Below are 72,089 nucleotides of genomic sequence, written 5' to 3'. Positions count from 1 at the left end.
AAGAGCCTAAAATCTTTAAGGTAGTCAGCTCAGATCTAATTAATCTGTGAAAATCATAGCTGTGTATTTAGAAGGGACCTGGAGATCATCTCTTCCGGTGCCTACTTCTTCAAAGAAGGTCCAGAGAGGTTGCCCAAGGTCACATAGATATCTAGCATATAGATAAGCATTTGAATTCAAATTCTCTAACTCTAGAATCAGTGTTCTTCCTATATGCCCTTGGACACTTCACTTAAACTTTCCTGGGACACAGTTTCCTCATCTGTAAAATGAGGAGGTCACCCTGATGGTCTCTGATTTCATTCTCTGATTTTCAGTTTTCACTACATTGGCTATTATAGAAATCATTTAGAAATATTTAAAAGAAGCTAACGTTTTGTACAGCTTGGCCTCATTTTATGAAGCTGTCTGAGTTCTGCAGTCTCCCTTCAGCCTTTCTTCTGCTTTATAATCAGAATTTCAGTAACTAAAATTATTTTACCAAACACAAACATTTAGATTGCTTGTAGCTAATTATATCCGGTATAGGAACATGTTGCTTAAACATAGAGATTGGAATTTTTTTTTGGCTTATAGACTCCCTGCCTTACTAATATTTGACTTTATATTGTGCATAAATTAATTAAAGGATGAATAATGGATAATAGTGGGTTACAGCAGTCCCCATTCCTGGTAATTGTATGGAATTGGGTAGCACTACACTAAAAATTCTGAATCATTTTCATTAAGAGGAACCAGAATGATTAAAGATCTCAATGTCTATCATTCCTTTTAAAATTCCTTTACCTTTATCTTATTGATTAACTCCTCATTTCCTACCATCTACCTTTTACTTCTAACTCTCTCACCTCCCACTCACACACAAAAACTACTAACCCTCCTTCAAATGCCATCAAATTAAATGGGGAGGAAATTCAGGTTTGTGCCAAGTTTTGTGCTCTGTCCTCAGTGGGAAGGATTTTTTTTGGAGGAACTGATTCATTGGTGACCTTTAGGAACATCCTTGTCCCCTGGCCATCCATCCCAGGACAGACACACAGACTTCAGCCTGTGAACCAAAAGTCACCCATCAAATCCTTTGAAGTCAGTGCATTTCCTGCCATTGCCCTCTTCTCTAGCCATTAGCTCTCTGCACCGGCCCACCCCCTTTGATCTCCTTCCTCACTCTCAGTATTTGGCATCCAGTGTTCCAAGGAGGTGAGATTGAAATGGGACGGGCAGCAAGAAGCTGTGCAAAAAGATTCTTTTTTTTTTTTTAAGCACCCTCTGCATGGACTGAAAGTTTGTAAAGAAAGTACTGAACACAGACTTCCTGTAGTATCAAAAGGGAAATTTATGCATCGCCTTTGAGTTCAACTTCTCCATTAAAGCTTTTTCCCTATAATCTAGGGAGTTCTTATCTTGGTGACTTATGATGTTATGGAGGGGCTCATGCATGGAAAATGTCAATAGAAATAGTAACTCTGGAAGGGAAGGGCCTCCTAATTAGTCCCCATTTAGATTTTATGATGGCTTTGAGATCTGCTCATCCTGACAGTGCGCACTGTGGTTACATATTGTTCTAGCCTGAGGGAACCATAGGAAAATCCAGATTTATTGTACCTATCATACCAGCATATTTCATTTGCCATTATGAGCAGCCATCTCGCAATGATGCAGGAGTATTTATTACAGATTAAATTGTAGGACCTGGATGGTTTAGTGAGGTTCTTGAGGTATCATTTATGTCATTAACTGGCTCATTATCAGATCTGCAAATCTCCATTCTTTTCTGTGCCTTCTGTTTGAGCCACTGCTGCCTCGGCTTTGGGGGCTGGCGCATTTATTTTTCCCCTTTCCGAGCTTTGTGGTGATATGGGGATGAAGTTTAAACACAGATAAAAGCAGTTTGCTTGCAGCCCCTGCCTGGGGTGTTATTTACCTGCTGTGGCCAGCGCCATTTCAGTGCTGTTTGGCGGGGGGAGGGGGGGGTCGGAGAGGGGCTGCAAAAGGATGCTCCTATTGGACTGCTCCAGCCCTGGGGCAGTGGGATAGACAGGTCGGAGGGGAGGATGCTGCAATCGCAGCATCTACCAATGACCTAGGAGGGTTACCTTCAGTGGGGACCGGGTTGACGCTAATTAAATTGTTTGCCTTGTCGTCTCTCCGATTTGTCTTCTTTGATCTATAACTCCAACTCTGAACACTGGAAGAAGGGGCTGAATTATTTGTGGTTATTTAATAACTGCTAGTCTTCACAGATTACCTGCAACCTGCAGGGAGGGAGCAGTGCTTGTACCACCTCCACCCCCCAGAGCTTTGGGTCTCAACTTTCATTCCACCTGGGCAGCCAAGTGAGGAGGGTTCACTGATGATACCTGAAGATGGTGATAATGTCGATGATTTTTTAAGATAATGGAATATCCTAACATATGTCAGGCTGCTGGGAGTTTGCAGGGAATTAATACGCAGGGCCTCTCCTATATACTATTTTTAGATGCACTTCTATTATTTGAATTTATTGTTTGACTCAACTTGTGTGTCCATCTTTGTTGATATTTGCCCTATTTACTCTCCTATATTGCTTTTTCATAAAACTCAGGGAATGGCATTTAAGTTGTTGTGTTCTTTGGTATTAAAATGCACTCCATACAAGCACAGGAGTACCTATAGCGATGCCGGGTTCAAAGTCACGGATTAGATGGGAGAGAATTGTCCTCTGATTTAATTGTTGAGTTAATTAATTTTCTTGCTATCTAATAGTTGCTAGGATAGGGGCATTTTGAATGAGAAAAATTAGAGGTAAGAGCAATTATAAAAAATAGGGGATGACATTTTTTTAGGAGACTGATTTGAGTCTGCCCTGTGGGTTAACAATTATAATTCCCACAGAAAAATACTTTTTAGGTGTTTTTAGTTCTGATTTTCATTTGAATGGTTCACCTAAAATTCCTTTCTTTGTTGGCACTTATAATTCACTGTTCTATATCATGTTACCATCATTCATTTACATTCTTAATTTTGTGTGTGTCTGTCTGTCCCTGAGAACCTGGAAGAGTAAAATCTATAGTAAAATTGATCTAGGCCAAAGAAAGGGCAACAAATATTCTTTTGTTATTCACCAAATTGATCCTTACTTAGAGCCTCCACAGTATACATATCATTATATATATGCATATATATACATATATATATATATATATATATACTTACATGCATTTCCACATATAATTTCCTTAAAAATATATGGTAGTCGATTCCTTTGTGTGGAGAAATCTGGAATATCTGAGACTACACCAGAGAAGCCTCACATTTTAACTTGTTGCTTGCAACTTAAAGTTAATGAAGCAGTATTGAAAGGTCAGAAAGAGCCAGTTTGACTCTTTTTTTTTTTTTTTTTGCTACTAAGCATGATCATTTAGAGGCTTGATAATGATGTCATTGCCTCCCTGTTGATAGCATAACTCTAACAGAGGAGTACCTTGGATTGCAAAATCTCTGAGAAAGCTTGTCACTGTAAGCAAGAATTAACAGTGAAGACTACATTTTCTACAAGACCACATAGATCATTTTTTAAACTTTTGGTGGTTATTCTAATTATTATTTTGAAACACAAGGAGATTACAGGGGAAAATAATATACAGTAATTATTCACTATCCAGCTGCAAAGAAGCACACAAAAATAGTTTAACTACAGGACTTATTATTTATTTAGTTATTTCCTAATTTTCTCTAAAGGTTAAAGAATTCTTAATTGCATCTGATTTCTATCTCATAGGAATATTAAAAATATCTCTTTGTAGAGAAATACATTTTTTTTCTCTTGAAGACAGTACAACCTAAGAAATGCCAGTTATAAACAGATTTTTAAAGGGGGAAATGCAAAAATCTCAGTGATCTTTTTTACCTTCTTTCTTAATAATGCTAAAAATGCATTTCAGTCAGAATTTATTTCAAACACACCTTTAGCTAACTCAGAATGTTGGTACTTTTAAAACAACTGATGAAGAGGGTAACCTTAAGAATGTTTTAAGCCTCTGAATTTAAGAATGATCTTTTTTTTCTCCCAATAGAGTCCTTACAGCATGATCTTATATTAATACTACATTTAGAGAGCAGCCTGTTTTTAAGGAACTTGCTCTGTCTTGAAGGGACAGACACATCTAGCTAAAACATTACTTAAATACCCCTTTATTAAGGATCTGAAACCTGGTTGAAAATGGGTTGTAATTTAAAAAACAAAAGCAACAACTTCTACCTGACTTGATGGTCAATTAAACAGAACTTAGTGCTAAATGAGTCATCTCTTTTACTTTGTGTGTACTATGGGCACCCCTGAATAAATAAAATCTGTATAACTATAAAACGGCTCCTTGAAATAAGAGATTCTGATTTAAGGTTTCTTTGTAATGCTTCTCTCCCCAGTCTTAGTGCTTGTTCTTCTGTATTATCGCCTTAATATTGAGCTTGCTCATTAATCTCCATTCCTCTTTTTCGGGAGTCTAGACCGCTCTTGTGGCCGCGGTACTCACTGGGTTGCCGTAGGAACAAGAAATCCGAGTAAATATGCTTATGGAGAAGAAATGACTCCTAATTAAATGTGAATCGCGTTTATAAATTGCCTGGTTCTCACAAAATGCAGAGTGTAATATGCTTTGATGTACTTCATTAGTAAAAGGCATCTATATTTTTTAACATATGTTAGGAGGAAGACCAAATTTTAAAGCAAAAATGATATTTTATATGGTTTGGTTTCTCCGTCACCCATAAATCCTATAATTTCATGCATATATCCTTTTATTGCATTTACATGGCAGATGAAGACATTTGGCCTGCCTGTGAAAGTGCTGAAAACCTCCAATATTTCCTCACCAAAGTATAATTCCTTTTTTTTATTGTGAAGAGTATAGCTTTTCTATTGCACTTCAGACAAAAAGAAACTGAATTGTAATGTCCACCTCACATCTAGTAAGAGGATGACATTTTCATAGGCTGCCTAGTGCCATGGACTCTCTAACATCCGTTGCCTATAAAATTGGGCTTTGGTGACTAGCTAAAAGCAAGGCTTCCCACTGTGGGTGGGTGGGTATTGTCTTGCTTTGTTTAATTCTCTAAAGCTCCTCCTCATATTTTCCTGGATGTTAAGTCCCTAAACTCATTAACATTCTGAGTGGAACAGCAAATGACCTAATGGGGTTTTCATTTTGTGATTTGGCAGTTCAGAAATACTGTAGGCTTCCTCTTGGTCTCTCCACTGGGTGAATTCAGAACTTGGAGCTGACTTGTTTCTAATCCATAGCTGAAGAATTGGTCCAGAGAATATTGCTGTAGTATGATTATAAGAAGCCCTGGGTATACTGCTAGTACAGGCAAGTCATTTTGTGAAATAGTCCATGAGCACAGGTAGGTTAACTTCTGATTTAACTGAGGGAACAACTACTATACTTTCCTATTATTTTTTCCTAGTATTTTTCCTATTATCATCATAATCACTGATAATACTACAAGGAAGGAATACAATTTTGGTTTTCAGATATATGCACTTATTTCCTGTTCTAATATCAGCCCAATTTTTTTAAAGTACAAATACACATACTTTTGTTGCCTAAGTAAATACAGCAGGCAATGGGTACTTGTGGTGCACTTTGGGGCCAAATTCAATATGTGCTTTTTTATTGAGATTTTATTGAGATTCAATGATTTCGATCTGGAAGGGGCCATAGATGTCATCTAGTCCCACCCTTTCATTTTACAGAGGAAGTAAAAGAGGTTAAATAATGTTGTCAAGGTTGCACAGGCAGAATCTGAATGCAGCCCCTTTGCAAATTTGACATTCTTTCTATTCTGTCAATATACTTTTCAATGGGACTACATAATTTCTTTAGTCTAATGCAGAGCAGTTAAATGAGAATAAAGCCCATCTGGCCAATGGGCATTTGTGGTTTGGTCTCCTGTTATGTTTATGTGGAGATTCAGAAGGACTTAATTACTTACTATATGATTTGCTGGGTTCAAGGATAAAGTCCTGCCTCTACCACATGCTTGTTTTGTGACTCTGGAAAAGTCACTTAATCTTTCTGTGCTCTAGAAAAGCTCTTGAGTGCTATCCTAGAACTGCCTTGAGTACTCAGGGCTTCCATGCCCTAGAACAGCCTACCAACCCCCATGGCCCACTCACCATGGACTATCCTTCCCCAGACTCATGGTCTTCCTGTCTCCCATTGGCATATTCCTTCCTGGAGCCTTCATTTTGTGGAAGGACCCAGGCTGGTCTGCCTTTAATCCCCTTCAGATACTGTTTCTGACTTACTCTAGACTTCAAAACCACATCTCCTCACTGGCTATCCTTACTCCCACCACCCACCCTATTCACCTTTTCATCTCTTTTTTTAAAAAGGTGTATCATTTTCTCCATTGTAATGTAATCTCTTTGGGGCTTGTATTTAGGTTCCCATCACTTAGCAAAGTTCCTGGCATCTAGAAAGCATTTAATATGAGCTTGCTTCTCTAAGACCATAATTGACAGAGAAGGTGCCCACCTGCATTGGTAGAAGAAATTTCCTCAACTGGGATTTCCCCATACCAACAAAATCTCAGTTCCAGTTTCCATATTCCTATTCAATTATTGGCAATAATTAAAACTTAATAAAGTTTAAAAAATAATAAAGGGAAAATGGGTATTTTTAACATCTCAGTGCAGCCTCTGAACAGTATTCTCCCTTAAAAGATTTTATTTCATGTTTTCTATAAATTTACAATCTTATTTCAATAGACAAATATACACAATATGTTGATTTTATTTTCAATTAAAGAGGGAAATAGTATATTTCTTGTACTGCAGGGGAGTTCACAGTGTACAAGCACACCTATCTTATCCAAATTCCCTTCTAACTCTGGTGATGCTGTGAAAGACTAGTATCCAATCTTGGCTAGTGATTTCCTAATTCATGCTAACCTATTATTTTTAATATTTTCCCACACTAATATTATTTTAGGTCCATTTTAATACTCTTTCTTTTGTCATTGTCTACATGTGAGGCAGGTTGATCACAGTGGAAAAATATTGGACCACAAGCAAAATTTTTGAGCTTTAGCCATTTGCTAATTGCATAACCTTGGGCAAGTCATGACTTGCCTAAAATTCAGTTTTTCCTCTGCAGAATAGAGAATAACAATATCTGCTTTTCCCACTTCACAAGGCTATTGGAACAAACAAATGAGATACTGCATGTAAAACATAAGCATGCAATCTATATCATGATACCTGTTTCCCTTAACATTTTGTCAGGTTTGTGCCAATTAGGAATGTCCATTGTTCTAGTGATGGAACCTGGGAGTAATCACAGTGGATATGATTCCGACAGTTAGTGATAAGCTAGGTAAGTCTTCAAAGACTTATCAATATTTACTCCACATATTGCTGCTACATGGTGCATGTATACAACTGGATTTTCCCATGTCAAGAAGTAGTCCAACCAACACAAGCATATGTGGTGTTTTCCTCAGTCTCTCTTCCCCAAGTTATGATATCAAGAAAGACTAAATACAAGAGGTTCCTCTACCAAATCATGACTCCTACCATCTACCAGTTCTATTAATTCCTGGTTTGGACATAGTGAGTATAATATGCCAATGGGACAGTCTATTTAAGAAGTCCAAAGGGCATTTGGAGATACTTGTAGCTCAAGAAAGATTCTTGGGTTTGATATACAGACCTAACAATCATCTTCCCAGATATGATCATTAACCCCATCAGAGTTGATGAAATCACCAAGGGAAATAATTATAGAACAAAAAGAGGCGACAGAGGACAAGGATTTTCCCAAATTCGAAGCTTTAATGCATTTTATGTCATATTAGTCTTCCCCTCTAATTGAAATAATTAAGATCATGAACATATCTTTCTAGATAATTACTCAAGAGACCATTGGTCTAGACTTGTGATTTTATTGGGATAGAGAATTCCTGGAGTAGCAACTCTATCCACTAATGTCTATAATCAATTTATCCACAATTCAGAGATGTAGAGAGTTGGCTGAGAGGTTAAGTAATTTGCCTAGCATGTTTCAGAGGTAAAATTTAAAATCAGATTATCTTGGTTACATAACCCTACATTCTTATCCACTATGCAACTACCTCTCAACTCCAGAGAGAATTTGATTTACATATTCACTATGAAGTCTCCAAATATTTATTTTTATTCACTAAAAATAAAATTGATTCCCAAATTCTACAAGGGGAATAAATTAGTGATTTGGAGTAAAAGCAAAGTTAATACTTTCATAGATGTTTTCTTTTCTCTGGCTAACATCACTTGCTTTTTAATTCCAGTTAACCTCGATTATCACAAAGAAACACTATGCATTATACTGTTGCATTTCCAAAAATCAGAGCTTGGGCATTGGGGGAGCTGCAGTGTCTTTTAATTTCAAAAATTTTGAAGTCCAAGAAAGAGATTGTGTTGTTGCCAGCCTTCATTTGTTAAATATCCTAGATATGGTCAACAGTATAATCTTTCAAGATTAGGCTGTACTCAACAAGAGACACCAAACCAGAGAAGAAAATTTAGAATACATCTACAATCACAAGAGAATCTTATCTCCTTTTCTATTTAGAGATTTGGAGATTTGGAGATTTTTTTTCTCTTCCAGTGCAGAAAAAAAGATGAATACCTATCAATCTGTCATTCAATCAACAGGCATCTGTAAACCATTGCTTATCTCTATGTGATGATTATAAAGATAATGTTATACAAGTTATCTTATTTTAATAATAGAGCCTTCAAATACCACTAATCTATGATTTTTTATGATAGAAGTCATATGTGTTCCAGGTCATCCCAATACCTAAATAGTTGAGTATAAATAATAATATTTTCTTCAGCCCCTCAGTTGATATTGCTAAAGTAATCTTCATGTAAACCTCTAAACTTGAAATAACAGATAACATAATAACTGCATAAAATGACTGCCCTATTATTATATTATCTCTCTGTGTCATAATTCAAATGTAACAATACTATTATTCAACAAATATCATTTAACAAAGTTTTATGTCCAAAAAGTGTTCCCCTTCATAAAGTCACCTTGGAAAACTGCACACATATTCCATCACTATTGACTTCATTCAGTACTTATTTGAAATTCCTCCTTTGAAATTTCCTTAGAGCCAACTTTAAAAGGTCCAAAAGAAAGCTAGTCTCATTTATTTATATTAAGCCCTATTTTGGGCCCCAAATATTATATAGCTTCATTCCAGAATTAATAGAATATCTTTGTCCCTAATTCTGACTAGTTTCAAAGATAAATTCACTGTCAAAAAATAAACTTTTGTTAACATTTGAGATTACCCAAAAGAATGAACTGGAGGCTTTATATATATTTATATAGGTTTTAGAGACAGAAAGAATAAAACAACCTGTCCTGAAAAGTTAATCGACCTGCTTAAGAGCAGCCTGATAATAAAGAGCAGAAGCAGCTTTCAAACCCAGATCTTCTGACCATTTTTTGAATCCAGTACCCTTTCCACTGTTTTCTACGGACCCCCTGGAAAGAATTCCAAAAGAAAAGAAGCCCAAAATATTTAAATTAGCATATCAAGTGGAATAATGATGCTGCTCCCCAAGGTTCAAAAGATATCTAAGTTTAGAGGGTTTTTTACACATTACTTTCTAGTCATTTTTTGTATCCACTGATTGTCTTAGACAAGACCAAGCGATAACTCGGTAGAAAGGTTTTAGGTACAAATATATACTGAATCAAAAGCCTGGTATTTTATAAATAATCTGCCTCATTTTCCTTAAAATGCTGATGCACATGTGAAAATTTCCCTGCTCCAGAGCCTAAGTGTTCACTTGTTCAGTTTCACTTCTTTACGTAAGCGACTCTTCCCTTGAGCTGCAATGGTCCATTCATTTTTTTACCCCTCATTGTTACATACACCCTATCCAGTGAAAAATTATTCATTTCTTTGACTTTCTCACCAATTGACAAAATTGTCAATACACATTTCATTCAATCCCTAACCCTCCTCAATTTACATCTTGAAAATGCTCAAAGGAGGAAAATTTTAAAATAAACTTAACTTCCCCCAAATAAAGTAGAGATTTCATCCAGAATATTGACTAAGAAAGTTTATCTTTATTATTCATACATATTTATAGCTACCTATAGAAGTGAAGTAGCATGGCAATGCACAGAAAGTTTGCCTCAGAGTCAGCAAGTCCAGTGTTCAAGTCTCACCTCTGACCTATACTGGCTGCATGATTCTAAGCAAGTCACTTGACTTTTCAGTGTTCCATGAAGCTCTCTTAAGACTATTTGTGGACTAAATAAAATTAAAATAATAAAAAGACTATTTGTGTCAGAGCAAACACCAGTGTGAAGTGATAGAGGGAGTTATCTCATACAGAATTCACTACGGTAGTGAAATTATAAACCTAGTCCAAAAAGTTAGTGTGGAGAATTGGGATGGCTTTCCAAATATTTTACACAGTCATTTAAAACAATAAAATTGTGTTCTTTATATATCTTAAAGTTTTCATAATTGATGCTGGTGACTTCTTTAAAAATTGTACTTTTATCTTGATAGACAAAATAGTTAGCAGCCTGCTTTGCCTATCTTTAAAGAGTGGAACTCAAGAAATAGAAATTAGGTAAATAGGAAGTAGAGGCAGCTAGGTGATGAAGCAGATAGAAGGCCTGAAATCAGGAAGACCGGGGTTCAAAGCCTCCCTCAGACACATATTGGCTGAGTGATCCTGGGAAAAACATTTAACCATCTTTGCCTCAGTTTCCTCATGTGTAAAATGAGCTGGAGAAGGGAAATGGCAGACCATTCTAGCATCATTGCCAAGAAAATCCCAAATGGGGATACAAAGCATCACATGCCTAAAATGACTAAACATTAACAAAGTAGTAAATCCTAAAAGAGGTCAACGTAGGCATTGAACTTGGAGTTAGATCTGCGTATAAGTGTTTTTTTTTTCCCTCTCTTATTTGCTATTGCTGTTATTTAGTCCTCATATGGACTCTTCTTGGCAAAGATACTGGACAGGTTTGCCATTTCCTTCTCCAGTATATTGGACAAATAGAGATTAAGTGACTTGCCGAGAGTCATAAATTGAGTGTCTATGATCATATTGGAACTTGGGTCTTCCTAACTCCAGACCCCATACTCTAGAGCCCCCTAGCTTCCCCCAAGGCAAACAGAGGTTAAATTAACTGGCCCAGGGCCACATAGTTCCCTCTTTAGGGATTCAATTTCTTCAACTCAAAAATAGAAAATTTGATTAGATGGCCTAATTCAATAACAAAGACCAATCCAAAAAGCATATATTAGGTACCTGCTATGGGAAAGTACTACACAAGATTCTAGAGATACACATACACAAACACACACACACACACACACACACACACACACACACACACACACACGAAAAGCATTCCTTGCCCTCAATGAATTTCTGTTTTACTGGGGATATCATGTATGAATAAACAAGTCTCTGTGACAATTTGAGGAAGGAGAGGGTGGTGTCTAGAAAGATTAGGTACAAACTCCATCAAACATGACATAAAAGATGACTCTTGAATGAAAATAAGCATCCAAAGAGATGAAGGTGAGGAGAAAGTGTATTTGTAGGCATGAGGATCAGCCTGTGCAAAGGCATAGAGATCTGAGGTGGAAAGCCAAGTTTAGAGACCAGGAAATATATCAGTTTATATGGAATATAAAGTACATAAATGAGCTCAGTGTGAAATAAAGCCTGAAAAGTAGGTGAAATATATTTAGATTAAATAGATTTATTTATAATATGGGGATAATAATAAAACTTAAATTTTCTATAATCATTTGTTTTACTATGAAGGACAAAGGAAATAAGCTACATATAAAATTTTATAAACTTCAAAGTAAGTTATTGATAATTTATCCCTAATAATTATTATGACTAATAACTAATAATTATTATTATTAATTGTTGTTAATAATTTACCATTAATACACATTTATTAAGCTCCTACTTTGTGTCAGGCACTGTACTAAGTACTAGAAATATGTAGGAAGGAAAAAGATAGACTGTCATTAAGGAGTTCACAGTTAAATGGAAGAGAAAACATACAAAACATATACGAACAAGCTAATTACAGGATAAATCAGAGATAAGCAAAAGAAGAACAGCACTAGAATAAAGAATTGGAAATATTTCCTATAGAAAGTGGCATTTTAGCTGGGAATTCAATAAATCCAGAGATAAGGAGGGACAGAATTCTAGGCAGGGAAGACAGCCAGTGAACATGCCGGGAATTAGGAGATGAGCTTCTCTTTTTTGTTTCCTCCCTTCCTTCCTCCCTTCCTTCCTTCCTTCTTTCCTCCCTTCCTTCCTTCCTTCCTCCCTTCCTTCCTTCCTTTCTTCCTCCCTTCCTTCCTTCCTTCCTTCCTTCCTTCCTCCCTTCCTTCCTTCCTTCCTTCCTCCCTTCCTTCCTTCCTTACTTCCTTCCTCCCTTCCTTCCTTCCTTACTTCCTTCCTCCCTTCCTTCCTTCCTTACTTCCTCCCTTCCTTCCTCCCTCCCTTCCTTCCTTCCTCCCTCCCTTCCTTCCTTCCTTCCTTCCTTCCTTCCTTCCTTCCTTCCTTCCTTCCTTCCTCCCTCCCTCCCTCCCTTCCTTCCTTCCTTCCTTCCTTCCTTCCTCCCTCCCTTCCTTTCTTCCTTCCTCCCTCCCTCCCTTCCTTCCTTCCTTCCTTCCTTCCTCCCTCCCTTCCTTCCTTCCTTCCTCCCTCCCTCCCTTCCTTCCTTCCTTCCTTCCTTCCTTCCTTCCTTCCTTCTTTCCTTCCTTCCTCCCTCCCTCCCTTCCTTCCTTCCTTCCTTCCTTCCTTCCTTCCTTCCTTCCTCCTCCCTCCCTACCTCCCTCCCTTCCTCCCTCCCTCCCTCCCTTCCTCTCTCCCTCCCTACCTCCCTCCCTCCCTTCCTTCCTTCCTTCCTTCCTTCCTTCCTTCCTTCCTTCCTTCCTTCCTTCCTTCCTCTCTTCCTTCCTTCCTTCTCTCTTTTTCTTTCTTTTTAGGACAAAACAGGAGCTTCATTATTTGGGAAATGAGATGAGTTTCTTGTAAGAGGAAGTGCAAAGATGCCAGTGTCACTGAATCACAAGAGTATGTATATGTGGTATGGAAGCAGGGGGACAGGAATATAAAATGTAAGAAGTCTGGAGAGCTGGGGGAGAGGGGCAGGTTTGAATGTCATACCTGACTTTTCTGTGTGATTTTCTATTTGATGCTAGAGGTGATAGGGAGCCAATGGAATTTATTGAGTGGGAATGGGATGTTGGTATGATCAGATCTGTACAGAGAATTGGAATAAGGAGAAACTTGAGGCAGAGTAAAGAACTGGCAGGCTACTGTAATAGTCTCCAGTTTGTAGTGATGAAGGTTCCCCCCATGCTAGTTTCAATATAGTTTGGGCAGCCAAATGGCTCAGTGGATAGAGTACTAAACTTGGGATCAGGAACAGTCATCTTTATAAGTTCAAATCCAGTTTCAGACTCTTACCAGCTATGTGACCCTGAGCAAGTCTTTTAACTCTGTTTTCCTTAGATCCTTATCTATAAAATATGAGAAGGAAATAGCAAAACATTTCAGTATCTTTGCCAATAAAACACAAAAGGGGTTAATGGAGAATCAGACATGACTGAAAAATGCCTGAACAACAAAAGTTTCAATGTCAGAGAAGAAAAGGGGACATGTGTGAGAAACTTTATGGAGGTAAAACCAGCAGGCCTTGCAATGAATTGGATATTGGGGATGAGAAAGTGAAGAGTTAAGAATAATACCTACATGACTTGGAAGATGCTGGTACCCTTGACTATAAAGGGAAAGTTAGGAGAAGGGAAAGATTTGGACATTAAGCTAATGAGTTCAATTTTGGATATGTTGAGTTTAAGATGTCTATAGGCAGCTAGTTGGCTCTTCCTGAGTTCAAGCCTGGTCTCATACACTTACCAGATACGTGACTCTGGGCAATTCGCTTAACTCTATTTGCCTCAGTTCATCTGTAAAATGAACTAAAGAAATAATTGGCAAATGTCTCCAATATCTTTGCCAAGAAAGCCCCAAATGGGACCATGGAGAGTCAGAAACACCTGAAGCAACTTAAAAAAATAAGCAGTCCATACAGTTTGAGAATAGTCTGGAAGTCAACAAAGAGGTTAGATGTAGATTAGTAGGTTTGGATATTATCACCATAGAGGAAATTGGTTCCATGGGAGTTGATGAGATCACCGACTGGATTAGTATTGTGAAAAAGAAGAGAAGTACCCTAAAAGAGCCCAACGTGACACCTAGCAGGTGTGACCTGGACAAAGATGCAGCAAAGACTAAAATGGAATATCTGGTAAACAAATGAGGTGAGAATGTCAGAAACACCTGGAAACAAGAAAGTATCAAAGAAAACTGTCATTCCTTGACAGTGTCAAAAATTACACATAGATCAAGGAGGATGTAGACTGAAAAAGGCCATTAGATTTACCTTTTAAACATAACAAAGAATGCTCTAAATCTCAGATAATCAGAGAGATGCAAATCAAAACAACTCTGAGGTATCACTTCACACCTAGCAGATTGTTCAACATGACAGCAAAGGAAAGTAATGAATGCTGGAGGGGATGTGGCAAAGTGGGGACACTAATTCATTGTTGGTGGAGTTGTGAATTGATCCAACCATTCTGGAGGGCAGTTTGGAACTATGCCCAAAGGGCGATAAAAGACTGTCTGCCCTTTGATCCAGCCATAGTACTGCTGGGTTTGTACCCCAAAGAGATAATAAGGAAAAAGACTTGTACAAGAATATTCATAGCTGCACTCTTTGTGGTGGCCAAAAATTGGAAAATGAGGTGATGGCCTCCAAATGGGGAATGGCTGAACAAATTGTGGTATATGTTGGTCATGGAATACTATTGTGCTCAAAGGAATAATAAAGTGGAGGAATTCCATGGGGACTGGAACAACCTCCAGGAAGTGATGCAGAGTGAGAGGAGCAGAACCAGGAGAACATTGTACACAGAGACTGATACATTAGTGGCAGTGCAATGTTCCTGAACAATCCACTGGGATCAAGGAGAAAATAAAAACACTACCCTCAAGCAGAGGACAAATGGGGGGAGTAAAAACACCGGGGAAAGGCAACAGCTTGACTATCAGGATGGAGGGATTATGATTGAGGAGAGACTCTAAATGAACACCTTAATGAAAATACCAACAACATGGAAAAGAGTTCAGACTGAGGACACATGTGATACCCAGAGGAATCACGCATCACCATTGGGAGGGGTGGTGAGAGGGGGTGGGGAGAAAAAGAAAATGATCTTGGTTTCTAATGAATAATGTTTGAAAATGACCAAATGAAAAAATGTTTAAAAAATAAAAAATAAACATAACAAATCTATTCCCCAACATGTAATATGGGGTATGTCATGTGTGACTCAAAATATTGCAATAGTAATTATCTCTACTATATCCCCCCCCACTCTTCTCCAAGGGGGACCTTAATTCCTGCAAGTAAGAGAAAATACTTGTGTTTGGAGGCTATGATTGGAGAGGATACTGGGATAGAATTATATCTATATCTGCTCATTTAAATATTATTAGTCTAGGTGATGTTGTTTCCAGGTTCAAACTAAATTTGTGATTGCTACTTCCTTCTCAAATGTTATATGTAAGGTTTCAACTCCTTCCCACTAAATTCCAGTTCCACAATGAACACACACAACAAATATCAAAAAAAACAATTTATCCAAGGCAGCAAAACAGAAATCAGAGGAAGAATACATATGAGCAAATAGTATAAGGTGAAAGAGTATTTCCACGGAAGTAAAGCATCTTAACTCAACCAAGAAAGAGGAAGATAGAGAGCATCCTCAATATCAAAAAGGAAATTTCCTGAAATCTCTAATGTAGCAGACAGAGGTTAAGGACATGATGGAGATTGCCAAATCTCTCATGTCATTTCTTCAAAGTGTCCTTTACTCCTTTTAGTAATCTAAAATTGGATTGGCATTATCCATCTTCTCTCTTGAAGATGGATACTGAAAAAGTTCTAAGAGAGTGAAGAAAGTATATCCTTCCCAAATTCTTGCTAACTCTGCCCCTCATGCAAGTTCTGGGAATTTATCTCCATCCATGAGGAAAGTCCTATTATACTCTTATATTTTAGACTTTAGATAACATAAGTTAGTAGACTTAGTTTTGGCTTAAAAAGGCAGAAAGAAGCCAAACTATAGATTTAAAAAACGAGTAAGAGAAAAGGAAGTTAGAGACACCTATTTATGCTACTTTCTCAAGGAGGTTAGCTTCAAATGGCAAAGAGATATGAAAATAGTTATCAAGAGTGAATGGATAAAGTGAAGGGCTTTTGAGAATGGAAAAGATATGGGCATTTCTGTAGGCATTAGAGAATCAGCCAGTATCAGTTAAGAAGGGATTAAAGATAAGTGAGAGAGTGGGGATAATAGAATGGACAACTGGCTGAAGAAGTTGGGATGGAATGAGATCAGTGGTGTATGCAGAGGAGTTTGCCTTGACAAGTAGAAGGGGAGGCATCTCATCATGTGAGGCAGCTGAAAGTAGAGATAAGGCATCTAGAAGATATAAGTTGAGGAGAAAAGGAAAAAAAGAGATATTTCAACAAATATTTTCAATGTTTTCATTGAAATATGAGGCAAAGAGGCAGCTGGGTGGCTAAGTGGATAGAGAAACAGGTCTGGAGATGAGTCTTGGATTCATATCTGGCCTCAGATACTTCCTAGCTAACCCCAACAGCCCAGCCTTTACTGTTCTTCTGCCTTGGAACCAATACTTACTATTGATTCTAAGACAGAAGGTAAGGGTTTTATTTTTTTAATGAAAGAAATATGAGGCAAGGTTCTCAGTTGTGAGGAGAGGGACAAAGTATGAAGAGGGATAAAAAAGTTCTGAAGAGTCACTGGTAAATGGGGATAGGGAGTCATTAGAGGAAGTATAAAGAGATTACCTTGTGGCAGTGAGAGTCCAGTTGAGAAAACGGTGCCATAAATTTGTAGTGGTTCCAATCAGCACACTTTTGTGATTTTCTCTAGATTTGTTTGGCAGCAGTGGGGTATCCTCCCAGGGTATTAGGCAGCTCAGGCAACAGAATCAGAGCATATAGCTGATGGCTTGGAATTTTTCTACTGTCCTGAAGGCAAGGCAATCCAGGAGACAGTCGGAGGGAGCAGAAAGAAATGCTATCTCTTTGTTTACTGCAGATATCTAGTGATAATATTAGGTGAGATTAAAAGGGGACAAAAATCGTTTTACACATGAGGAAACAAAGCATGATGTAGGGAGAAGAATGTTGGATTTAGAGTCACATGGCCCTGATTCAAATTATGTCTCTATTACTAGTATGAACTTGAGAGGCAGAAAACTTAAAGGATTTTTTTGATTAATTAAGGGAAGAAGAATATCAAATAAAGGACAGAATGGTTGATCTGAGTAGTCAGGGCTATACTAATAAAGACAGAAGATAAGACAAAAGTATTAGACTTATTTTGCTTATTTTTTTCTGTTAAAGAGAATCATTGGATTAGAAAATAAAGAATAAGAATGGGTAATGGGGGCAAAAACAATATAATTAAGGGAATATTAAGAAAGTACCCAGCTTGATTATGATGTTTTAATTGGCAGAGCTAGACAAATCACGTACTAGGGTTCTGAAAAAATCTTGGTGGATATGATTGATGAAGCACTATGAGAAAACTTTGAAAGTTTATAGAAGAGGAAAATGTGCACAGTGACCCCAATTTTGCAAGAGAAAATGCTTAGCAAATAAAAATTTAAATGCAATGACCATATTGATTCCATAGGAACCATGAATAAATAAATACACCACCCCTGTTTCAGTAGAGAGGTAGAAGTCTATAGGTAAGGGAATGTCTCTACATTTTCAAATCTAATTACTATGATGCTGTGCTTTGTTTAACTATTTTTGTCTCTTAAAGAGTGGTTGTATGGAGGGTAATGCTATTGGGAAATGGCAGTAGTATAAAAAATTAAACACATTTTTCATGGAATTCAGGAGAGAAGTTATGGGATCATAGACAGACAAGTCTTCTGATTTTAATAAAAGATAAGGGTTGAATCTGCAAACTATAACCATATGAGATTAAGTGTTATTATAATGAAACTTTACATTATTAAATGCTTAGTACAAAAGGAAGCAATGACCATGAAGAGCCAAGATGGATTCATCAAAAACAGGTTGTTCTAGATGATGTTCCTTTTTCTTATATTTACTTGCCTGGTAGATCGAGGGAATATTGTAGTTTTAGCAAGATTTGAGCAAAGTATCTGACAAAGTCTTTCATACTGCTCTGTAGATGAGATGAGAGATCTGATGTAGACCAGAGGTGTTAAATTTAACTGAAAAATTCTCAACTGGGGCTGGAATCAGATTAAAATGCAATTGGGCATGTTTAACAAAATAAACAAAAATTTAGTGCAGCCTTCAGGGATCCATTTCTATTTCAGTAAAGTAAGCAACATGAAGCATGCAGAACCAGAAAGATAATTAAAATTATCAGATCAATATATAAAAAATTAACAGTTTTGATGACTTTTATGGACTGGTAAAGAAACGAGTAGAGAACAATTTATACAATAATACTGTAAAACAACATTCAAAAAATACAATGACTATTTATGATTCTAAAGGTTGTAATTGATCTCATCTGATGTACTATTCTTCTATGAGATTCAATGATTTGTGAAATCACCTGATCTCTTGGGCCTACTTTCCTAATATAAACTACCTGGGAGGGATGATATATATTTATGTAAATATATTTATAATTCTATGACAACATTATAGAATGGCTAAATCACTTCCAGGTGGGAGAAAAGAAACTTTTTTTCCAAGATATTCAGGTAATCATTCTCTTGTCTGTGTTCAATGTATTCTTCATCTTCCACCAAATAGGACAGGCAAAAAAAAAAAAGCCATTAGTACTCTAGGACAAAGGGAAGTAATTGGTATTAGGGATAAGGAGAACTGTGTTAAATGAAGCATTTTTTTACCACTTCTTTTCTCCTCATAGGGAACTTCAGAAAAAAATAATGGGTTACAGGATAGGAAGAGAGTACCATCTGAAAGGTTAAGCTCTTGGCCAGACAAGTGATCAAATAATTGATTCAAAGTGAATATGAAAGAAATCTACATACCAGCATAATGTAAAAGATATGTTCCTGAAAAAAATTGTTTTCAAGCAGAATTTTGACATAGATTCTACTATTTAAATCAATACCATTTATTCTCTAAAATGAAGTTATGTAGTAAAGTTAGTCATCATCATTTTCATTTTTCTTTTTGTGGGAGTAAAACAGATTGGATATATTAGATTGTTTTGAGGTAGTTACATTTCAGTCAAAGATTTAGGTTATCTAATCCAGGCTTTTTGCTTAAATAAGCCAGTAAAAATTTCTACAGGGGAAGATGGAGATAACTATAAGGGAAGGGATGATAAAAGCATTTCTTCCTACCATTTTCTGGGAACCATCTCTGTGTAATGATGTTAGGGTTCCTGACATCATAAAGATAAGAAGATAGTTGCAAAATTCCCCATTCATATCTTTCCTTTTGTTTAAATATGGAATAGAATGAGAAGATGAGGAGAAAAATTATGTACCTGATTGCAAGTAAGTAAAACAATTTTAGTCTTGCCAATTAGTTGAATAAAAATGGGAGTGATGTAATGTACACATGCTGTAAGCACTGATTATTTAAAATTTCCAATTTTTTCCCTAATTCTATCCTTGGTCTTACTTGTCCAGGAATTTGGGGATAGTATAAGCAAAATCTTTAAGATATAGAGGACATGGGTCTCCATATTATACCATGCACTATTCTTGGAGAAGGTTCTTTAAGTAATTTTAAAATTAATTTTGAGAATTAGTTACTAGTAAAAACTGATATTTATTTGGCTAAAGGAATGGTTTGTTATTCTTTTTTCCAAATGGTTGAAAACTGAGTTTTCTAGAAACTATGGGTCCAAATGTTCTTGATCTAATGAACATTTGCCATTGTCTAGCATCATAAATAAAACAATTGAAGGTCTGGAAGAGATTTAAGGAACCAAGAGGATTAATTCCCCTCTTCCTGTAAAAAAAATAAGATTAAGAGGATAAAGAAAAACAACAACAAACAATTCATACTGATATAGCATCTTTCAATATGTGAAGCTTCTAATATAAATTTTCTTATTGTATCCTAACAAAAACCCTGGAACATAAATATAATAGGCATTATTATCTGTATTTTCAGCAGGAACCAGACTCTAAGTGTGTCCAAGTTCACACTGTCAGTAAATAAATATTTATTAATCACCTGCTATGTTCTGGATTAGCACTGGAGATACCAAGGAAGGCAAAGTCCCTGCTTTTGAGGAATTCATAATTTAATGGTGGAAATGACATTCAAAAATGTACAAAAATGTACAAAAAATGTACAAAAAATGTCCTACAAACAGGATACATTGGAGATAATCAACAAAGAAAAGGCATTAATTCAAAAAGAACTGGGAAATGGAAGGTGTGATTTTATCTAGTGCTGGAAGGAAGCCAGGAGGGGAAGAAGAAGGACAGAATTCCAGGCATGAGGGACATCCAGTGAAAATACACAAAGTTGGAATATTGAGAATCTTATTTGAGGAGCACCAAGGAGTCCAGTGTACTGGATCTCAGAGCATGGAGGTAGGGATGGGTAGTTGGAGTAAGATAGACAAGGTAGTGAGAGGAGGACAGGTTTCCAAGGGTTTTGACCACCAATTGAAGGGTTTTATATTTGATGCTAGAGATGATATGTAGCCACTGGAGTTTATTCATTGGGGGAAGTGAGGGAAGGTAACATGGTCAGACCTGAGCCTACTTTAAATGTCCTACCCAAGGTCAAAATGTCAATTGATTTATGATTAACTGTCATACATGTGTGAATTATAGAAATAACAGCTTATATTAAATTCTGCTTTTATTCTTAGAATGTACTTTCTTCATGCAAGTTAGGCAAGTTCAGAGAACAGCATTGATTTGTCCAGTGTCCCATATAGTGTTAAGACTAGTATTTGAATTCAGGACTTCTGGTTCCAGCTCCTGGTCTCTCCCCTAAAAATATCAGATCAAAGACAGCAACTGACTATCCTTCATTGACATGAAACATGAAACTTGTGTTATTAATGTAGTGTAAATAATTGAGGAGGGAGATTATATATATAGCAAAGGCATGTGAGAGTTAGCTCTTATAGGCTACTGAAAGCAAGTTGTAAAATTTTCATTGTGAGTATGTATACCTCCGAAATCAGTAAATGTTACAAATCAGAATTTACTGTTTTGTGGCTTGTCAAGACATAGAAAATGATGAAAAAAAAATGTTAAAAATGCTGGTTAAATTTAAAAAAGGTGTCAGGTGCATTTTTTCCTGAAAAGCTTGTTGTTAAACATTTAGCAGCACAGCCCTAGATACAAATATGTGTGTTGTTTGTGTGTAAACTAAAATCTTACCTTATTCCTTAAGCTTCGAAATGACTGCAATAACAGGTCTTTTATGCTATGAATCTAAAATCGAAGCTAAAATAGTGTGCCTTTTCTTCTGTTAAAGCTGAATATACCTTTTATGCTGCTTTGTGCTCCATTAAGAAAAACATTATGTAAATGTAACGTAGAGCTTCGCTATAATAAAGCTCATTAAAACTTGCAATTCATTAGGATGCAGGTCTATCTTGGCCAAGGGGTTGGCCAAAGGGATTCCATTACCAGAAGTGCCGTTGGACTTTGTTGACACATACCTCAACCATAACCCTGTCTGTGGGGTGGACATTAGGACCGAGTCATAATCATTGGCTCAGGGTATTTTATTGCTTTGGAATGACTTGGAAATATCTCTTTGAACGAGTCAGACTCTGCACTGAAAGGTTGCCTTCTTCTTCTGGCCTTATCATTTACTTATATTGTGCTTTAGGTGAAAGGAACACTTTATGAGGCAAAATATGCAAATGAGCAAACAAAAATGGAGAATCCCTCGCCCCAAAGCACTTACTGGGAAACTTGACCCTTCCGTTCTGTCTTCCTGGGATGACCATATATGGCGGGCACTATTCTCTGTCATTACTCCGAGGGCAAGAAGTTCTCTTGGGTTCATTGGCAGTCAGTCATGTTCTGATCCTTCTGCTTGGAAATGAAAAGAAGGTTAATTGAGGAGACCTTGTGCTGCCTTTGCTCAGCAATGACGTCAGACCTTGATAAAACCTAATTCTTCTAATGCAGTCCATGAATACAGGAGGTGATCCAAAAGTGCAAAGAGCAGAATAAAACTAAAAATTGATCACACACACACACAAACTCAGTTTTATGGAGTAACTGGAGCGGATATTTAACTATTGATTATCATTTCCTAAAAACAGAGTTTAGTCACTAGACAGCACCTCAGGATTTTTTTTTTTTTTTGCAAAATGATTTCCCCAAAGATCAAGACCAATGTAATGGGTACTTGTGCTAGATTTTCTGGTAAGTGTATAGCATTTGCATATTTATCAAACGTCTATAAATATTACAAATGAAGCAGCAAATAATTAGAGTGATGAGTATTTTATCTTGGGACAACAGGAAAGCATACTCTTTGAACTCTTTCCCAAGGTCTTTATAGGAAACATGGGACCAATATATGTAATTACAGTATCATGAATTCACTTAAACTTCTCCCATGCTGCAAAAGCTGTGATAAAATTGCAGCTAACATACTGATTTTGCTGTGTGACCTTTCAACTGGAAGGCATAGGCCATCCTGTCATGGCAAGATCAGGTACATTGCTTAAAATCTGACAAAAAGCCAATCAGAAAAATGTATGACACTTAAGAGTTTGAGAGGTGCATGAAAAGAGGCTTTTCAATCCAAGGCAGGGAATACCCACAGTCTCTGGTTAATACTCATGATTGTATACTTGGCCTATTTTGCAATTTTCTAAATTCCTGGCCTTTGGATTTTTCCACAGTGTAGAGGGAGTATAAAAGGAAAATGTTGTATATAGAAATCAGGATCATGTTAACGAGACATGGCATGTAGAGATAGATCTGGTGATTGTAGTAAGGATTTATTTTCTTGAGTTTTGGGTGGGGTTTATAAATGCATTTCTGTACAAACACACACACACACACACACACACACACAAAACAATGGACAAGACAATTGGTTCTTGCCTCATCTCTGCCATTAATGAGCTGTGTGACTTTGGATGAATTACTTATTTTTCTGAGTCTCATCTGAGAGGGCTGGTAAATTGAGAGTGTTGGATTAACTGATCCCTAAGGTCCCTGTCAGTCCAAAATTCTAGGAGGTAATATAATACAATGCAAAAAAAAAAAATCCTGGATTTTGAATTAGAAAAGCCAAGTTCATCCTGGCTCTTTCACTTACTACTTAAGTAAATTTATGGAAGTCACTTAAACTCTCTCATCTGTAAAGTCAAGGAACTAGAATAATCTCTAATATTCATTCCAGTTTTGTTTTGTTTTTTAACACTTACCTTCCATCTTGGAATCAAAACTGTGTATTTGTTCCAAAGCAGAAGAGTGGTAAGGGATAAGCAATGGGGGGTCAAGTGACTTGCCCAGGGTCACACAGCTGGGAAGTGTCTGAGTTCATATTTGAACCCTCCCATCTCTAGGCTTGGCTCTCTATCCACTTAGCTATCTAGCTGTCCCTCCATTCCAGTTTTAAAACTATAATTCTATGATTTTATTCTCTATTTGTATGTACTGTGGATTTAAATCTATTTTGCTTTTTTTTTACTCTTTTAAAAAATTAATTAACATAACATACATATCTCATCTCCCTAAGTGATTCCTTAGTGGGGATATTCATAAATGGCTAGATCGAGTCCAGAAATCATCATCTTTTGACTGATTTTCTGATAGAGTTTCTCCAAACTTAGCTAAGGTAGTCTAACAGGTAGATGTATTGTCTAGTAAAGGGGTCATATTTGAATCTTAGCCAGCGCGTCGGGATCTGCCCTCTCTTGAACTCCACTGGCACAGCCTTCGAGAAGCCATGGTGGCCTCCATAGCATGACGACGCAGTGGGAGAAGACTTCAGGCGACGGCTGTGTCTTCTTTCCTGTCTATCTCCCACAGTGCCTTCCTGGCACATTCTATAAGAGTGTGTCCAAACCAGTTCAATTAAAGGAACACTTATTAGGAAGGTGCTGTGTGCCAGGCGCTGTGCTAGCTACTTGTGGCACAGAAATAAAGTGGGCTGGAGAATCACATGATCTTTCACCAGGTACATGTTTCTATGGTGAATCAGGAGGAGAGTGCTTGGATACTATTGGAAGTCAATTGTCCAATCAGGAGGAAAGAATCCGCTTCAGGAGTTTCTCATTATCTAGTAGTAAGGAACTTACTCCCCCCAAGCAATTGCTCAGCCCAGGAGACTCCCTTCAAATGACTGAGCCATTGGACAAAGAAAGCAATTATATTATCAGAGATCCAGAGACAGAAGGGACCTTTGAGATCATCTGGCCCAACCCCTGTATTTTATAACTGAAGCAACAGACTTGCAAGGTAATGTAAATAAAAATGGCAGAGACGGTATTTGAACTGAAATCTTCTGACGCTTTGGACCCTTTTTGTGATGCTGCTTACGATTCAGATAAGGATGACCAAAGAGTTTACTATAAAAACAAGCAAACAAAAATGGTTTATATCTCTAAATTCATCATGTACACAAAGAACCCACTTTTCATCTCCTACAAACCCATAACATTTAATTTTTTTTTAATTTTAAACATCTTTTAAAAAGACAACCAAGGGAGACCCAGGTAGCGAGAGTTCCAGGTCTGGAATTGGGAGGACCAGGGTTCAAATCTGGCCTCAGATACTTCCTAGCTGTGCCAGCTTGGGCAAGTCATATAACCCCATTACCTAGCCCTTACCATTCTTCTGTCTTAGAATTGATACTAAGACAGAAGACCTGGGTTTAAAAGAAAAAGAAGTTCAGGGAATGTAGGGCTCTAACTAATTTAAGCCCTGGGCATATAATACAACTGGCTTGCCAAAGAAACATAAAGATTTCTTGAATGGGAAGCAGTAATCCTGAATCCATCAATAAATCCAACTTTGGGGGAATGAGTAAGTAACATAGTAACAAAACATACTTAACCTAAGCCATTCTGTTGCTAGCTTTTTCAAATTTTTCTCCTTCAAATACACACACACAAACCCCAAAAGGTAATTATAATTTTTCATTAACTAGTACATGGACATATATAGCCACTAAAACCAAAGCCAGCATGCAAAGAAAACACTGCTTTCCTGGAACATCATTCTGAAATTATTCATTTGCGTGGAAAATGGAATCTAAAAAAGTCAGAGTATTAATAAAGGCACGTTAAGGCAGCTCAGTAAAATGGCAAAGAGTGCTGGATTTTAATTCCCTTCATTTGTGACTATTTGTATAACCTTGGACAAGGCAGTGAAACTTTTAGCAGCCATATTTTCTCCATGGGACAAGGGAGGAGATTGGACTAGATCATCTTCTGATCAAAAGCCTATCCTGTCCATGAGCTCCTGAAATTTAGTTCTTGTGTTTTGTTGAAAGAAATCTCAATTATACAAAAATGTATTGTTATTATTATTATTATTACAACTAAGTAATCTTCCTAATGATGGTAGCTAGTCTTAATATGGTACTTTAAGGGCTTTACATCTAGAATCCCATTTGAGCCTCTTAACAGGTATTAGAACTATTATCTCCATTTTACAGATGATGAAACTGAGACTCAGGAAGGTTAACTGATATATTGATTCCTATAATGTAAGCAGGATTCTAGGCCAAGTCTCTGTTGATTCCAAACTCAGCACACATATTTTTATGCCATTCTCTGTTAGCCTCTTCAAATTATTTTTCATCATACACATTCTCAAGGGCATGCAGACAAGACACATAGGAAAAAACAAGAAAATGACCCTAAAAGAAACTGATCATTCCCCACTAAGTTTGAGATATGGACACGCATTTCAGCAAAAGATAGATGAAAATGAGAGACTAGATTTATGAACTGTGTACCAGGCCTCAAAGAACCCTGCTGCTGGTAAACCTGAAAACTCAACTTTGGGCCCAGTTATGTTTGCATTCCAGTAATAAGGTCTGCCTTGTCCATAATGCCCTCCAATTTGTGCTTTGAGATATTAAAAATGTGTATAAAAATAACTCTGATTGTTAGTCATTTTTCTTACTATTAATTCATTTCAAAAGGTACAAAAAAAAGTTTGGTGTCACATTTGGATTACTTTAAATTAAATTTACCATAAATAGCCAGAGTCATCTTAAAAATAATTTTCTTTAAGAACATTTTATTAGACTTTTAAAAAACTAGTTATTGACAGTTACTGAAAATAGCAAACTATCATAATACCATACATCTTTACACATTTGGCTTATTTAAGAATCACTTGGCCTTGATTAACAATTTCGTTCAGAACTTCTAATCCAGATGACTCATACATATTTGAAGCATATGGTAAATATTTTACTATAAAGTAAAGAATTAAACCAAGTTACATTTCTTTAATTAAATTCTTTGCATTATGTTTTATTCAGATGCATGTAGCAATGCAATTTGTATAGCATGCTAAGGAAGAAAATTCAGTTAATTTTTTTTGTTATTGCTGTAAAAGTATGTTATCTTTTATATATATCACAGCATTACTTATTATCAGCTTCACACACAGCACTTTGTCTTTGATTTACGCAAACAACTGTAAATGTTTTATATATTTGTGAGGAAGTGAATGATATTAGACCATCAATCCATGGGGACTGCAAATCAGGAAAAAAGGCTATTACATTTCAGAAGCTGTTAAATCAGTTGTGCCCCCTGGCTGATTTTGTCAGTTATATTTGCTGTTGGTAAAACCGTTGATGCCTGGAATACTGGAGCAGCCCTGGGAGTGTTGGAGAGTAAATAGCAGCAGAGTTGTAAACTACACCACACGTCTCACATTCACTGCATAAGCCTGGCCTATACTTTTCTCTGATTTAAGCCAGTTATATGAGAAGGGGGGGTGGTGGGTGGAAGAAGGGACAGAGAAAGGGAGGAAGAGGATGGGAAGGAAGGAAGGAAGGAAGGAAGGAAGGAAGGAAGGAAGGAAGGAAGGAAGGAAGGAAGGAAGGAAGGAAGGAAGGAAGGAAGGAAGGAAGGAAGGGAGGAAGGAAGGGAGGAAGGGAGGTAGGAAGGGAGGGAGGGAGGTAGGAAGGGAGGGAGGGAGGGAGGAAGGGAGGAAGGGAGGGAGGAAAGAAAAAGAGAGAATGAGTGAAGAAGAGAAAGAGACAAAACTAGGCCCACACCTTCTGTCACTGCCTCTAGCTTTGGCCCCTCAGCAGCCTGCCAACAGGGCACTGTTCTGCCAGTTGTAAATTTTAATTGGCCATCTGGGGAAAGCACAAACCACTGACTAGAGATTAATCAGCAAATTAACCCAGGCATAATACACATCTCCCAGTGGGCCCCAAGCAGCTCTAGGCTGGGGCGGAGCAGCCTGGGATGCTCAAGAACTTGTGCAGGAGTGCTGTTATTGCTTAGCGCCGTGCAGCCGAACATCTACTTGGTGTCCTGAAATTCCCTTCAGGATGACCTTGGTAGTGCCCCTGATTTGTAAGGCAGTTGCACAGAGGTTTCTGTGGAAGTGCTAAACACAGATGGCACAGGTACAAAAGCGGTGCTGGGAAAAGTGTTGATGAATCAGTGACTGTGACGACTCTCCTCTGGTAGGCTCTTCCCTTGGTGTGGGAAAGTTCCTACAGAAAGCAACAAGAGTACATCCAGATTTTTACCAGGCCAGTAAATGACCAGAGACTCAAGTTTATTTAATCAGCAGTTGAGGCGGTATTGAGTGTTTTTGCATGGATTTTTTTTTTCTAGATAAAGGAGGAGATATCATGGGGAAGACTAATTCACCAAGCCTCAATATTTTTTTGAAAAATCACTTTGAAAACATACCTGTTCTTCATGGGGTCCCTGGCTTTGAACTCTCAACCTAGTTGAAACATTGAATGAACTAAAGATAGACCTGCAACGGAAGAGTTTGCATTAGGACACAGATCAAGGACAGGTGAATAAATGAACCCACACTGAACTCGTGGCCATAAGCAAGTTGCTTTACCTCCTTGGGTCTCAGTCTCTTCATCTTCCATACTAGAGGTTCTGACACCTAAATGACTGTCTCTGGCTCAAGCAGGTTTGGGGGGGGGGGTTGAGTACAGGATGCCAAATGATCCATCATATATCCAAGATTTACAAGCAAACAGGTTATACAAAGGTATTCTTCACTGTGTTGGTAATGGCTTGTTTATGCAGAGTTCTAAGATTTTCAAATTATACCTATTACTTAGTGTGATTATTCCCACAAAAATGCTGTGAGAAAGGTGCTATTATTAATCCCACTTTAACAGGTTAAGGGAAAAAAACTAGGTCAAGGAGACAGCTGGTTGGCTCAGGGGATCTCGAGTTGGGAGATCCTGGGTTCAAATTTGATATCAGATACTTTCCATCTGTGTGACCTTGAGAAAGTCACTTAACCCCATTACCTAACCCTTACTGCTCTTCTGCCTTGGAACCAGTATACAGTATTGATTCTAAGATGGAAAGAAAGAGTTAAAAAAAAAAAGACTTAGCATGGTTGTTTGACTTCTCCCTAGTTGTAGACCTAAGAGATGAGGAAGAAATAGTTCTGATCAAAAGTGGAATGGGGGAAGCCTATGGAAGGCCACCAAAACAAGGTTCTAATCTCCAATCCTGTATTGAATAAAAGTGGATGGCACCCTAAAAGAGTCTCAGCATAACAAATAATGGCCAGAAAAGATGAACCAAGTCTTGTATCACTCCCTCTTGCATTTATAACTAGCAACGTGATGTGGAATTTATAAGTCCTGCAAAATCACGAGCATTTTTAGAAACAAAAGGACAGGATCTATTTTTCTTAACTCTACACATGCAAGGGTCCCCATTTCACCTGTCTGGAAAGAGGACGTCTCCCCCTCCTTCCCTGCTCTGGCTCGGCCAGCTGTGGATTTCCTTTCTGTTTTACTATATTATCACAGGGCATCCTGCGTGCCAAGCCACATGCCCTTAAACTGAAATGGCTTGTGGGAGAGCAGGAGATTATCTGTGACTGTAAATCATTCGGCTCCTATTGCCTAGAAACCCCAGCAGTAGTTAAATAGATGTCTTTGGCTTCAGGTGGGGGAAATCTTTCCTTAAAAATCAGCTCAGCTCATTACTGGACCTCTGAAAAGCTTTTATTTAAATAATATTTTAAATCGCCAAATACTTTAGCAAGGTGTTAGTCAGCAAGAGAAAGGGGCAAGAGTGCCGATTGGTTTAATGCTAAGGGCAAAAGCTGGTAAAAGAGTAGACATAAAAGCTTTAACAGTCCTAACATTGTGGTTTTTTTTTTCCTTTTTAATTTGAACATTTTGTCCTCTCTGGGCTTTTCTGGCTGCATCGAGATTGAATATAATGGGTCTGTGTATACAGCGGCACAGCAAATAGCATCTAACACAACAGTTATTGAAGAACACAGTCTATATTCTCAGTGCACACGGAAGGAGGTATTCCCCTGTATCCAGTGGGAGGGAGGAGGAACTAAAGGTTAGTACTGGCTGAGAAAAACTCCGCTCCTGTATCCTGGCTTCTCTTCCTAGTCCTCTCAGGGACTGCCCGTGTGGCCTCAAGTCAATCAGGCCACCTTGGGGTGCCTCCACTAAAAGAGATCAAAAACCGGGGGGGGGGGGGGAGGGGGGAGGGGAATTATCCTTTTGAATTGGAGGTATGTGGAGGAAGACAGCAGAAGCGCAAAAGTAGAGAGCGTTGTGATAAACTCTAGGTTTATTTTTATTATTGTGCTTTTTATGATTATGTGTAAGTGATAGCTCAATATATCATTGTTGAAAATTAAACAAACAAGAGGGAGGCGTGCATTCAAATTGTAATGCCTCCAAAACGTCGAGTGATTTTTGTCTAAGTAATTAATGGTAAATTATGGTAAAATAGTAAATTAATGGTAAAATTACTTGCAAATGGCGATGGTAAATGGTAAAAATGAATGGCAAAAAATAATTTTAAAAGTAAAAATTAAGCATTTGCCCTCTTCTATTTATTTAATTCTCATAGAATCTTTTATTCCCCTTCCAAAGGAATTTCACACAAATCTCTCTGGGGGATCAATATGAAGACAGGTAAAGTGTGATATAGCGTAATTGAATAACTTTTAACAAGTCAATTAGTCTGGCCTCTAATTCAAGAACACAACAACAAGCATTTCTCAAGAGCCTACTATGTTTTAGACACTACGTTAGGAACTGAGGACACAGGAAGCATTTATTCTTATCATTCATTTGCTGCATGTATGTCCAGCTCTTCGTGACCCTATTTAGGATTTTCTTGGCAAAGAAACTAGAGTAGTTTGCCATTTGGCTCCTTCAAATCATTTTACAGATGAGGAAACTGAGGTAAACAGGGTTATGTGACTTGCTGAAGGTCACATAACTAGTAAATGTCTGAGGCCAGATTTGAACTGAGCATGATGAGTCTGCTTGGTCCCTGGCACTCTATCCACTAGAGCCACACAGGCACCCTGAGCATTTATTCAGCTTCTACTCTGTGCCAGTCACTGGCACAAGAGGTGGATAGTGTAACAGTTGAAATTTAGGGGAGACTGAGGCAGGTAGAAATTAGTTTCTCTCTGCAAGGAGTATTATATTTTTTAGAGGTTTATTGAAGATTAAGGATTAAAGAAAAGACAGGATAAGAAACACGTGCCTAGGCCAGAGTGGCCGAGACAAGATAATCTCACATCATGGAAGAGACGCCTCTGCTCCAAAACGAAAGTCCAAAAAGAGGCCAAAAGTCTTTGCCATCAGCTTAAATCCTTCCTCGATCTCGGCCCACCTCAGAATTGCATGAGATTACAAAGCATTCTGGGGAAGTGGAGCAAGGGCTTGTGGGGATTGAAGTCCAGAGTTCAAATCTCAATTTTACAATAGAAAGAACTTACAATCGATTGGGGGAGACCCTGTGCCAATGACTGTACAAATGATATGTAGAGGATAATTAGAGATGATCTTAGAGAGAAGACACTAGTCTTAAGGGAGATAGGGGAAGACCTTGGCCTCAAGAAACTTACCTTCAACTGGGAGGGGAAGGGGGAATGGCAGTGGAAAGTTTAATAAATAAATAAAAAATATACACAAAATAATATCAACAGGGAAAAAGAGCAGGCTATGAACTGGTGGGATAAAGAAAGACCTTGGAGAAAGTGATTTTGAACTGGCATCTGAATGGAGCCAGGGATATTATGAGGAGGTGGCGAAGACAGTATGATCCAGACCACCAGAAAAAGGGAATAGAAAGGGTATCTAGGTGCCCAGAAAGGCACTATAGAACAGCTATTTTACAAGTCCATGAATAGCAAACAGCAGCATGAATGGCATGAGCTAATTGGGGACAGGTAGAATTCAATTGTGACAGTGGCAAATCTTGAATACCTGGAACCTTAAATCATTGCATTCCTATCCCAGCTCAAAATGGCACCAGTTTTCAGTTTGTCATCAGTTCCTTTTTAGCTATAGGTCAAAGTGGCACAGACTACAAAAGACTGTAGTGGATGGTTGAAGATGTTGTGAGTATTCTGGGATAGGATAGTGATGCTCATTTATCAGCTATTAAAAGAGATCAGTGGGGGAGAAAGTGCCACTTTCTGAGGGTGGAGGGTTCTGAAGGGCAAGGATGTGGAATCGTGCATCGGCTATTGGGGGGGGGGGAAGAAAATGATTTTTGTCTCCAATGAATAATGTTTTGAAATGACCAAATAAAATATTGTTTTAAAAAAAGGAAATACCAAATAAAACATTTCATCTCAAAAAATAAATAAATAAAAATAAAGAATGCTCCCCCATATAAGAGAAAAGTTGTCCATAGAAACCTGAGTTCAGTGACTGGGAAATTCAGTCCAAAGAAAAGCTTAAGCCTGAAAGTTGGCTAACTCGGAGGACCCTGTTCTACATCTTCAGGAGCATGGCCCCTGGGGTGGACTCTCTTATGAGAGATAGAAAGGTTATTTAGCCAAGAGTCTGGGAAGGAACCAATAAACCAATCAAAAAAGAAACAAAACCCAAGAAAGGATTTTTGCTGGTCAAATGGCTGAGACAAAGGTAAATACTTTTCTGAAAGAGTCATTTTCAGGGGCAGCTTGGTAGCTCAGTGGCTAGAGATGAGAGGGCCTAGGTTCAAATCTGGCCTCAGATACTTCCCAGCTATGTGACCCTGGGTAAGTCACTCAATCCCTATTGCCTAGCACTTACTGCTCTTTTGCCTTGGAATGGATACTTGTATAGATTCTAAAACAAAAGGAGAAGGAGATGGAGGTGGGGGGAGGAGAAGGAGGTGAAGAAGGTGAAGGATGAGAAAGAAAGAAAGAAAGAAAGAAAGAAAGAAAGAAAGAAAGAAAGAAAGAAAGAAAGAAAGAAAGAAAGAAAGAAAGAAAGAAAGAAAGAAAGAAAGAAAGAAAGAAAGAAAGAAAGAAAGAAAGAAAGAAAGAAAGAAAGAAAGAAAGAAAGAAAGAAAGAAAGAAAGAAAGAAAGAAAGAAAGAAGGGGGGAAGGAGGGAAGGAGGGAAAGAAGGAAGGAAGGAAAGAGAGAAAAAGAAAGGAGGGAGGGAAGGACGGAAGGATGGAAGGAAGAGAGAAAGAAGAGAGGGAGGGAGAAAGACAGACAGGCAGGCAGACAGACAAGATAACCCTATAGATAAGGATTTCAGCTCAAGTCAGAAACTGGAAGCAGAGATGAGTTCTTCTATTAAGGTTCAGTGAACCACACATGGCTCAGAATCCTATAGATGTAAAAGAATGACTAATAGCCTAGCCCTTAGTTAAGATTGTGTGTCCAGAAGAAAAACATTTAGTTAAAAAAAAAAGCATTTAGTAGAGACTAGAACTCCAGATACCAGCAAGGAGAAAACCTGGTGCAAGAGTAGCTCTTACAATGTATGCCTTGACCATGTGCTCTGTATATGCCCTTCCACATATTGTGGCTCCTTGTAGCTGCTAGCATGCGGCAGCGGCCACACCCCGGGCAACGGCTTTGACAGGCCGGCTAAACCTTGTGAGGGTAGCCATTGGGTCGTCGTCGACCCCTGGTGAACTAAGGTTTTGCTCACCCAGCATGTGAAGACAGCTTCGGCGGAACAGGCGGAAGAAACCAATAAGAAGGTTCAACGGCTGAGATGGTGACGCAGCAAGGCACTGTGGAGTGCTCGGGGCGTGTTGGAGCACAAAAGACAACACGGCCATCCAATGCAGCTGAGGAAGTCTCCAGGTGTAACGACTTTTCGTGCCACTGGACCCAGGCTTTCAACACCGAGAGAGTGGGACTGTCTCTGTGCACCGACTTTTCCACTTAAATCTCCTTCACCCACAAGTGTTTTTGTGCACACTCATCTATCATAGACGAAAGTGCACAAAGACAATCGTCATCCTTGGTTACCAAGAGACTACTGACAACTAACAACATATTCATGATAGTGTGGCTACTTTTGGGAAACGTTTTGGAAACACTGCATGAGTTGTGGGATCAACTTTTTATGTTTTTACTACTATGCCATTGCATTAAAAGTTTTTGCTTTAAAAAAAAAAAAGAAAAACTGTGGGAGGACTGGACAACTCTGTAACTCTATATCAATTTTCTTACATTTCCATGGCTTAAATTTATAAAGCCCCGTATTGCTTGCAGGGGACTTTTTAATGATATTTATGACAGGACTACCACAAATATTAACAGCCCCCTCATATAGATGAGGAAATGGAGACCCAAAGAGAAACTTTCCAAGGTCACAAAGACCTGGGGCAGATCCAGGTCTTCTAAGTCCAGTCAGTGCTTTATCCACCCCCAAGAAGCTGCTTGTGAAATCCTGATAAATTGTCTTGGAATGGACCATCACTGCTGCCTGACTTGACTGTAAAATGTCTGTAAAATGAGGAGCTCTGGGTTTGAGACAATTGGGACAAGGAGGAAAGCAAAAAGATATAGTGAGGAAATCTGGCCACTTACCAGGAGCAAAGTAGTATGAAGCATAGTTCAACCCAAAACAGTCAATTCATTCAATTTAATTCAGGGATAGCTACTGTACAAAACATATATAATGAGAAAAGTGTAATAAAAGATATAAATGGCTAAACTTGAAGTTAGGAAGACTTGAATTCATAGTCTGCCTCTAGTGCATATTGTCTAAGTGCAAATCATTTATCCCCTTAGTGATGGAGGCAATTTTCTAAACCTATGTTACTTAGACGTGGCTAATCCGCATGGGTGGACAGAATTTCCACCTTAGGTGCTCCCCTTACCAATGAAATCATAACTGGTACCTCAAAATAGAAAAAAATACAAAATATTGGATATAAAGGGCTAAAAAGAGCCACAACAACAACAACAACAACAAAAGTCCATGACCTCGAGGAGGTAATGTTTTAGGGATACAACATGTGAACAGAAAAAGTACATACAATGAATATATGTATAATATATGTAATAATTTGAGAAGAAAGCATTAACGATGAAGAAGATCAGTAGAGGTTTCCCACTGGAGACAATATAAGAACTAAGTTTTCAGATGGACTTCAGGTCTGGGGATAACTATGCAGAAGTATGAAGGCAAAAGATGTAATTCTAAGATAGGGAACATAAGATGGGCCAGTTTGCCTGAACCAGAAAATGTTTAAAAGGAAAAAATGAAAAATAACTTTGAAAATGTAGGCTAGAACCACATCATGAAGGACTTCAAATGTCACTCTAAGGAATTTGTATTGTAATAATTGTAATAGGGAGCAACTGAAATTTTTGAGCAGAGGACTCATATTCAGAACTCTGCTTTAAGATTAATCTGGAGGCTGGGTGGATGAAAGATAGGAATGGGGGCAGCTATGTGAATGGAGAGCCAGTCAGAGATAGGAGCTCCTCAGTTCAAATCTGACCTCAGATATTTGCTAACTGCATGACTCTGGGAAAGTCACTTAACCTCATCTGTCTAGTTATTACCTCTCTTCTGCCTTAGAACCAATACTTAATATCAATTATAAGACAGAAGGTAAGGGTTTTTTAAAAAGATAGGAATGGGGAGTCTGTGGAGCCAAGGAGACCAATTAGCAAAGTATTTAAATAGTCCAAGTCTTAGGAGAGAATAAAAACCCTGAAGGAGGAATGGGAAAAATGAATGAGATATGTCGGAGAGGTAGAATTAATGAGATTTGGCAATTGGTTTGATTATGGCAGTGAAGAGGGAAAATGAAGAATAGAACATGTGGTTTTGAACCTAGGTAACTGGATGGATAATGGTACCTTAACAGACATAGAGAAGTTTGTAACTGAAGTAGATTTAAAGGGAGAGGTCATGAGTTCCATTTTGGACATGGATTTAAAATGCCAACAAGCCATTCAGGTAGAGATGTTTGGTTAGTTTTTGTCCTTCACTTGAAGAGGACCAAAATGGAATCACTGGGTGGTGTATTTTGACTTGAAATCTTGGTTTCTTCCATGTCTAACTAAGCCCTAAGCATTCAAGAGCAGCTGCTTCTGCCCCCTTTCATGCTTGGGAGAGTCATCCTCCTAAGTCACTGATGGGTGTGAGAGCTGTTGCTTACCTTCAAAATGGTTTACCCTGCCTGCCTAGATGGTTAGATCATGTTATGGCTGATACACATGCTAAAAACAGCTTCTTGAATGTGGGAGATGGATGGCGGGGAGGGGGGGGGACACCAAAGAAAGAAAGTAGTCTTAAAAAGGGCTCAACAAACCATCATAGAAGAGGTATTGGTATTCCCTGAACACCCCATATACTCTGGTAGAGATGGTAATGTCAGTAAAATCCCTTTAGTGAGAGAGAAGGCTTGGACTAGAGTAAATGGGATTCATTGCAAAGCTATTCATATTTGTTGTAGCATTCAGATTCCAAATTACTCAGATCTCTGCTTTACTATCCTTTGGTGGGAAAAAAATCCTTAAAAGTCACTAGATGATTATCCATTATTGATGTTGGTGATGATAAAGAAGATTTTAATGATATACAAATCACAATGCATAAAGAGACATTAAAAGCTTAATAATTCAACTAAGGTTTGGAACATTAAACTGAATGGCCAGAATTCTACCTACCAGCCAATACCTTATGATGGTAGTACATATACTTCACATCATCTACTTCTGTACAACATGATCCCCAGTAGTAAACTGAAGTGTTGGTGATGGTAGTAATAATAATTGCAGCTTGTCAACAAAAAACAAACAAACAAACAAAAAAACCATCAGGATCCAGGAATGAAAGTACTACTATGTAGTGCAAAGTATTTTCACAGTCATTATCATCACTTCTAATGATGTACTTCACTGTATAATAATGGTACAATATAAACAAGAAATAGGATTTTAATTGTCACTGTAAGAAGTATGATTAGCATTATGATATATTTTGATAAAATATTTTATGGATAGTTTTTTCTTTTTTTGGAATTAATTTTATTTTGGTGCATCATTTCTTTTCACTCTGCCTGTGCTCAGATTTCCTTTCACAGTATCCAGCTTCCTCGGTAGCCTATTATAGAAATTTCTTCAAGTAATTTCTTTTTCTTTCATAGGATTTAGCACTCCCTATTGTGTTAGCTTCAGAACAGCAAAGAGTTGAAGAATCAGTGGGATTAGAAATCAGATACAAAGAATCTCAAGATTGGAGAACCAAAGAGCCATCTAGTCCCGTCCACACCTGAAGAGGAACGCACACTTCAATGTACTCAACAATTGAACATGCAACCTTGACTTAAAGACCTCTAATGTAGGGGAAGAGAGACCAAACTCTGTCCAGCACACCCCATTCCACCCTTGGACAGTCCTGGTTATTTGTAAATTCTTGACTTCAATCCCAAATTTGCCTATTTGAAACATTCAGCAAATGTTCTGAGCTCTGTTTTCTGGTTTCAATAAGTCATATTCTTCTTCCACATGACTTTTAGGCACCACAAAACTCTCTCTAAAAAACTTCTCCCATTCCCTCCCTTCCTCCCCATTCCCCGTTCTCTCTCTCTCTCTCTCTCTCTCTCTCTCTCTCTCTCTCTCTCTCTCTCTCTCTCTCTCTCTCTCTCTGTCTCTCCACCCTCCATAGCCCCCCCCCAATTTCTTTCTTATGGATTATGTGCAGATTTTCAAAATCTTACCTAAACTGTGGTATGTAGAATTGAACTTAATATGCCAGATGTTGTATGGTTAGTACAAACAGGTCTGACAACTCACTATAGAAATTTAGAGCTGAAAGACTTTAGAGATCACCAAATTATTAAAATCTTTAATTTTACAGAAGAGGAAACCAAATGTCAAAGAGTTAAAGTGACTTATCCAAAGTCATACATACATTTAGGAAGAGCAAGAACCAGAACCACTATTTGCTTCCATGATTTATCCTTCCCTTTATTCCACACTGCTCCCTCCATATCCCATGGAAGAGGATGCTATTTCATCGACATCCCTGGGACCACCAACATCTATTTATGGAAGGCTCACTGTGTCTGCTAAGGACTTAAGCTAAACAAACAGAAGCATATTCTGGGCCCTTGGGAAGTTAACATTGGAACTCTGCCTCATTGCCTTGGAGGATATCTCACAAAGCAGAACAGAAAAAATTCTATTGAATAACAAAATGATCATTCAAGCTTTCATTTAATGGGAAAGGTGGGATTTAGTATGTGTGTTCAGAGTGAGATGCATGTAGGAAGCTTGTTCCATATTTCTCATGTCTTTCATAGTGCTGAACCTAGAGGTTTGCACCTAGTAGGTCCTCAATAATTATGTGATGAATGAATTAATGAGGAGAAAGAGAGGAAGTGGGATTGGAGTACATAGAGAAGGGTGTAGGGAAGACAATGGAACAGTTGCAACCTTGAAATAAGTAATAATGTTCATCTAAATAGAACTATCAAATTGCATATTTGTTAAGAGGGCATCACAGCTGTCCAGAAGTGATTCCAACTTTTCTAGTCACAATGTCAACCCTACCCTATTCTCCATTCATGCACTGAGGTCCATGCCTGTATTTGAAGAAGGGAAACAAGCCCCATATCTTCCTTCTACTCTAAAGGATTTCTTACATTCTAATATTCTATACTCTTCATTATTAAATGAATTAAGTTAAATATCTTTTTGTCTGTATAGCACAATTTAAAATGTGTACAAGCATGCCCTTCACCATTCATTACAAGTCAAGTTTAAGCTCCTTCAGAACAAAGATTTGTGTTTTGCTGGATTTCTTTTCTTTTTCCTTTGAATTAACTGTGCCTGGAACATAGTAGGCACTATTTAAATACTTGTTGAATAATTTAAAAAAACCTCACATCTAAATAATAGGTCCCTATAGAGCAGATGATAATCCTCCAATCTTTGTTTTACTCTACTTCCTCCTAAAAAAAGCTAAAAATGTTGCCATTAGCAATTGATCACACTGTATTAATATGAAATCCCTCTTGGGAGATTTTAAACAGAAATGAATGAATGAGTGAATGAATTCTATTGTAAAGCACATGTTTTATAAATTATAAAAAGAACTCAATACAAATAGACATTTGTGTGATGCACTAACTAGGCACACATTAAAAACAATGCCTGCTTTCTTAGAGTTTATCACCTAAAATAAAGATGGATTACACAAACATATTGAGGACATTAAAATAAATGGTAAAAAATGAAAATTGTTGAGTTTTAGGTCAAAGACAAAGGAAGGTCAAGTGGTTTCATATTATGTGGGTTTTTTTCCATTTTTTATTGTCATACAAAACACACTTCAATTTTGGTCATTGTGTAGTAAGAGCAAATTCATACACAACCAAAACCCCAAAGTAAAACCATACAACACTGATGTGAAAGATGACTCCAATAGTTCTTTCTCTGGAGGTGGAGAGCATTCCCATCATGAAGTCTTTGAGGATTGTCCCAGATCATTGCATTGCTGAAACTAGCCACATTTTCACAGATAATCATCATCCAATATTGCTATTTCTGTGTATAATGTTCTTCCAGATCTGTTTATGTTGCTCTGCATTGGTTCCTACAGATCTTTCCAGCCTTTTCTGAAATCATCTCGCTTATCATTTCCTATAGCAAAATAGTATTCCACCACCAACATATACCATAATTCATACAGCCATTCCCCATTTGATGGACATCTCAATTTGGAATGCTTTGCCACCACAAAAAGAGCAGATTCATATAATATGTTTTGACAAGTGTCTGTTGGTCAATAAGTTTTAAAGTTTTATTGATGTGTTTTTGTTTTTATATTACAAACATTTACAGATGGCTTCCCACTCCATAAGAGATATCATTTCAGTATAGTAAAATAGTTGAGTACAACTAATACTATGGTGAACTCATTTGAACATGCAATGCAACATTTTATATCTGTAGAATATCTTCTAGATCTCTATTTTTTAATGAATTGAAATATATATTCTCTTTCCCATACCCACCCAACTGGAAAAAGAAAAAAGAAAAGAAAACATATTTCTTGTTAAAAATATGCATAATCAAGTAAAATAAATTTCCTCAATGTCCATAGGTAAAAGTATATGTCTCATTCTGAAACCTACATGAATGCCCTCTCTCTAATAGATATTTTTCCAGTCTTCTGGGATAGCTGTTTGATCAAAACTTACAAATTTCAAAATGTTTGTTTTTTCCAGAATTGCTCTTATTATATCTCTGCTTTTCTGGTTCTGCTCATTTTTCTTCAACAATTTTGAAGTCCTCAACATTGTTCATCTATATAATATTTTTATATTACTGTTAGAGTATAAATTGTTCTGATCCTACTGACTTTACATTAGTTCACAGAAGTATTTCATTGCCTTTTCAAAGTTATATTTTTTCATTTCTTGGAGCTACATTACATTCATATAACACAATTTATTCAGTCATCACTCAATTGAAGGAGGGTATCTCCTTAGTTTCAGTCTTTTGCTACCATGAAAGCTGCTACAAATATTGTTATACATAAAGGACTTTTTCTTCTTTCTTTGATATCTTTTAGCTATAGACATTCCAGTGGTATAGTTATGTCAAAGGGATTACACTGCTTAGCAATTTTTTGTGTCTTAATTCCAAATTGCTTGTAACTATTCACAGGTTCACCAACAATGCATATATGTGCATATTATCCTGCATTCCCTCCAACATTTGTCATTTCTATTTTTGTCATCTTTGCCACTCACATGCGCATGAGGTAGAGCCTCAGAACTGTTTTAATTTGTATTTCTCTAATTCGTAGTGAGTTGATGCATTTTTGGATATACTTATAAGATGCCTGAGTTGCTTTCCTTGAAATATTTGTTCATACACAAACCATTTATCAATAGGATACTGACTTTTTCTTAAAAATTTGAATCAATTCCTTACATATTTTGGAAATAAGACCTTTATTGGGGAAAAGATTTTCCCCAGTTAATTATTTCCCTTTTAATCTTAGCTTCATTGGATTTGTTGGTGTAAAAAGTTTTAATTTTAAGTAATAAAAATTATCCATTTTAACTTCTGTGACCCTCTCTATTTTTCCGCTATAGAATTCATTTTCCAGTTTCACTAATTTGCTTATCTTTTGACCCTTCATATCTAAAAGCATTTATTAATCTCTACTATGTTCTAAACACTCTGCTAAGTAATAATGATACAAAGAAAGGTAAAGACACATCTTATGAACCCAGGCCTTACATTCCAGATGAAATCCATTCTTCAAAAACTACAAAGCCCAAACCCATAAAACAAAGTATTATTCATAGGCTAATTATCAAGTTGGTGAAACCTTAAAGATTTTATCACTACTCTCCTTATGAAAATATGTCTCAGCAAATACCTAAACAACTGGTTTACACTTACAGAAAGGAGAAAAAGATGCCACATGTTAATTCAGTAACTTAATGGCATGTGAATGAGTCCATTGCCAGGCACAAAAAAGTTAGGGGAACACAAAGAATGATGGTAAAGACCAATGGACCTCTATTGGACTGTCAAGGCAGTATGATATTTGACAAACTATTCAACAATCAGTGAATATTAATCAAATTCCTACCAGGTGCCATGTTCTATAAAAGGTGCTGGAGAGACAAAGAAAGAGAATATATGGTCTCTATTCCCATGGAGCTTACTTACTGGAGAGGCAGTATGCATATAATATGTAAAAAAAAAAAGATAAATGAGATAAATTGGAGGCAGTCTCAAAGGGCAGGCATTAAGACTAAGTGGGATCAGAAAAATCTACTTGTAAGGGGGGAAGGGAAGAAGGGGAGGAGATGATTTGGATTATATAACTTCATTAAACTCATGTGAAAATTTGTTATTAAAAATTTTTAAAGCTCCTTGTAAAACATGAGAATGTGGCTAATGCCTGAAAGAAGCTATAGTAGCCAGGTGAAATAGGTTTGAACAGAGAGTTGGTTTTAATTTCATCTTGGAGGTGATAGGAAACCATTACTTGAATTAATTGAATAGGGGGGATGACATAATTGGAACTGTACTTTTGGAAGATCACTTTGACAGCCTACTAATGGACATGGAGCAGGGAGAGATGGACATCAAGGGAGACGGAGCAACAAGCAGACTCCTTTATAATCCAGATGTGAGGTGATAAGAGACTGTACCTAATATCATGGCAGTGTCAGAAAAGAAAAGAGGAACAGATGTGAGATGTTATGAAAGTAGAATTGGCACCTGCTTGGATATGGGGTGGAGAGAGTTGAGAGTGAGAAGCTGAGAATGAGAAGACACTGAAGATACAAGCCAGGGGCTCTGGAAGGATAGCAGTGTCCTCAATAGTAATAGGGAAGTTAGGAAAAGGGATTCAGTTTCAAATAAGTAAAACTTAAGATGCTTGTGCGAAGTCTGCTTCAAGATCTCAAATTGGCAGTTAGAAATATAAGACTGGAAATCAGGAGAGATGTTAAGGATAATAATAATAATAATAAATCTGAGAATCATCTGTATTGAGATGATATGTGATTCTAGAAGAGCTGATAACATCACAAAGCAAAATAAAAGAGGAAGAAAAAGAAAACAAAGCCTTGAGGGACACTCATCAATAGCAAGTGTGACCTAGATGAAGATTCAGCAGGGGAGAATGAGTAGACATAGAAAAGCAGGGTAGGAAGAGAACCAAGAGAGAATCGTGTCACAAATACACAGAGATGACAATATCTAAGAGGATAGACTGCATTATCAAAGACTGCAAAAAGGTAAGAAGGACAAGGATACAGAAATAACCACTAAAATTGGTGATTTTTATTAATAAGTTTGGAGAGAGCTATTTCAATTGAAGATTGAGCCAAAGTGCAGAGTTAAGAAGAAAACAGAACAATTGGGCAGTAGAGGTACATAGTAATGTTACTTCTACTGGTACTGTTGATATACTTACAGTCAATCAACCAATCAATGAACAAGCATTTATTATGTGCCTGTTATGTGGATAGTCATTTTTTAAGTCTCTTAACTCAAGGAATGTCAATGTTGTGTCTACTAAGAAGAGGGGTTTGTTTCTGATAGTAAAAAGTTCTGGGTTTCCAAAAGGAGCATCCTCAGCAAGGTGAATAGTTCTCATTATGATAATTTAATGAGAGGGTATAGACAAGACGAGGTCCAGGCTCCAAAATGGACCAAAAAGAAGAGTAATAATAACAACAACAATAATAGCATTTATGTAGTATTTTAAATCTTTCAAAGTTCCTTCCAAATAGCCTATTTTATTCTTACAACAACTTTGGGAGGTAAGTGTTATTATAATACCTATTTTATAGTTGAGGAAACAAAGGTAGGCAAAGATTAAATGGTTTTTTACATGGTAAGTTAGGGGGTTTTTGGCCTTTCAACCTAGCCCCCAATAAATTTATCATTGGGAAATTTCATCATCTTGCAAGATCCAATTAATCTTTTTCCTCATACCTCATCAATATCATCTGCCCCTTTGATTGGAGGGTAGAGCTATAAATTCCTTCACTTAAAGAAGGAAACAAGACTGGCATTTCCTCTTCCAGCTGCATTCATTTTGGACTTTTTTGGCTGCTCCACTATGCCCTCAGCCCTGGTGTCTCCTCTCAACCCTTTTTCAGTTTTCTTTTGTGTGTTGTCTTCCCATATTAGATTGTAAGCTCCTTGAAGGCTAGTACTGTCTTTCTTTTTTTTTTCCCATTTATATCCCTAGTATTAAGCACAGTGCCTGGAACATAACCTAATTCACATTTATTAGCTTATTTTTGATTGAAGAGTCTGAGACTGGATTTAAATTCAGATCTTGCTAGCTCAGGTATAGCCCTTAATTCATTAAACTCCCTATAAGTAGGATTTTATTTGTTCTAATTAATAGAAAATTTCTAGTTATAAAGAATTTTTAAAACTATTAACTTCTCATTGTGGCCTTTTATATGTTATTTATTACATTTGTTACTAAGCAGGAGCAAAGGAAATATTGCCACCACTGCAGATCTCATGGAATACTGATGTGCGAATTTTTCTTAGAGGGTTTTTTATTTTGCATTTCTCCTAATCATGTCTCTGCTTGAGAATCAAGAATTTATATGTGGTGTGTGTGTCTGTGTGTGTGTATGTGTGTATGTAAAAGAGAGAGAAAGAGAGAGATACTCCCTCATGTTAATAACTTTGGTCTCACTATCTGAAAGAGTATAGGTAGATATAAAAATCTGATTTATACTTAATTGGAGATTTCATTAGTTTGGGACATAATTGATTAAGTACAAATACTTATTAATTGATATACTGGATGCCCTCTGCTGTCACTCAGGGTATGGTTTTATTTTTAAAAACAAACTAAAGGGGGGAATAAAGAAGTTACAAGCATACTTCAAAAGACAACCAACGGTAGAAAGATTAATATGTAAGCGGTCTTTAATAGGTCTAACAGAGAAAGAGAAGATATCCTACCAAAGATCAGGCATAATCATTCTATTTGCATCCAGTATCATACATATTAGAGACATTTCACCTAGGGAGGAGCCTCAGGGATATCTCTATTCAACTCTTTAATTTTTAAAATCCAAGGGCAAAAAAATTTTATCTGAGAAATTTCTGCAGAAATAACTACAGAAAGATGCAGAAATAACACTAAGATGATTTCTTTTCAGTTCAACTTTCTCTCCATTTAGGGAATGAATAAGGGGAAAACTTGGCACTATGAAGAAGTCTTAGGTTACAATGGAATTTATCTGATACATTTCTTAGCCAGAAACTTTAACTACTGTGTTATAAGATGAGTTTCACTGTTACAATGATCGTGATTAACATATTCGTTTGATGATAAAATACTTTTGCCATAGTCATACCAATGAATTTTCCTATCTTTTTTCTGTGCGTGTTGAAAGCTTGGATGTTCTTATAAATGTAAAGACAGGAAAGGTCGATATTCAAACAAATTATTGAGTGAATCACAGAAGAAAAAAACTCAATTTTGATTATGTAAAGTGAAAGTGTCTGCAAAACAAAAACAGTATATTTAAAATTAGAAGGGAAAATATTAGTTGCAACTACTTTCTTTGATAATGGCTCAATATTCAAGATATCTATGGAATCAATTTAAAGATATAAGAAGATGAATCATTTCCTAATAGATAAATATTCAAAGGATCGGAACAGGCAGTTCTAAAAAGGAGAATTGCATGTTAGCAAGAAGTAAAAAATATGAAAAATGTTCCAGATCCTTCAAAGAAGGAAGATGAAAAATTAAAACACTCTGAGGCTCCACCTCATACCCCTCAAAATGGCAAAAACGATACAAAAGGAAATTGATAATTGCTGATTGTGAGAGAGGCAAACTAATTCACTTCCAGTGGAGCTGTGAATTGAACCATTCATTCTGGAAAACAATGAAACTACACCCCAAAAGGCACTTAACTATGTATAGCGTTGGATATAGCAGTATCACTACTATAAATATAGCCCCAAAGAGAAATAGGAAAATATAGAAAGGACCTATATTTACAAAATATTCAGAGCAACATTTAGTGGTAGCAAAAAAAAATTATTCAAAAGGTTGTCAATTAAGAAATGATTGAACAAACTCTTGTATATTAATGTAATGAATACTGAATTGTCACAAGAAATAAGGAAAGGTATGGATGGTTTCAGAGAAATCAGGGAAGAATTTTATGGCATTATTGAGGGGTTTATTTTTAAATTCAATAAAAACTAGTGTTATTAATCTAAGAATCTATTTGGATCTCTAGAAAGAAAATAAAATTTAGTTAGGAATAAGATCTTTCATGTTACTAATGACACAAATTTAGTGTAAATGTGTTTTTAATTTGGAAATTCACTTATTTAAGTTGACCATTTTACCATTTTCTCTTCTAAAATGTTTCCATAATAAACTGCTAAGTGCTTATATATGAAAATGTAATTTACCCTTTAATAAATGGTTTGGATTAACCTTGAATAAATCATGAGATTTTAAAAATTCATCATCATAAGGAATTCACCTTATGGAAACTACCAATACCAACGCAGATAAGTAACTCATCCACAGTTTACATTTTTACAGAGATCCCTGGAGCACTAAGAGATTAAGGGACTTGTCTGTGTCCCCACAGTTAGTATGCATCAATCAGGATTTGAACCCAGATCTTTACTCAGTCATTTTATAAAGGAGGTAAATGAGACCCAAAGAAACAAAGTGTTCAAAACCAGAGCTTTAGTATTATTAATATTTTAATTTGTTAGTAAATAAATCAGGAAATATACTATTTCTGACTCTTAATCCAGTTATATATACCACACAAAAACAACTTTTTGAGAAAAATCTTTATGCTCTAATGAGAAAATTATAAAATTATATAAAGCAGTAGATTTCAAGAAGTAAATCATTCAAAAACAAAATAGAGTTAAGAAGTGTCAGTATAGTGAAAGGGTTAAATTTCTGACTTTGCTTCAGCTTTTCTTAAAAAAAAAAAGAAAAACACTTTAAAGTGAGAATTATTTTTTTTCAAGAATCACTAAAACCAAACATCTGCTTCTTCTGCTGATCTGAAACCAAGTTAAAAAAAAAAAAAGACGCACACAACTTTCCAGGGTAGTGCCATTTAAAATCACACACACTCTTAAAACTTTGCATGTACCAATGATAAGGAATATAACCCATCAAAAATGTTCTTAGAAATATCCTTTCAAACAACAAGAAGAAATTAAGAAACAAAATATTTTTATTTCTATAAGATGCCAATTTAAACCACCTATTCAATTAGTTGCAAAACATGGACAAATGAAAATGTAATTAAAAATGAGAATATTATGCAAATTTGATAAAGTCAGGATTAAATTTAATTGAACCTTATTTTTAATTGTTACTATTTCCTAAGCCATTATTCCAGAAATCTAGAAGTATATGTATGTTAATCATTGCCAATGGATAATGAAGAGACATTAACACAGTTACCTAGTGGTAAATACAGAGATATTGACATCCTGCAACCAGGAGTTATTTCCAGAACTTCTGCCATTTTTTACACAGTTTAAAGTATACTTTCCTGTACCCATTCACATATAAAGCAGTTAGAATAATAAGCACCAAATATTTTCAAAGTAAAGAAAAACTAAAGACAACATAATATGCAGTTAAAATGGTGCTCAAGAAAAAATAGATCCTTCATATTAATATAGTATAAAGATATATGTTTATGTGCATATGTATGAATATAGGAAAAAACACCAATAAACTGAACATATGCTTTAAAAATTAGAAAAGTAACTTATCCTAAGTAAGCACCAAAGAGGAAATCTAAAAGATTAAAGAAAAACCCTATCAATGTCATTTAGGCTCATTCCCCAAGAAGATCAAAGAAAGCAGAAAAGAACCTATAAAGGACAAAAATATTTATAGCAGCCATTTTTGTAGTGTCAAAGAACCAGAGGGATGTCCACCAGTTGAGAAATGGCTCAGCAAATTAAGGAATATGAATGCAATGGATTATTGTTCTGAGGTAAGATAAAACAAAAGGGACACTTTCAGAGAAATTTGGGAAGATTTATATGAACTGATGGCTAAACAAAAACTGCAAAAACAAGAGAATAATTTATACTATAAGAATATTGTAAAAAATTATCAACTTTGAAAACTTAAGAACTCTGATTAACATGATAATTGGCCATTATTCCAAGGCATTAATGATAAAGAATGCTACCCATCTCCTGAAAGGCATAGTTAATGTGGGAATTTCTTTGGTTTCTCTCTGTCTTTGTTTCTCTCCTCTTTCTCTTTCTATTTGTACAAATATGTATGTATGTATATATGTCCATATAGAAATATATTTTGTTTAATATATATGCAATATATATATGTGTGTGTATATAAATATACACACAAACATAAAGTGCCCTGCATTTTATTGCTATGAAGTTTTGTTTTCAGTTTTTCAGGGGATGGATGTGAGAGGAAAAGAAAAATAAATTCATCTTTTAAAAATAAAATCTAATTTTAAATATTTATAAAGAAATAGATAAACTAGAATTCAAAAGACTATAGGACAGATGAGCAAAGTGTACATTAACTAGAAAAATAGGATTAAAATCTAAATATGCATTTTAAAAATTAAAAATTCAACAAATAAGTAAACCCAAAATAAACAAAGAGAACATATTGAAATTAGAAAACAAAAGGATTATAGAAAAGAATAAACAAAAATAAATGCTCTTTAAAAATAAAAGCTAAAGGGTAGAAAAATCAATAAATAATAAATATTTTATATAAAATAAAATTATAAATATATAAGTAAATAGCAAAAAAGATGGATAAATCACAAAATAAGAAGCAATAAAAAGAATTATTGGAATTTATAATGCATTGTTATAGGCTAACAAAAATAAGAACACAAAGGAAATAGATTACCCTCAAAAATATAAAATATTCATACTAATAGAAAATCAAAGAGAGATCTTACATAATTCAGTCTCTGTAAAGGAAATAGACCAATGTTCAACCCAGGAAAAAAATATTCCTGAGATGGATTCACAAGATAATTCCATCAAACTTTAAAAGCACTCTATTACATAAATTGTTCCCCAAAAAATTAAGAATGAAAGTACTCTACTAAATTCCTGTTATGAGACAAATATATTTCTGCTACCTAAGCTAATGAAAGATAAAGAACAAAAAAATAATAGACCAAAATTATAATATCACATTAATGAATATTAATTTTATAACTTTAAATAAAATCTTGAGGAAGTGCTGCAGCAATTTATTGGATTTAAACCAAAGATGAAAGGATGGTTAAATATTAGGAAAACAAAGAACATAATTATGTTAAAAACCATCATATCCCAAACCAAATTATTATAGGAGATGTAGAAAAAGCCCTTTACAGTGTGTATCAGATATAGTAAAAACTTATAAATTATAGGTATAGTGGGATCATATGATAGAAAGTATCTTATCAAAATCCAAAGCAAGCATTACATTGAATGAGGAAACATTAAAAACTTTCCCAATAGATACTGGAATAAAGGAAGGAATTTTTTCTCTCCTAGTATTTAAATGGATCTGAAAATGCTAGCACCATTATTTTAAAGGCATAAAAATTAAGCAAAGAGAAGATAAAGCTACCCCTACATGTCAGTTCCCTGATGTTTTATTTAAAAGTTCCAAAGAAATCAGCAAAAAAACTAATGAAGATGATTAGTACAATTAGTAGTTTTAGCAAAACTGGTATATACAAAAAAAAACTTTGCAAAAATCAACAGCATTTATTCACGATTACAAAATCCTGGAGTTGATAATTATAAGGAAAGTCTCATATAAAGTACTAAAAAAATGTATTAAAGTCTTTGGGAATAAACTTATCATAACTCAGTCAATATCTGCTCCTTTAAGAAATAAATAATTTAAATGGTTGAACATTCCAGGGATCACAGCTAAACTATGCTAATCTATAAAATTATAATATTGCCACAGCTAATTTTTAGATTTTTTTTACACACTAGTCAAGGTGTGTGTTATAAGGCCAGAAAAATAACAACAAAATTCATTTGGAGAACTAAATATCAAGGGAAAAAATGGGAGATGGGGTTGGTGAAAAGGGTAATAACACTGCCATATATTGAGTTATATTATGAAGCAGCAATCATAAAAACCATTTTTATAATGATAAAAAAAATTTTTAAGTTCAATGGAACAGACTAGAGAAAGGAAGATGAGAATAATAATATAATTCAATAAAGCAGTCCTCAATAAATATAAATCCTCAAATAATAAATTCCTGTTTGATAACTACTCAGATAAAAGGAAAGTAGTCTGGCAGAAAGTAGGATTAGACCAGCATTTTACAAAATATTTTAAAATAAATTTTAAATTGACACATCTTCTATTATAAAAATTATACTACAAAAGCAGATCACATGCCTTTCAGCTATGATAGATTCATTCTTAACTAAACAAGTATTACAATCAATCATAAAATATAAAATAGATAATTTGGTTATGTGAAATGTTAAATGTTCATACAAAATGAATGCATCTATGAAAAGATATATAGTAAGAAACTGGGAAAAGTCTTAGTGTCATTTTTGAAATGAGGATTTCATATTAAATATAGATAGACAACTAATAGAAATATATGACCAAAAGTCATTCCCCAATAGATAAATGGTCAAAAGATATTTGAAAAATAATTCTCAAAAGAATTGCAAACTATTAATAACAATATGACAGAATGTTCCAGATTACTAATAAAAGAAATGCAAAGCAAAACTACCCTGAAGTTTCACCTCATGCCCAGAAAATTGGCAAAGATAGCAAAAGATGAGAATGAGATAGAGATGTGTTGAAAGATAGGAATACTAATACATTGTTAGTGGAGCAATGATTTAATACAATGCTTCTAAAAAGCAATTTAGAGTTATGTAAATAAATGCAAAGGTCCATATCACTTGATCTAGAAAGTTCAATATTAGACATATACCCTAAGAAAGTCACTGATACAAAGAAATATTCCACATATACCAAAACATTTATATTGTAAATACATATATACACACATATTTTGTATGTGTATATATACATATACATGAATAAATACACATATACTGAAAATAGACTATCAATTATAGGATAAACAAGTGTGATTCATGTGCTGTAAAAATGACAAACATGATGGAAATTATTTTCCATTAATGAAAATATTTGTATGATCTGACACAAAGAGAAGGAAGTCAAGCTAGGAAAACAATATATATATATAATTATTACAATACGAATAGAAAATATAACAACCACAAAACAATTAAATTAACATTAAATTTTGCAAAATTATTTTGGCCAAGCTTGGCCCTAAAGAGGAAAAATGAAAAGACCTTACAAGAGAGGAATATTGCATAAGCCATCAGATGATGTGTTGACTTATTTTCCTGATTATTTTCTCTTTATCCTAAAAAAATCATTGTCATAAAATTTACTCTCTGGGAGAAGGAAGTACTTGATATAGGAAGAAGTTAAGTGATATAAAATAAAAAATAATTAAAGTCTATTCAAATACTACAAAATTAAGGCAAGCAAAATTCCATGAACACTGGTTCAAACTGGTCCTCAAACTATACATTTTCTAAATCTTATAATTGACCTTTATACTTCACTTTTCAAACATTATCTCATCTGATCCTCATAACAACCCTATGAGTTAAATACTGGAGTTATTGTTATCTCCATTATACAAAGAAGAGAAAGGAAATTCAGACTGTGATTTTTCTATGTTACCTGTGAAATGGCAAAGGTAGGATTCAAACACAAGTCTCTGATGAGTCCAAAGACAATATTTTCTCCTACCACACTGCCTCTTGATTATTTAACTGAAACAAAACTATATCAGGATTCTCTGAACCAAACTGATATTTCATTCAGTCCCAGTTCCTTGATTAATTCATCAGGGGAAAATATCCATCAAACCAATTGTTTGGTGTTATGTAAATAACATGTAAATGACCAGTTGATTATCTAAATTTTTCACTTTTCAACCAGCTGTTTCAGCCAAGAGCAGACACAGTCTTAAAAAGGCAATTCTCATACTAATTTCCAGAACTATAAACTAGGGCAGGCAACCCTGGGTTTTGCCCCTGAAATTTAAATTTAAAGATAGCTTTTTTCAGTTCTTCAACAGTATGGAAACAACTTAGCTAAGCAACCCAGTCAGCAAGAATAACTAGTTTCAGTAGAAAATGACATCCTTATACTCAGTTCCCTTCACAGGTGTACCCTAGGCTAGGTCATCTCCTTCCCTAGACTAATTCTATCCTGCTCTCCACTATGGGTTGCCTTACAATGAAATGGCCTCTGTGTTCCAAGTCTCAGGCTCCTATGGGGCATTTTCCTGAGTCTCTTCCTCTCTCTCCTCCTCTCCTCTCTTCTCCCCAACAACTTAATTCATTCTTAAAAGGTTATTTGAGAGCACACTTCAAGCTATATGCCCCAAATGGATTTTATCCTTCTTACCACAGATACAAAACTGCACTTTCTGGTTCTGCTTAATTCTATGACTATGATTTTTCATGACTAGTGCTTAGCACTAAGCATCTTGTGAAGCCCACAGGAAAAAAAAATTATCTCTATGCCAAGAGCAAATAACCATTTTTTTTTAAAAAAATCAAAGAACCAGAGCACTTTGAAGCTTTCATTAATCCCATGAAAACAAAAACAATTGTCTCCCAGGTAGGTGCCATTGTTCTATCTCCATAAATATGAGTGGTATAATACATCACTGTGGGTGTGAACAGGTTAGCCACTGGTCACATTTTGGATATTTGTCCAAATAAAAATCTACCTATGTTTTTCTTTCTATTCTTAGTCATTGTTTTGGTCAAAGACTAATTAAGATGGTGATATCCATATGTAATTTTCTTATACATTGATTTGGATCATCTTCCACTGATAATCCTATTCTTAATAATGATTAACTTTCCATTGATGTCACAGAAAGGTAAAGAAAGTGAGGGAGCAGGAAAACTGCCGGGCCTTGGAAGTTATGTCAAAGATCCCAGCAGTAGGTCCCAGATAACTTAGGGGCCTGAGCAGAAACTGCCGGACCTTGGAAGTTAATATGTCAAAGGTCCCAATAGCAGTAGGTCCCAGATAAGAGCTTAGGGACCATAAATGCTGGCAAACATTCCAAGGAGGGTGTGTACCAGACAGGGACTGGGGAGTGGGGCATGCATGCTGGAGGGAATATATATCCCAGCATCCCCAGACTACAATTGGAACTCTATGGGGGAGCTCCTCTGGTGTGTGCTGCTGGTGCACATCAGTTCAATAAATGGCCCTCCTGCTAATTGCATTGTCTTTTGGTCTTCCTTGGTGGTGGGCAAAATCCCGGACCCTAACAAAAGTAGTAGGATTCCAAGAATTTTCATTAGTGAGAATGAGAACCATAATAAAGTGAGGCATAAATAACAGATTCTAAGAACCAATAAATTCTTTGTTAATTTGACATATTTGGATTTTAGTTACCTAGCACTCGAATCCATTATAGAACAAATGCTTACTAATTTGGGGGGTCTAACAAATGAAAGCAATTGCTTTATGTATAAACACACATGCACACACACTCAGATATATGGGAAGAGATGGACGTCGGAGTTGTCAAATTAGTGAGGTAACAGTATTAACTCTAAGTAAGAATGAGTTGATATAATGAGTTACAGAAAGAAATGAATAGGAGAAAGAGAGAGAACTAAATTATATTAAGGATATCTCACTGCATTTTAACAGTCCCAACCTGTACTTTTGCACAAAGAAATATTTCACAGAAACTCCTGCCACTTATCCAAAACTATATAGTTGCAAGCCTTAGACTATCATAATCTTCAAAGAATAAAAGTTATAGAAAATTTAAATCCAAGTAAGTGAAGTTAATAAGCATTTGCTAATAGTATACTATGTGATAAAACTTTAGATACAAAAAGGGAAAAATATTCTCTGCCTTCAAAAAAACTAGGATCAAATTAGATAATGTTTTGCAGAACTTGAAGCAATATACTAATGTTAGATATTATTTCAATTATTATTCAGTAGACTGAAATCTATTTACAACCTTGACCAAGATACAAGCTATATGGAGTAGAAGCTATCATCAAGAAGATGTGTTTTCAGAAATTGAGATAGATCTTGCATGTGACAAAGGCAAATGAGAATTTGTTATTATCTGTTATTATTTATTATTATATTTCTTAATGCCGCTTCTGCTACCCATGAAGGGTAAAAAAGACATATAGACAGACCACTACTATAATGGGTGAATCTTTTATGGAGCATCAATTGAAGAACATGAACAAAGCCACACAGAATGGGAAGGAATGGATGAGTTAAAGAGCACTGATGGAGTGCAAATATCCAGAGAATTAAGAGTAAGATGGTCAATCTTATTTCATAATATAAAAAATATCAGGAAGAATAGAATGAGAATTTATTAAGTACCTTCTATGTTCCAAGCTGTTTACAAATATTCTCTCATATGATCATCACAATGGCTAGTCCTAGGATTAAAGGTGCTACTGTAATCATTTCAGATGGGAAGCCCATTTTGGTCTTCTTTTTACTCTCATTGACCATTTTCTCCCCTTGAGAAAAGTTAACATTGGGCTTATAATACTGTAGCTAAGGTTCAGTTGCTGTTTCCATTATAAACTTCGTTTTTCCAGATTATACCTCGTCACTTTTCATTTGCATCAAGATTATATTTTAGCATATGACTTGTCAGGCTGAATGTAAATTGTTTTATTCAAAAGAAAATTGTCTGGAATGCTTACAGTTAAGGGTACTGTGGTCAACGAGACTTGAAGAACCAGCAGCTTGAAAAGTAGCCATTTTCTAAACTTGAAATTTGCTTTGTGGTAAATAAAGTCTTCATTTTCCAAAAATAAATAATTTCATAGCAAATCCCCAAATTTCCAGAAGTGATTTAGGGAGGAAAAGGGATATATCAGCATTAGCTAGTTTGGAAGTTTATAGCATTACTCAGAATTATGATCCATTGGTCATAATGATGTTCTCTGTATAAGGTCAGAAGGGCAACTGCACAATGGTGGCACAATGGACAGAGTACCAGAATTTAATTCAAGAAGATTCCTCTTCACAAGTTCAAGTCAGATCTCAAATATTTACTAACTGTGTGATCCTGAACAAGTCATTAATCCTATTTGTTTCAGTTTCCTAACCTATAAAATTAGCTGGAGAAGGAAATGACAAACCATTCCAGTATCCTTGTCAAGAAAACTCCAAATAAGGTCATGAAAAGTCAGACCTACAGAAACAACTGAAAAATTAAAAAAAAAAACAAGGTCAGACCATATTATCTATCTTTTTTTTTCTCAAGTTTGTCTTTGTCTTTCAAAACATGACTTTGAATTCCCTAAGAAATCACCTTAAAATTTCAACAGGCATGTTATAAAAGGTTATACAAATTTCCTCCCATTATTATTGCCTTGAATTCTTCAAGTAATGGTACCTAGTCCATGCTATAGCTTAAAAACATATATACTGTACAGAATTATGGGGAACTTTCCTACAAATGATGTCAGCCTACCTTTGACCTAACAAATCCTAAGTTATATGAAATAAGACTTCTCAGATTCTCATCTGTCATTTTTAAAGCAATTGCTTAGAAATCATGCTATTTGTCTTTGCTTTTAGGATCAATCATATCTAATCTTGCTCTTTTTTGTGAGTTCTTGTCTATCATTTTGTGGAATTTAAAGCTTGGAACTATCAGATATTCAGTAATCTTCAAAGTAGGAGCTAGACACCCCTGAGGTACCAGGGTCTGACTCAAGGAGACCATGACCCCATGGTATGCTATAAGCAGCTCTCCTAGAAAATTATTAAATTTTAAGTGTGAGTATTTAAACCCCAGAAATTGGCAAAAGATAGAAATCAAATTTAATTTATCATTTTGTTGATTGTCTAGACTTTTAAAATTTTAATAGAATTTTTCCAGGTATATCAGCCCCTCCCTCACCACACCATAGAAGGCATCATCTGGCAAACAGATATGTGTGTGTGTATATTTATATATATATATATGTACATATATATATATATAATATCTTCATGTGTCCATTTTTCTGTTCCTTCTCTGGAGGTAAACTGTTAGAGCTTAAAGCAGGGAGACCCAAAAGGCTCAGACCAGGGGCCGAGGGTCCCTTAGGGGTAGGAGTGAGAAATAAAAGACCAGACAAATTAGAATCTTTTGGGGTCAGAAGGACTACAGAGCTGGTAGCTACTGCCAGCAAAGTTTGTTGAATAGGGGAAGGGTTTATAAAGGGAAAAAACACAGAATGAAGGAGCAGCAAGAGCAGGAGTATATATGGTGTTCAGCAAGTTCATGGTTAAATGGGTACAAAAACATTCTTTCTCAAGATTGTTTTTCCAGCCAGCTGTGACACTTCTTAAGATATTTACTCCACTGTGATAGGGGAGATATCCACATTCAAATCTTTGTCCTTAGACCTGGAATATTATTTCCAAAATTTGGACTTTTGCCTAATTTCTTAGGCCCCAAACTTGGTCTCTGTCAGTAAACATTCACAAGTTATTCTTCAAATATTAAATCTGTAACTTTATATAATGTTCTCTTGGTTCTACCACACAAGATTAGTACAGTTAAAATTAGAAGTTAAAAAGTTAACTTGAGAAGGAAAAAAATTTTAATAAGAATGTCTTAGAAAAGTCTCTAAGTTCCAAGTATATATTAGCTATATAAAATTTAGAGGAATAGGAGACATTGTCCAATAATTAGTCAAAGGATATAAGCAATATTTTTCAAAGGAAGAAATACAAGTTACTGATAACTACATTTTAAAATGCTACAAATCACTAATAAATAGAAAGGTACATTTATAAATGTGAGATTTAACTTCCAATCTTTAAAACTGGCAAAATGATACCCCCCAAAATGAAATATGTTGAAGAGCTTATGGTGACAGGTACACCAATGTACTATTGGTGAAGCTGTGAATTGACTTAGTCATTTTGGAAAGTAATTTGGGATTATTGCCCAAAAGTCAGGAAAAAATACTTACCTTTGATCCAATGATGCTACTACTTGGTCTATATCCCTTTGAAGGAATTAAAGAGGAAAAGAACCCCTATGTATAATACTGATCATAGTAGCTCTTTTGTTAGTGGCAAAGAACTAGAAACTAGGGGAATGTCTATAAACTGGAAATGGCTGAAGAAATTTTGGTAGACAAATATAACAGAATATTATTGTGTCAGAAATGACAAAAAAGAAATGGATTCAGTGAAACTAGGAAGACTTCTATTACCTGATAGAGAAGTAAACAGAACTAAAAGAACAATTTCTACAATAGCAAAATGTTATTTAAAACACATTAAAAGATGAAAAAAGTTTAATGAATGAAATTATTAACCATGAGTATTAGGACGAATAGGAAAGTATGCTTCTCATCTCCTGACAGTCAAGTGACTTGCCCAAAGTCACACAGCTATCATGTGTGAGGAACAGCACTTGAATCCAGGTCTTCTTAGTTTCAAAGTCTACTCTTCATCCACTATTTGATACTGCCTCTCTTACCTGGCAAGATAAGGTACTGGACACAAATCCTTTCTTGAGCTGAATTTCCAAGCATTCGGAATTTACTTCAGAGAGTACAACTTCAATGGGTTGGCCAAGTTATTCAAATGCCGAACCTACAGTTGCTTAAAAACCTATTATATGAAGAATTTACACAAGGCAAGTGTCCACATGGAACACTGAACATTGATCCCAACAAAATGATGTTATTTTAGTCCTCTTTGAATATGAAGGGTAACAACCAACCATCTACTGACTCTTTTAGTACAGTGGAACATATGTATAATTACAAATAACTTATTTTTAAAATGCAGGCTCTTTTTTCTTTTGCTAATATGGGTATACCACGAAATAAATCAGGAGACCAATGTTAAATACACTTAGATCAAACTACTATGCGGCAAAAACAATGCTTACAATCAGCACAAGTGAGGAATTTAAGGTTCACAAAGAGTATAAATAATTTATACTTCATTAGTGGCAGAACTGGGAATAGAATCCATTGTGGAAATTTGACATTGTCCTGTATCCCTTTATGGTACCCCAAGACAACTTTTGGATTTAAAAGCAAAAGATCTTGCTTCTGAACATCTGAACCATATGTCTCTGAGGTGATGGGTGGATGCTAGGAAATGCTGTCCTGGTACAGTGCATATCTTCTAAGGATTGCATGGTGACTCCTGGCATCCAGAAGACCCACCTCTTACTTGGACTGGAGTTGGAGTCCTCGCTCAGAAAAGGGACCTCAGGAGGAGCATAAATTGCAGTAGTGATGGGAAATACTCTAGTTCTTGCCTCAGTACCATGGACAGAGGAGATGGCTAGGAGAGCAAGTGAACCAAGGATGAGGCTGTGAAGCTTGCTCAGTGGGAGGAGACTAGGAGAGTGCCAGTGTAGGAGGTCTGGCTCAGGGCTGGATAGGGAAGCCCCTGAATGACCAACATCTGGCTCAGAGTTGGTATGCAGCTGGCTCAGGGAGAAGGCTGCTAAGGGAATGGCTGACCATATGTAGCTGGTGTTTTTTTTTTCTTTTTCTAGTCTGCTTTTTGTTATTTAATAAATAATTAAGAATTAAGATGCAGTCTCCAGAGAATTTTAATCATAACACCATTAAAGTATTTTTAAAATGTTTGTTATTGACTATATTTAACCCCCTCCCAAAAATATTGATCATCTATCAAAATTTTCCTATTTTGTTTTCTTATTCCTCTTAGGACCTATTTGTCACCTTTATGTCTCTAGAAAATAAGACCACACAGCTGGATGACATTTTTTGATTATTGAACCACTGAGAAATGCCTATCAAAACACTAGAAGGCCCAACAAAATGTGCATATAGTTTCAAAAGTTAAGATTAGAGTTGCAAAAAGTCTATCTGTATGCACAATTTCTTTGTGCACAGAGGTTACTTCTTTCTAGATGAGTTCCTGATCTTCTTGGTTTCTTTTGGTCTCCTTTTAAAAAAAATAGTCATCATTGTAAGTGATTCATAAACAAAATGGACCCTGAGAGAATATTATGTACACAACAAATTTTGAAACTGACAAAAAACAATCACACATGCCAAATATTTTTCTTCTACAGTGTGCATCACCAGAAAAGCCTGAACATGTATCTAAAATAATTAGATTTTGTTCAGTAATCAAACTCAATCAAATGAATTCTGTGTGAACTACTTTTATATCCACAATGAGAAATGTGTGTCATATTCTCTGTAAATTTGCATATTTTTCCATAAACCTAAAACCAATCAATTTTGAAGAGTTATGATAATATAAAGAATCTGAGGCAATTACATGTCTTTTAAACAGGGATTCTAAATGCGTTTCACTACTGGTATTCATGTGGTAAAATAGTCAAAACTTATTTAACCCTTTTTGTGACATCTCAATTAAGCTCTAATGATTGAGGCCCAGCACATTTGTTAGGGATTAATGACTGGCTGGGAAAGCTGATGGCCTGAGGAAAAGCCAAAGGCCTCTTAATTCCCTCTGGTCATTAATTCCCCAGGAAATGCCCTAGGCCAAGTTTGTGATCATCATAGTAGGCTGCAAAAAACATTGTTAAATTTTTCTCCTTGGTTGGAAAAATGATTGTTTTTTTTTCAAAGCTATATTGTAGTTCCTTCCCCTGTATCAAACTGAAGATTTCTGTGCTTTGGCATAGCCATGAAGTTTAATTGGTTTAAAATAGTTTTCCCCTAAACAATTAAATATCATATCAGAGTCCACTAGACTTGTTTGACACTTCACCTCTCTTCTACTTGCCACTCCCTATTCACTAAACCAATTCTTTTCATACATTAATTCTGGCTCCTAAAATCTCATCTCCTTTTAGATGTCTTCTTGGATTGATCAAGGAGAGCCACCAGTTTTCCTGCTCTCATCTACCTTGAAATCGGATGTCCCCAAAACAAATATCATCTTCTTCAACATTTAATGAAATAATTGATGTTGCCTCCTTCCCATTCTTCTGCAAACTTTGAACATGAATTTGATGTAAAAATTCTACTCCTATATAATATCTTGTCACCTTTTAACTGTACCACATATATCTTTTTCTTTAGTGACATCCTATAGCTTCATAAGGGTTTTCATAGGATCAATTATAGAGAGTTAAAAGGAATCTTAGAAGAAACAATGTCCTATGCCTTCATTTCACTGATTATTTTGTATCACTTTGTTTTGAATATGAGATCATATTTATCTCTCAAGCTAGTAAACACTGCCATAGTTCAAGGTAAACTCTGACATCTTAAAACTCCAATTTTTTAACAAGTGACAAGTATGAATGAAATTTCCCCCCATAATTTAATCTTTACAATTAATTTCTATCATGAACTCTCTGACAGGTAATAAGGGAATCGTTAGGAAAGGTGACACCTCCACAGGAGGCCTTTTCCTGAGTCTTCCAATCATTAATGTCTTTTCCTTTCTTAAATTACATTTTACCTGGATACATGTTTTATCATTTCAATAAAATATTAACTCCCTGAGGACAAGAACTGTTTTACTTCTGAAATGAATGAATGAATGAAAAGCCACTTATTAAGCTCTTACTGTCTTGGAACAACTCATACTCAAAATAGAGAAGATAAGCTTCATGGCACAATAGAGAGAATTGGGCTTGGAATCAGGAAGACTCATCTTCATGAGTTCAAATCTGGCCTCAGAAACTTATTTGCTGTGTGACTCTGGGTAAGTCACTTAGCTCTGTTTGCCTCAGTATCCTCACCTATAAAATGAGCCAGAGAAGCAATGGCAAACAATTCCATTACCTTTACCAAAAAAACCCCAAATGGGGTTACAGAGAATCAGACCCAACTGAAAAATAACTAAAGAAAAATAAAAAAGAGAGGAGTTTCCTTTGGTCATTACACTGACAGGGTTTCTCTACAGAAAAAAAATTTTCTGATGTTGCAAAAGGCTATTACTTACTTTATGTTTATGAGGTGTACAGTACAGAGTCTGTTTGCCAATAATGTGTGCTCTCTAGCCAAAAGCTTTCCCAAGTTCAATATATTTACACAGTGCCTCCCCACCAACAAGTTTCTGATGATAAAGGGTGTCCCAGAGTTGAACATGTTGTCATATTTGGGAAAGTTTTGCCGCTGGAGTGTGATCTAGCACTGGCAGACTTTAAAGCAGGGGTCCCCAAACTTTTTACACAGGGGGCCAGTTCACTATCCCTCAGACCATTGGAGGGCTGGACTATAAAAAAAAACTATGAACAAATCTGTATAGCGTTGTCTGGGATAGTGGAGGCTGCAGAGCTGGTTGGAATGGGCCTGTCACACCTTCACTGCCCATCACTGCTCATCATTGCCACCACTATACTGGGCAGCAGTACACACAGTGTATAATCCCCTCCCCCATATCTCAGCTCACCATGCTGACATCTTCTATTGTGCACCACATAATTCTTTGCTAAGCGCCTCGTTCTTGTTCAGTTACTCTCAGAACAAGGAGCCACACAAGGGATTATGTCACCTGAAGTAGTCCTATGGAGTAGTAGTAGTATGTGAGCAATGCCACATACAGTGCTCCTCCCACTGACCACCAATGAAAGAGGTGCCTCTTCTGGAAATGCCATGAGGGCTAGATAAATGGCCTCAGGGGGCCACATGTGGCCCGAAGACTGTAGTTTGGGGACCCCCCCCCCCCGCACTAAAGAGATTGAAAAGATTCCTGCCATGGGATTGGCATTAGTTTGTGTGTCTACTATAAGAAGATCGGCTTAACTCGATTCATAAAGGCTTATCAAAAAATGGTTGGTCACAATATAGTCAATTCGGGTTGGGGAAAGGGGCACAGCAACTCATAAAGATTATCTACAAAGACATGGAGTGTGATGTGCTTCAGTGCAGGAAGTATCCAAATCCAGGAGAGCATATATGTTTGAAATAGTGAAGGTGATGTTTTTAGGAAATTCAAAGGTAAGGGTGTTAGAGTAGAAAGAATATGAGTCTTTATCTTAACAAACCAAAATATTGTGATTGTTCTAAGGCTCCAGTTGTCACTCTGTGTAAGAAAACTCAACATCTGGAAATGTTATTTACATTTGCGCAGGGATCATATTTACAACTTCTTAATGAAGTATGTCCTGATCAATAAAAAAAACCAGTACAAAAGCAGTAAGAAAGAGAGTTCATGACTTGTGCTTCATGGCAGAGCCTTTGTGCTTCCCATTCCCTGCTCTGTCTCTTCTGTCTTTTCTGTCTTCTCAGTTGGACCTAATGCCATATAATTTTGTAACATCTTTGACAGGGAAGACCATTACCTGTGAGGTCAAACCATCTAATAATATTGAAAAAGTCAGGTCCAAGACTCAAGATAAGGAAGGCATCCCTCCCAATCCACTAAGATTGTTATTTTGCTTGCAAGCAACTGGAAGATGGGCGTACTTTATCTGAGTACAACATTCAGAAGGAGTCTACCCTTCATCTCATTCTGAGTCTTCAAGGGGGTGCCAAGAAGAAAAAGAAGTCTTACTCCACTCCCAAAAAGAGCAAGTTCAAGGGAAAAGGTAAGCTTGCTGCTCTGAAATTCTATGAGATTGATGAGAAGATCAAGATTAGCCACCTTAGATGAATATGCCCTTCTGATGAATGTGGTGCTGCATGCTTTATGGCTAGCCATTTTGACAGACATGACCATGGGAAGTGTTGTCTAACCCACTGCTTCAACAAGCCAGAAGAGAAGTAAATGTATGTATGTGGGGGAAATGTATGACACAGTGGATAGAGGGCTGACCTTGGACTTCAAAAGGCTTGGCTTTAGGGTCCACCTTTGCTCCATACATATCTGTGTATGACCATGGATAAGTGACTTCATCTCTCTATGCACCAGGGAACATTCTAAGACAATACATCAATGAAGGGAGACTATAGCCTGGAAGTTTCCCAGATGGGTAAAATCAGAAGATGGACCAGAAAAAGAAACCAAAATAAAAATAATTGGCATTTTGACAGAAATTTAAAGTTCATCCAATGTTTTACAGAAATCACATCATTTGAACCTCAAGCAATCTTGCAAAGTAGTACAGCAGAAACATTCCCTTTTTACAGATAAGTTAAGGGGATCTGAGAGCTTTGGTGACTTGGCTATGGTCATAGAGTTTCCCTGTGGTAGAGGCAGGATGAAGACCTGCACTGGATATGATAAATCCTTGTTCTTTCCTCTCATTCCTTCCCTTCCCCTAACTCCATGGACAACACTCTTTCCACATTGCCAGAGTACCTTGCTATCAAATGTAATTTGCATGTTCCTTGTGCATTTTTCTATGCCAGTGTTCTTTGTCTTACTATGGCAGAACTCCAAGGGATCTTGGTTATGATAGGACTTAGCAGCCAATACAAATAATTTCTTTTTAAGGATCATACATAAGATTGAGACGGGAGGTTTCTTAATGTAAGAAAATAAATCTATCATCCATAAAGAGTCTATTATGGACCCGGGGAAGTAGAGGGAGGGATTGGTTGGCCAGGTGGTTGAGTGGATTGAAAGCCAGGGCTAGAGACAAGAAGTCCTGGTTCAAATCTGGTCTCATACATTTCTTAACTGTGTGATCCTGGGCAAGTCACTTAACCCCCATTACCTAACCCTTACAGCAATTTCTACCTTGGAACCAATATACAGTTTTTATTCTAAGATGAAAGGTAAGAGTTTCAAAAATAAATAAAATTTTAAAAGTCTATAATGTAGGGTAGCTAGGTAGTGAATAGCTTCTCTAGGCCTAGAGTCAGGAGGATTTGGGTTCAGATTTGGACTTAGACACCTCTAGCTACCTGACCCTGGTCAAGTCACTTAACCCCAATTGCCTAAGTCCTTCCCCTTCTGTCCTGTAGCTGATACTAGGACAAAAGGTAAAGGTTGTTTTGTTTTGCTGTATTATGTGTCAGGCTCTGTACTAAGTGCTTTAGAAATATCTCATTTGAGAAAGAACACTATCCATATCCAGGGAAAGAACTGTGGGAGTAGAATCACAGAAGAAAAACAACTGCTTGATCGCATGGGTTGATGGGGATATAGCTGGGGATGTAGACTCTAAACAATCACCCCAGTGCAAATATCAATAATATAAAAGTGGGTCCGGATCAATGGCACCTGTAAAATGCAATAGAATTGCACATCAGCTATAGGAGAGGAGGGAGGGAAAGAACATAAATCTTGTAACCATGGTAAAATACTCTAAATTAGTTAATTAAATAAATAAACAATTCTTTAAAAAAAATAAATATCTCATTCGATAATCACATCGCTCTACCAAGTAAGTTCTGTTATTATATCCACTTTACAGTTGTGAAAAATAAGACAAATAGAGGTTCAAGTGACTGGCTGAAGATCACACAGTTAGTAAGTGTCTGAGGCAAAATTTGAACTCAGGACTTCCTGATTCCAGGCCCATTGTGCTACCTAGATGCCCCTCAATAAGAAAAGTTGGTAAATATAGGGTCACTGAATTTTAGAGTCTTAAGGGACCTTAGAGATGATTTCATTAAGGGGTTCTTGACATGGGATTCATGAAGTGTTTTTAGAAAATATTTGGATAACCATATTTCAATATAACTCATTTCCTTTGGAACCCTTTGTATTTTTCTTCCTTTAAAAGCATTCTTCTGAGAAGGAATGGATGGCTATTAACAGATTGACAAAGGGATCCATGAAACAAAGAAGGTTAAGAACTCCTGATCTTATCCATTTACTTCATTTCTTTTTAATCTAAGGAAACTAAATCCTAGAAAGCTTAAGTGATTTGTCCAAAGTCATACAGGTAGCAATTGACAGAACTCATAATTGAAAGGATTTCATGGTCTCTTAGCTCAGATCTTAAAGCTAAAATGGTTCAGCAGTTAGAGTCAGAAAGTTACAGTCAGCAAGATCTGATTTCAAATTCTGCCTCAGCTGTGTAACTTTTGGCAAATCACTTAACCTCTGCTGGCTCAGTTTCTTCGTCTGTAAAAGAAGGATATTGGACTTACTAATTAATAAAGTCCCTTTCAGCTCTAAATCTCAAGTCCTGAGATCCTTTTTGATGGGAAATATCAGAGAAAGAGTCCTTTACCTCTAAAGGGAAAAAGGAATCCAATGTATGCTGCCATAGCTTTTGCCATGAAAACCCTGAATAAACAAGGAGTTCATCTTGACACAATAGTGTGGGTTTTCATTGAAGTCTAGTGACAAAGGGTCCACATTCTGTCTCTAGAGCCTCACCATGGATGTGTTCCTGAAGCGTATGGTATGTGAAGTGTCTGTCTGGCAGAAACATTTGTGCTTAAAATACAGCCTGACAGTTCCCTGCCATCTTGCAAAACAGCGTGGCTTATTTAGAACAAATCTGTTATGACTGACCACAGAGAGATACGTTCATGTTTCTGAGCCTCCTCCTATGAATAGGCGGAGGGACCATCTGGACACGTGGCATTTACACATCTATGAGCAAAGTTAGCAATCCACCTCCCAGTAAAATCCATCTCTCAGGGACACTATGTGGATTTGCGAGGCTGTCTGATTAACGGACAGAGAAAACAAATGTACTTTAGTAAAATAGAATTTTTAATCTGTCATAGACACAGCTTGTGTCTATGAAATTGTGTATTTCATCTTTACTTTAGAGTCCCAGAATGGACAGGATGTGGCAAAAAACGAGTCACTTCCCTGCCTTGGGGAAAGAAAGTCATAATACTTGGGAGTACACAGTGGCCTGTCACTAAGACATGAACTAAGACTTCTAGCTGCTTTCCTGAAGGTGAAAAACAACCACCAGCATATAACAGTTGATCAGATCCTATCTATAAAAGGAAAGTGTTTGGCAAAATATCCTAACTCATTATTAGTCAACATTTTCAGGGATGTCTACATGTCCACACTAATTTTACTTCTCCTTGACCCAAGGACACAAAGGAGTTTGTCTTGATATTCTGAATTTTATACAAAGCTTATTACAAAATAATAAGGTGCTATTTTTGTTATCCTTGTCACCCCAACCTTGTGCTCATTTCAATATAAAATGTAGAATCATTTTGTTGTCTTTGTAAACTTAAATTCATGCTAAGATTAGTACAAAATGTACAGTCAGAAGATGATCAATTTGGAAAGCACTAAAGAGATCATGAAGGCTCAGCCTTTCTATTTTTCTTTTTGTAACTGGAAAATCTAAAGCCCACCAAAGTGACAATGTGAGCTTCCCAAATAGAACATTGCTCCTTGAGGACAGAAACTGTTTCATTTTGGTCATTGTATCTTCTGCAGCTAATAAAGTCCCTTCACAGAGTGGAAGCTAAAAAAATGCTTATTGATTGAATAATTGTTTGACTATCCAAGGTCACATAGTCAGCAAGTGACAGAGGCTGGAATCTAAGTGACATTAGCAAGTAGCTTTATCTTTCTGGGTGTCCATTTTCCCATCTGGAAAATAAGAGGTTTAAGCCTAATTATCTTAGCAAACATTTAAGATATAGGTTGCCCTCGAGAAATTTAGAATCAAATTGGAAATTAGTATGTGTAAACCAAATACATAAAAATACATAGGTCTAGTACATATAAAAAATAAACATTTTGGATGACTGATCTCTTTATCCCCAGAATAAGAGAATTTGGTAAATTACATTTGCTTTTCAACAGGAATTTCATACATATTTTCTATTGAACTCCTCCACTAAATTGCTACTTCAGTACTTCAGAAGAGCATGGCAGTGACACTGATTACTTTTTCTTTTTAACATAAACCCTTACCTTCTGTATTAGAATCAATACTGTATATTTGTTCCAAAGCAAAGGAGCAGTAAGGGCTAGGCAATGGAATTTAAAGTGACTTGCCCAGGGTCACACAGCTAAGAAGTATCTGAGGTCAAATTTGAACCCAGGACCTCCCATCCCTAGTCCTGGCTCTCTGTCCACTGACCTATTAGCTGCACCTGACCCTGAGTTCTTTAAAGCTATTTAGGTAAAACACAAGTTCAGACAAGTTTCACAAAGGCAGAAAAAACTTGACTTATAAATCTGTCATCTGAAGAGTCTAACACTGTGGAGCTTTAGTCTAATCTTATCCATCCAGTCCAACCTTGTCATCTTACTCATGAGGAAACTGGAGCCTTGAGGATTTGCATAAGGTCATCCAGAAAAGAGGGGACAGAGCTAAGATTTGAAACACAGTGTTCTTGGCTTGAGTCCTCCATTGACAAGATCACAGTTATGGTCCGGCCAACAAAGGGAGGCTTCTTCCTGGAAGGGTGACCACCATGACTTCTCTGGCTATGACATTTCCTTAAAACTATCTACCTCTAGGAGCACAGGGGTTTCTGTTCTCATAAAGAAAATGAAATCATGGATCTTTGAAGTGCCACACTAATGTAGTTTTTGTAGAGATGATATTTGTTGTTCCTGGGGTCAAAAAAGGAAAGCAATTAACTGATTCATAATTCATATTTAAAATGTTCTTTTTCTTTTTCTATCCTTCTCTTCTGGATGCTTAATAGCAAGTTCCTACACACAAGTATACAAATACCTCCATGCAATAAATATGTCTGATTTAAGGATCTACTGAAAATTAGCTGCATCTTGTTTCCCTTTCACTGACATCCTTTTGCAAAAGTCTTATGCACTAGCCCAACCTATTTAACTGCAGTTTAGAAAAAGAAGAGATCAATAAAAGGCATTGTATCTGAGCATCCATTTTATAAAGGAATTTAACCAAAATAAAATTTCTACTACATGGAGCCTAAAATTGCCCCAGACAGCAAAACACCAGCTCTCCTTGTCAAATAGACATGGTAGTCAAGGGTAACACTGGTTTAGAGAACATGCTCATTTTTTTTTAATGCTTATCAACTGTCTTAAAGCTAATATTAAGTATTGGTTCTAAGGACAAAGATCAGTAAGGATTGGGTAAATAGGGTTAAGTGACTTGTCCAAGGTCACACAACTAGGAATTATCAGAGGCCAGATTTGAACCCAAGATTTGAACTCCTCCCTCCAGTCATGGCTCTTTATCCACTGAGCCACCTAGCTGCCCAGAATATACTTATTTAATTACTTACAGTAGATTATATAGGAAGAAAGTATCTCACTGTGATATGGAAGCATCCCTGGGCTCTTCAAGGTCATGGCATCAGAGCTCAAGTTTTAGAGATATCTACCAAGTTGAAAGGCAAATAATAGGCTACAAATGATGGAGAACTGGAGAATAGATATTAGGTCATGAATACTTTTGCTATAATCATCCATGAAATAGACAAAGAAAAAGTAAAATATTCATATGCAACTACTTTTTCTTCTATAGTAATGGTGATAGATGGGTAGAAAATAATGCCTAGTGGGGCAGTTAGGTGGTTCAGGTAAGGTTTTTTTTTTTTAAGTTTTCAAAAAGAAAACATTTCCTACAGTCTTAAAATTGCCTTTCTAGACTACTTAGAAGCATATGTTCAATTTTGGGTACTCAAACTAAAAGGTGTTTTTACCTGTTATATACAGTGATACCTTGGTTTTCACTGACATTGGTTAACATTGATTTTTTCCATGAAAAATGTGACCTGGTTTTCGTCAGTTGCTTTGGATTTCATCATGTGCCCACTTGATTTTGATGCTAATTTTGTGAAAACAAAGGCAACCATGTTCTCCTGCTCTATGTGAACAATACATGTATTGGAAAGCAAATAAATACATTAAACCACACAGATAGCAAATGAAAATAAGATAAAGCTTATGGAAGAGAATATCTCACAATATACAAAATGAATGTGCTCTCTCGTTGTGAATGAGAGATCTCATCTCAGTCAAGTAGAAATTCTCCCATATTATCTCAGCTGAGAAGAGGGACATGATCAAGATAACAACTTCTCTAAATGTCAGCTTCTTTCCAAAGTCTTTCCAGAGAGTGCCTTGATATATAAGGTCCTTATGGAGGGGGATTTCCCTTCCAAACAATAACCTCTCCCTCCTCTCCACGCTGTCTTCCATATGCTAAGAAGTCTTCAGAAAGGTAAATGCCATGTTAAATGTTCATTTATTCTTTGCATTTGTCTTTTATATTCATTTTATACTAATTTCTCATTGTCTTTAGTATTAAACATCATATTTATTCTCTATTAAATGTGTCTTTGATATGTATTTTGGAGTCTCTAGAATGAATTGATTGGATTTACATTGATTCATATGGAAATAATTGCCTCATTTTTCTTTGGTTTCAGATTTAGCCAATTGTTTTCAGATGGATTATCCATAACAATCATAGTATCACTGTAAGAAGAAGTCAAAAAACAGTATTGCCTTTGCTTCGATTTTGTCCAATTTGCTATTCCTTTAGCATAGAGAATTCACATAGGTATAGGTAACTTAAATAACTTTCTGGGATATTGAAATATTAAGTGATTTGTTTGTGGTCACACAGTTAATACTGACAAAACTACGTCTTCCTAGACTCCAGATCACTTATTTTTTCACTATACCAATGGTTTCCAAGGTGTGACCTGGGGATCTCTGGCCATACACAAGACCCTATCAAGGTATCTCTGAGGACAAAACTATTTTCATAATAACACTAGGAATTTTATTTCTAAATCAGTAAATATTCATAGATATAGTCCACATTAACAGCAATTCATTGAGGCCTTCAAAAAATGTCAAGTTGTTAAAGGATAGTAAGACCAAAAAGTATAAGAACCGTTATATACCATGCAGCCTGTCATTGACATTCTTACTATAAATTAAGCCAAAAGACACAAGAGGTTGTAGTGAGATGCATTAATTGTACACAGATTCTACTTTGACATATATATATATATATATATTAAAGGAAATAGTAGAACTGGCTATACTGCACCCTAAAAGGCAATGAAAAACATCATTTTCAGGAGATATTTCAGTCATTTACTTAGAAGAATTCTCAATAATAATAAGCAAAAATACAAGTACAAAGATAATTGTGCTTATGTACCGAGAGCCACTCCTAAGAAAAAAAGAATAGAAATTCTTCAAAGACCTAGAAAACGTTCTTAAAACTAAGCTAACATATTAGTGAGTTTGTGCTTTGTGATTTCACTGCAAAAGTTACTTCAGTTATAATGGAAAATACGTTGGAAAATATGGTTCAGGATTAAGAAATGAAAGAGAACAAAGGCTTGTAGATAATACAGACTCATTACAAATATGTTCAACATATGGCATTAGTAGTAAAGATCCACATTAGGGAATGTTTTCTCTTACTTCTTCTAATACTAAATCATCTCTGTGGGTCCACACTTTGATTCTTTCCTTCCTTATATTTGTTACCCAATAGTAAACATCTGTTTTATAAAAACAAAACAATCAAACCATGCTCTAATCTTTCTTTTGTAGGTCACAATCTCCTTCACTCATTCAATAATCTCTTCATTTCTGCAACATATATTACTAGGAACTAGATCTTGCTACCATGGTGAACCATAGTAAATTAAGATCTTAAGAATGTTCTAAAAACTATTTATATTCTTTTTGGAATACCTGTGTCTGTGTGTGTGTAATTAGAGTTTAGATATTAAAAGATCACTCTATTGCAAATATGAATAACATGGAAATGGGTTTTGAAGAATGATACGTGTATAATCCACTGGAACTGCTTTTCAGCTCTGGGAGTGGGGAAGAAAGGGAGGAGGGGAATCATGCATCATGTAACCATGGAAAAATATTCTAAAGAAAAAAGAAAAATAATAATATTAGTCTAATACCCATATGTCATTATTTCCTTCTTCAAGTATTTTTCTCTCAGAAGAATCATAAGGGGATGGAAATGGGGAATATCAAATATCATAAACAATAAAATTGGCTAAATATTGACAGATGAAAATTGACTAGTTATAAATCAGGTGTCTGTTTAAAGATCTAGATAATAAGCTAGTTAAAGAAAATGATAAAATTAAAACCAAATTAGAAGAAAAAATAATAAAGGTAAGGTGATAAAGGTAAATGATAAGAAAGGAAAGAATAAGTCACTGCATATAATTATAATAATTCTAAGTCAACCCATTTAGCCAAACTCCACTCAGGAAAAAAAAAAAAAAGAGAAATCAATAAAAGTCCCAGAGTCTAAAGACCACTGTTTCATACAGAAGTTTAACCAATGTAAAAAAGTTGCTACAACAGGAAGATCAAAAGAGCCCAGAAATTGCATTAGCCAAAAAATAACCCCTTGGTAAAAAAAGACATAATAGTCAAAGTTAATATCAGTTTAGAGTACAAGATGGTTTGAATGATTCTATTCTTATGTAGGAAAATGATAGAAGACTATAAATGTACCTCACAAAAGAGAGAGAAAAATCTTGTAGAAAAAAGTGAGCCTTAATAAAGCTTTAATGTCAAACTCAAAACATTTTGTCCAAAGAATATATATAACTGAAGCTAGGACAACAGATATATAGTCATACTATAAGATATATTTAGTGGGGTTGCAAGAATCTAATTCTTTGCAAAGTTACATTTAATAAACCAAATATAACTTTTGAGACATTTATTTGCATTTCTGAGGTCTTCTTGCATTTCATGTATCTCTCAATCAGCTGAGCTTGAGAAATGAGAATGACTATGTGGTTATCTTCACAGTTTTTATAGTTGGTAACTGGTATTCTCAAGGTACTCAGGTTTGATAGTTTATACTAATTTCTTTTATAATCTTCTCCCTAAAAATGAAGAAAGACTTGTGATAAGCCCCCTCTTATTCTTTCTCTTCTCATCTTCTTATCTTTCTACAGGAAGTCAACTTTTTAAGTATTTGTGCTATCATTTATTTCACTTTCATTTGTGTATTGCTTGTTTGTTGGTTTGTGAGCCTTTTTTGCATTAAAGTTTCAATTACAACATTTTGTATCAGTGGTTATTAAATAGGAATAAATTAAATTTGTGGGTTTTAAATTGATAATATTTATACTTTCAATTTAAGAGAATAAAAGTTTTTCCCCCAGGAATAAAAAATAAACTCCTAAGTTGGGGAAAGTCTATGTGAAAAGAAATTGATTTGGTAGTATTTCTATATTGATTTATTTTCATTATCAATGATTATTTAGCCACTATATTTGACTAATAATATTATTCCTCTGTAGCTAATATGCTACATAAATTAGAGGAAATGACACTTAGGAAAGTGATGTTTCTAAGAGCAGTTAGAAGTAATGAAATACATGCAGAAGAAATTGGTATAGAGATGTCAATTTCAAAAACACCAATTGTTTGATTTTCAACACAATTCAAAGAAAAATTTTCTAAATAATGGGAAAGAGACAATCAAGAGAGTCAATTAAAAAACAAAGTAGGAAATAAGGACTGGCACTGCAAAATTTTGAATTACATTATACATCAATAATTATAGTAATATAATAACTTGTTATGTGTTGCAGTAATTATTAAAGCTATCTGGTATTGGATGAGAAATATAAAAGTAAATTAAACAAAGAGATTTTGAAGGAAACATATATTGCATATATAAAATATCAAAAACACAAATAGCTAGAGAACTAGCTCATTACTCAGAAAAGCTACTACAAAAATTAGATAGCAGTTTGATGGAAAATGAGGTTAGGTCAATATCATATGCCACAAAAAATTCCAAATGAACAAATTATCTTAACATAAAATTCTTCAAAATTAAAAAAAAAACAGAGAATAGAATGTTATATTTTTCTGAAAAGTAGACAGGAAAATTCTTAATCATCCACAATATGGAGAATATTATGAGATATGTAATAAAATATTTTAATTATCTGAACATATTTTATACACATAAAAAGCAATTAGAACAGAATGAGAGGGAAAAACATGGACTAGGTAAAAAAATTCTGCAAAAAACATCGTTTATCTTCTGAAACCTACAGAGAAATGACACATTTAATCAATATCTAAGATTAAGAATTTTCTCCAATAGATAAGTAATCAAAAGTTTCAAATGGCTT

At 35.9% G+C, this 72,089-nt stretch overlaps 1 pseudogene; it reads left to right on the top strand.

The window, feature by feature from the left end:
* The first annotated feature begins 14,231 nt into the window (after positions 1-14,231).
* Positions 14,232-62,095, top strand: LOC100021173 (ubiquitin-40S ribosomal protein S27a-like; annotated as a pseudogene).
* The last annotated feature ends 9,994 nt before the right edge of the window (positions 62,096-72,089 follow it).

This window comes from Monodelphis domestica, chromosome 4 (genome assembly GCF_027887165.1).
Source record: "Monodelphis domestica isolate mMonDom1 chromosome 4, mMonDom1.pri, whole genome shotgun sequence".
Classification (NCBI taxonomy): domain Eukaryota; kingdom Metazoa; phylum Chordata; class Mammalia; order Didelphimorphia; family Didelphidae; genus Monodelphis; species Monodelphis domestica.
The sequence above is the reverse complement of the archived record's forward strand: the minus strand, read 5'-3'. Positions and strand labels throughout refer to the sequence as shown.